The following is a 72,089-nucleotide window of genomic DNA, read 5'->3' on the forward strand; positions in this document are numbered from 1 at the left end:
GTAGGATGATGTAGATCCTATCAAAAATCTGTAGGAGGTTGCCAGGGACAGAATGGTCATAGCATCTGGGAAACGTAGCTCTTAAAATGTGGAAAAAATAATATTAGATGCATGTTTAGGCCCTCCATCGGGTCTTTGAATTTTGCTGTACCGTTGTGTGTAAAGTCTTTATTGTTCCTGCCTCTTCTTTTCCGGATGGTGTGAAGGACTGCAATTTCAAGCACTTCACTTGAACATACCAACAATTTGTGCTATGCTTAACATTTTCTCTCCCTAACTCGCATATTCTCCTCTACCCCAGCCTCTGACAAAGTGAGAGGAAACCTCTTCATGTCCTTTTTGTATGTCTATTTTTTATTCAGCTTGCCGCCCTCCTCCTCCAGTTGTCTTTCACAACATATAAAGCACGCTCCGGTCTATACTGCACTTCCTCAACCTATTCTTTCTCTCTCATTGTTCGCCAGCTGTTATGCAATTTTGCAACTTCCTTGCTTCTTGTTTTGGTATTTTCACTTTTTTTTTTCCCAGAAGAGAAAACTTAATATTTGACGAAAAGTCACTGCATGAGTGCAAAAGTTCGGGAACTGGGAACCTGAACAATGTGTCTTCAAAGACAAAGACAGTGACAAAGCAATATTCATTAATATGAAGATAGGCAGCATGTTTGTACAGGAAGCAGTACATCACTCTGTTTTACAGTTCTTTGCCCTTGTGTGTCAGTTGTCTACTGCTCCAGCCAAGCCAAACTAGATGGCTCTTAAGAAAGCTTGCTAGGTACCCAAATGGTCAATTCCATTCGGACTTGATCTAATGTGGGTTTTGAAGTGCCACAATAGAATTTGTAATAGTTCTGCATGGAAATCAGACAAACATCCATGTCCCCTTAACTTTTAATCCATGACTTTTTTCTGGCCTCTTTACTCTTCAGCCTATTTCGATACTTTTTGCTTCCTGTCCTAAAAATAGATCCAAGGATAATTGGCCTGAAGATTGGATCCACTTGTTGTTGCCTCCTCTTTCCCACAGGCTACTCAGGCAGAGTGACTTTATATTTCATTGAGCTCAGCAAGCTCTCATATCTCTCTTTGTATTTTCAGTTTAATGGCAGAACCATGTGCAAAAGGACTCGAGAGGTGCATCCATATGTGTATTGAGGGAAGTCATTATTTATCTGTACTCTACAGCAAATCTTTGTAATAAATCACTTAGGCTCTATAAATATACAGAAAAACAATCAAACTGAATCCAGTCAGCACTGATAGTGCCCCCTGCCATCTCGCAGCAAGAAGCTTCATTAACACCCGATATCTGGAGGTGGTGGTAGCGTTTTGAAGGACTGGCAGGATACAGTAACACTACATTTTCATTTATACCAGCGATAACTACCATTCCACGGAATGTTTGTGTTTCCACTTATAGCGCCGTGGTGCAGGTTTGAATATTCTTTGTGGAATCGGCTGGTGCTCTGCACTGCAGAGAATACACAAGGTTGTTTTTTCAGCATCACATCAGACGCAAGGCAGACAATTCCATGTAGTTTTGTGGCTGTCAAACAAGCCTAAAGCAGTTTCTGATGGTCTCACGTATTCTGATCTTTTAGAAATCTTAATTAGCAATTTTGCAGGTAACAGTTCAAAGATTGCTTAGTTTTTGTTTTTTTTATTTTATTGTCCCTAGCCAACACCCTCCTCGGGCATGAACTATTCATTCCCTAGCCTCCTCTTCCACCTCCGATGGAGAGGACAGAGGGGATATGTATCCGTTCCAGTGTGTTTTTGTTCTAGATTGCGGTCTCCTCCATGCTGGACGTACCTGAAAGGCACCTCAGAGAGCTTTTAACTGTACTGTTGTGCAATACAATGATTTCTTTGCAATAATCATTGCCAATGTTCTTGCTAATAACAACTAATGATAATCAATTCATGAAGAGTAGTTAGGTGCTTATTACGCTCATAATTTCTTCATTATTGTTGTTACTGAAACACATTATTATATCTTTTCACATATTCAAAAAGATCATAAATGCCTCTTGTGTGTTGTGGTTCTGTCATTTTAAATGTATCAAGAAAATGTGAATTAATTTAATTACGAGAGTAAGGAAAACATTCAGTGTACAGTACATTACTATATTTACTGTATGTAAATGTTTGCAGTCCATCTATGTATCATGTGAGTAAGCAAGCTTTAAGTAAGCTTTCTGATCTGCTTAGAATATTAATATTGAACTGAAAAAAAAACATCCTTTGCTTGGGTAACAGTAAAAAAAACCGTCTAGCCTTTTTTTTATATACCTTTTTAGCATCACATCTTTCAACGATAGCTGCATGTACTTTTAAATGGAAATGGGAAGTGTTAACGTTGTTATCTGCATGTAATTGTCAGAAACCTGCTTCAACGCTTTTCTTTTCAGGCAGACTGTAACACTTGTACATCTGCGCATGTTCCTGCTTTGAAGAACGTAGACATTAGTCACAGTCTAGCAGACAGGAAAGCATTTGAGGTCATGGTGTGATACAAGTAGTGCAGCAACCTTTCTCCCAGAGACAGAAGCAGATGTAGGAGAAGCCACTTGGGTTATTCAAAATAACAAATTAAAAGTTACTTTTGTGGGTGGCATGGTGGTGCAGTGTTGATGGCAGTCCCAAAAAGATTCTGGAAGTTTTCTATGTGAAATGGCCCTGGAGAATTGCCTCTGGGTACTGTGGAGATGTATTCTTGCTTCTCACCTGCTGGGATAGATTTGTTCTTAAGGAGCAAGATTAAATAACCTGTTAGGAAGACACTCACCGACAGCAGAAAACAGAAAATCAGAGATCTTTCATCCAATTTTTTGATATAATTCCACCAAACACCTGACAGGACATGGGCACATGACACAAATGGCAATCATGGAACTTTTAAAATAAGTAATATAATGTGGAATACAAGATGTGAAAACACGGCATGATTAACAAATGCAGTTGGACGACTCTCCTGCCTGACTTACTTAATCCCTCCGGCACCTCCTTTCTCTTAAAATGTGCTCCTTCCCTGACATTTCATCGATCTCCACTCACACTATTGTTTAATGTGGTCCAAGAAGCCACAGTAGGTAGGCTGTGAATATGAGCTAATCAATATTTTTCCTCTCCCATTTCCCCACCTCACCCTTAATGCTAAACCTTTCCACTTGTGCCCCCGCTACACCAAATCATGGACTTATCAATATACATTTACTGGGGGCTCCCACATGTCTGACGGCGCGGTCATTCTGAGGGCTCTGCCTGATTGGACAGGGCAGGAATGAAAGGCTGTCTTGTTAGTCTCGTCAGGTATTTTTAGCATTTAGCCATTTGCAACGGCCATTGATTTGATCCTGGGCACACAGGGATAAAAGGGACAATATATATCACATTTTCACCTGCTCTTTCCATCCCTGGTCATGTTATTGTACCGCCTGCAGCGGCACTAAATCCGGTCAGCTGACTGTAATGACTGGAAAATGAAATAGAGGTCAACGGTGGAGGCGGTGCACTGGGTCCTCAAGCAGCTGATCAATATGGTGCTCGGATTTGCTTGGTCACATGAAGTAGCATATCTAATATGCCCTGAACTCATCAATGCTTGGCCCGTATTACTTAATTAATTCAATATGTTTCAAGTAACTTTCCTGATTCATTAACATTAAGGAGATGTGGCCTTTGCTCCATTCTCTCTCTAATTCATGATTCTGATATAGAGTCTCCTTGAAAACATGATGTTCAATTAAGGAGGAAAAAATGCTCTGCTGTGTTATTGATCATTGTAATTGATTAACTGGATGAGGCCGACACATATAGAAAAACAATATGCCGCATTCCGTACAGCAGGATGCAGTAGCTGCCTTGGCAAGTGTGTGTGTGTGTGTGTGTGTGTGTGGGGGGGGGGTATTTTCTCTCCACTTGTTCTTATTTCTGTGTATCAAATATCACAGCTTGTCGTGCCAACACCGTCTCTGTGAGTTTACATCAGTAGACTGCTAATTAGAAACAGCATGTTAAATAGATGCACTAATGGCTGCATTGATTATGTTGCCAGATTTATGTAGTCAGATACATTATAGGATAAACTCCAATCAGTGTTTAGGCTGCAAAAATCCTGGGTTAAAGGAAAACATATAAATTGCATATTCAGCTGATATTTCAAGCTGCTTCTTAGCCATGAATGCTTCAATTATACAGTTTTATACATCTCTTTATATAAAATTAATTTTCTACAACAAAAACCTAATTAGCGGGCCTATAGGGTGGATGGCTGGATGGACAGACATGTATAATAAATATCCTATTACTTTTTTATTTGTCAGTTTCCACATATCTGTGCAAAAGTTCTAATGCAAGCGGCTCCCAGAGGTGCAGTTCTCTGTCCTGACTGCTTCCACCGGTGTTCAGGAAACAACATGCAATCCGTTAAAGTATTTGTTTCCAAGAAAACTCACCAATAAAAATGTTTTGCACACTACTTTCTTCAGCAACAGGATCAGTGAGGGAGTCCTCAGTGAAGCTTTCACATGCACGTTTGATCACTTTTCTGGGTAGTTATGAAGATACGGTAGAATAAAGAGGTGAATGTGTGCGCTAATATTGAACGAGCAAAACAGTGTATGTCAAATACCACAATAATAGAATAGTTAATTATTTAGAGATTGGACTTAAAGAGTGGCTTTAATTAAAATATTTATATCATCCTTAGCAAACAGCTTCTGAACAACTACCTGTTTGTAGAATGGCTTCATTTCCTATTAAAAGAGTGTCCGTGGCAGGGTTGTCCTGCTCCACCTGTTCCTGCTTCCCTGCTGTGCAGTTTGATGAGCCCATCAGCTGCAACACTACAAGCTCCCCCTCATTAATTCGTGTATGGCCAAACAAGTAGCCAACCAAAAAAATCTGTTTTTCATTACCTTAAGAGCAGGTGTGCCTGTGGTGCAAACACTGGTGGCATGAAATCAGAATTACCAGGGTCATGATGACAGTACTGTCGTGTTGTGTGAAGGATGTGTTCGACGTTAGAGTACACCTTGATCTGACATGTCTTTCTCCTGCGTGGGCTGCTTGTATTTCTGAACAACAACCTTTCAGCCTTAAAGAATATGTAGATGAGGTCTGGAATTATTGCTGAAAATATAAGTTGTGTGTTGTATGACCCCAAAAACAAACGCCAACAGTCTTGGAGATTGGTGGACTTGCTGTTCGGGCGCAAAATTTGGGGGATTTTTACAAAAAATTTGCAAAATTAGTTTTGAGTTTATGAGGCAATTTAACTTTGCCTAGCACCTATTACTGATAGCTTACACTGGTAAGAGAGAATTCTGATTGTGATGACAGTCGTTGGGAGCGGAGGGGAGTGATGTAGTTACGTATAGTGCTGGACAGCAACCTTTTCCATTAGTGACTGAAGAATTTTGAGTCCATGACAGGTCTGTTTGGAAAAAAAAACTGTTCAGTTGTTAGCTAGCTCTTTTTGTGTAGCGATACACCAGCCCAGACCTATTTAGTGTATTGACCTGCATGCAAAAAAAACCAAAGTCCTGCATTAGTTAGGTAGCATAAAAATTAAATCACACGTCATCTGGGTGTGTTAGTTTAGTTAAAACTGCCCCAAAAAGGCTGAATGAAGTCAGAGCTCAGTTGTGAGTTGATTTGTGAGAGCAAATGGACGGCAAACTATCTTATGAAATCTTCGCCGGCGCTACATTTAGCTGATATCACTGACCTGGAAGCAGAAGCATTCCACTGAGTTGTTTCAAAACAGTCTGCTCTGAGTGTGTGCGCGTGTGTGTCTGTGTGTGTGGTAGCAACCTGTAGGAAATTAGTGAACCATGGCATACAGACAGTGGGCCAAGTACTGACTCATTAACTCGCCTATCCTTGCTATTAATGAAATTGTGACTGCTACCCTTGCTAAGATTTTTATAGATTGTTTTGTTGTGATGTAAAAGGTCAGCTTATGTGGCCCAAGAACAACAAAGTCAACCAGTGCAACTAGCCACCTAGCACAGGGTGGGGAAAGGGATCGACTGAACCTATTATACGACTACTGCAAACTGCTTTATAAACAGAAAGTCCAGTTGCATAAAGTTTTCACGCCAATTGAGCGAGAAGTGGAGTCTGATTTACATGCACATGGAAATGAACTTATTGCCAGTTTGACATAGCTGCTGGTGGGGTGCCGCCTACAGCCCTCACTCAACCCCTTGTGTCTAAAAAATACATAAGCTAACAATTGCCGTCAATAAACGTGCCAAAATGGAACTGGATGTAGACAAAACAGATGTTCTGGTAGCTGGGAAGGTGCCAGAATGCCTTCAGAGCATTGCTGAGGTACTCTTGAGCAAGGCACTGGACCTGCAAATGCTCATAGGCCCCTGGAGCAAACTGATGAGTCACCCAGGGGTGGACCCTGCCTTAGCCCGTTATATACCCTCCCTGTGACCCCAAATGGGATAAAGTGGTCAAGTGTAGCAACTCCCAAGAGGAGAATATTGTGTACCTCCTATTTTTGCAGCTTCTTTCATGGATCAGCAATTTTAGACTGCATACAGTTGGAAAGTGGAAATAGGAACTTTGTTTCTGCGCAGGATAATGGTGTAGAATTTCTCTTTTTTTTTAGCTTTGCTAATTTATTGATTTGCTAGAATTGTTTGAGTGGAACCATTAATATGAATCTTGTGTCAAACAAATCCTAAAGACATGATTTTCTCTACAGGCTCTGGTACAGCCGCCTTGGTATTCCAACCACAATCGGACACAATACCTCCTCGACGTCGGCAGGGTCTTCACAACAAGGTGGTTGAGGTGCTCGTGTCGCTGTTTTCCTATTTAAGATGAAGCATTCAAAAGAAATCAGAAATGTACCGCAGATACATGATTCATACCTTAAATCTATAAAACAAATATCACAGCCATACACATTAGCTTTACTTATAGACATTTTTGGAGGCCATAATAAAACTGGGTGTTTTTTTGACAGCCATTTTCTAGAATGTATTTTCACTTTTAGGCATTCGTGCATGAAAAGCTTGTGTGTCACTGAGAATCCTTCACTGCTCAATCAAAGGAAACTAAAACTTTATGGAGTATTCTGCAGTTTTTAACAGAAGAATGTATCACCCATTGCCATAAAATGCTAAAAATCCCTGCATGTGGTTTGATGTGGGTATATACCATTTAAGCCTCCTTTCTGCTTCTCTGCATCCCACTGAAATTCTAACAGCTGAGTAATTCAACTGGAAATGTTTCAAACAGAAGATGAGAAAGAATTAAATCTACAACAATGCCTTCAAGTCGATCCATTAGAATAAGGAATATTTGCTTCTGACTTTATGGAGTTTCATCAGAGGTTGTGTTTAACTCACAATCCCATTACAGAACTCACAAATAAATCTTCCTCTGCAGGAAAAGAACGATTCCTCTCAGCCAGAGAAAACTGCCTCGGTCCCACAGAGATTATAGCATCGTCAGTACACATCTCGGCAACAAACTCACTCAATAAGAGCTAATTATTGTAAGAAACAGTACAGTCAGTTCCTTCAGTTCGCCTAATGACTGATGCTGGTGGTCATGTAGGTACAAAGACCCTAGGGATTCGGGATGAAACAGGGGAGCGGGACTTTATTAAACTGATGAAAGAGCTTGACAGTAAATCCAATTCAGCTGTGGCCCAGCCAGAATTATTGCTTTTCTGCTTCCTTGCTGGCATTATCTGAGTGTGTTTTGCACCCAGGGAGCCATTTAGGTGGTTGGGAAAATAAATTCTGATAGCAATAGGTATCACAGGGCAATAATGCTTAAACACGTCTATCCTATGTCCGACCTTTTTCATTAATAACATTGTGGAGTTTCCCCAGCTTAGTTCTACACATTGATGGACATTTTTTTTGAATAGAGACACTCCGCCAGCTCTTTCTTTCTCTTGTTCTCCTTTGTTTTCACAGTAAATGACTTTTGGAGTTAATAATGAATGTGTTCACAAGAAGCTGGAACGTGCTTTGAGCTAAATGAAACACTTGGTTTAAACTCAAAGAGTGACCTTTCCTTATTTCTGAAAAATGCTGGGTCACATCTGGTTGCCCATCTCTTTCCTTATGGGTGTAGGAGAGTGTAGTGAAACAACCATGTTTTCTATTGAGTCTTGAAAAGGGCTAAATTAGGATGAGGGTGCAGAGAACCGGCTAATTTAGTGAAAATAGTAGAGGGAAAATATCCATGACCGAGTGTCGTGTCATGTAACATCTCTTTTGACTAAATATCTACATTTTATTTTAATCTGATGTAAATTTGAGAAGTGGAATTAAAGCAATTTTCAAACATTAAATTGTTTCAAAAAATAGTGCTACAGAATAATTCTCAAGGTCTTTGACAGTCAGCAGCTGCCTGTATGTAGCATAAATATTTTTCTCTCGATATTTTTCTGTTTTTGGCATGTTTGTTTTTACAAATGTCAAATCAACATGTAAAAATATGCAAAAGCACTGTACAGCCATGCACTTGCTTTAGGCACTATTGTAGGTGTATGTATATATATATATATATATATATATATATTTATTTATAATGATGTAATGGATATTGGGAATGACTTATACCAGATGTGAAATAAAAATAAAATAAAATATATATATATATATATATTATGTGTAACAAGTAAGATATTGTTGAATCGAGTTGAAAAGAAGAAAGGAGATGATATTCGTTAGTCAATATCTGATGGAGAGCGGATGGGATTATGTAAATTTGCAGTTTTTCCCACTTCCTTTGAATATGTAAATTCAGCAAGTATTTGATTTATCTGCGATAAAGTTGCTCTTTTGGGAAACTTTGTTTTTTTTTTGTTTTTTTACGTAACCGTTTATGTAACCCTTTGTTTTGAATATTTTAAATAATATCTTTCATCAATTCAACATTGTGACAGCCCTCCTGATGCAGCCGGCTATGCTGTTTGTCTGATTTTTCCCTGTTTTGTTGGTGTTTTGTTGTCCATCAGGTTCCTGCGAGGCACGGTTCATTAGTGCTGCTGGGACTACCTGGCCATTTGCCCCCGGAGTGCTTTAAAAAAAACTGTCTCTGTGGGGTTTTGGGTCTGTTTTGATTCTGCTCTGCCAGCCTCAACCACCAAGTGTTGTTTTAATGTCCACATCTGAAGCTGTATGTGTAGCCATAAACTGACTGACTAAATTGATAACTTTTCATGTGTAACTCCCTTGTTCATAGACTTCCCAGTAACCCAACATACTGTACCAGGAATTTTAGCTGTGGAGAGTGTGAAACCAACTGTCCCTAGATGTGCTTGTCCTCTGTTGGGGCACACGACCAAAGGTTGTCAAGAATGGTTCAGTTCTATTCACTGATGTTGTAAAGTGTGATGTGGAAAAGATTTAATTTCACCAGAAAGCTCATTAATTCATTCAAAGTGATTAGAAGGCACTAGTTGCATTTGTCTTAGGTAGTTTAGGACTTTAGGGTAGTATTTTATTCACATGGGTCTCAATTATATGGTGGCTTGATTGTGTCTCTCACTGGGAGACAAAAGTGTCTCGTATCTTGTCAATCTCTACTTTGTCCAGTTTTGAAGGACGCGTCGAAGTGTTTGAATTGGAAACAGATTTCAAAGAGGAGGAGTTGTACATAGTCACAAACCACTGGAATACTAACAGTGACTAATACTCGTAGCTATTGCTGGTTCTGTTTTTGTAAATTCATTGGTGACCATTAGCTGTATAGTTCAATTAAGATGATGTGGTGTTTAAAACAGCCATGAGCACATGTTCACAAAGTCCAAAAATGTGATTTGCATTGAGAATAGCATCTTAATAAATGGATTAACTTTAGACAAGTGTTAAATCTTGCTGTATTGAAGCATGTAATAAGCATCTGGTTCCAGCCAACACAATAAAAACACAATATGCCCGAGGGGAGTGCTTGTTGGGCAGGTTTGCTTTGAGTTAGGGACACTGCTGGCAATATAACATCCATGGCTAATTTTCTCTCTAAACAGCTGAGGCTCTTCAGGCTAGCTCATAAAATTACTGCGCGACGAGGCGTGAATAACGGCACTGTTTGGTGCAAAAGAAACTTTGATTGTGTCTTTCACAAGCTGAGCCGCCCAGTTTCATCCCTTTACAGAACAAAAGAAGCCAACCACCCTTTTTTTTCCCTTAAACCTGCTGGTGCTGCTGGGGAAAAAAGAGTGACAGACACTGTGTCACCTCAAGTGGAGAAGAAGTTCATTACTCCAGCCAGAACGTAACCATCCATCAGACAGCCAGCAGTTCAGGGATTATACTTCACCGAGGTCTCACCTCTGCAGACATCGACCACACATATGTCAATCATTCAAAAGCATCTCTTAGTTTATCAAATTTACCGCTTCATTGGTGCCGCTGAGCAAGAATTGACATTTTAACAAAAAGAAGCAAGACTATTTTATCATTGGAGTTCAGGTGTTTCTGGAGTCACAAGCTTGAATTGGAACTTTTGCTTCCTTAACCATTTTTACCAGATGTGGCACTAACAGGTGAGAATTTGAGAATTATAATGTAAGATCCAGTAAGTGTTTTACTTATTTTATGAAATGTAATATGATGTAGTGTAAAAAGATGGTTTAACATACACACTGAATGAACTACTTCCTGTTGCTATTATTTTGGCTCTATTGTTTTAGAACCTAAAAAAAAGGGAATAAACTGCAATCTTCACTGAGGAAGTCGTCAAATTTTTGCACGTGTTTCTGAGACTGTTTACCAGCACGTGTCACCAAAAGTCTGCCTTGACAGCTGCCTCTAGAGGGAGACAGCGGTGCTGTCTTAGAATAGCTGGTTACCATGCTAATGTAATGAGGCGCAGTACCTTTGCTATGAATTCATAAACTCTGTCAACTTACGGCAGGAGAACTCCATAAAAGTGAAGCCAAAGTATCTTTGTTACTGAAGTAAAAGCCTCTCTTTCCGTCAAACAATTCCCAAACTAAAAATGCTAAAAGTTTCATACCTATGACTCCTGTTACCCTTAAAATGTTGAGGTGTTCTTTTTCTTCTCTTTTCAGATCAGCCACAACAGAGAGAGACACCCACGTGCTTTCTGAAGAATCAGTTGAATCCTGGTTCGGGAACCAAAACAACAACAATAAATTCCGTTAGCAAAGAACACCAGACGATGGCATTCCCCGTATCTATAGGGGTTTTTTACACAATAGTTCTCATCATTTTTGTGAGGCGTACTTGCATTAGTCTGTGAACAGACAGCTTATATAATGTTTGACATACTGCAACACTTTGGGTTCGTGATCACGTCACTTTCTGAATATAGAAACGCGACTAAAATATTTTCAGTGCAATTTGAGCGCATTTCACAGATCCACTCAAAGCAGCGCTACATCTACGTCGGTGCGAATTGCAGTGGAGAACATGTTCCTGTGTCTCATTCACTCTGTAAATAGCAGAGACAAGCTCGCCTTCATTGTAATTCCAGTCACAGTGCCTGACAAACAGCCATCTCCAAAATATAATGAGATGTGAAGTATAATAAGCCGAGTTGGCATGAGGCAATTTCAGAATCCGCCATCTGATGTGATGTTTTTTTTCCCTTTCTGTTTTTCATCATGTTTTTGTTTTATCCATTTTCCCCCTACACCTCCGTGTTTCTCACTCTATATGCCAAGTGCTGACTTCCCTGAAATAGAAGACCCTCAGCTCTTCAGGGATTGAGGGATCAATCAGGCACTCTCTCCTCAGATTATTTCCTAACTCAGAGGAAACAATATACATCTGTAGTCCTGCTAGTTGTCATGCATCGTCAAGATTAGGGCAAGCGGAGTGTTGTTGTCTGAACCGTTATAAACGGGTTGTTTCTTTGAAATACCGCACAACAACAAAAAACAGATAAACAACTGATTTATATGCATGCATGCATGAGGGAAAGGCACTGTTTAAAGGGCACCCAATTAGGGAATAAAAGTATGCCATTATTCAAGGTTTAAGGTAATGCTTGAAGGTTATAATTGGAAGCTTATAACTGTGTATAACTGTGTATTATGTCCACCGGGAAAAAGTGCACCATAAATTTAACTTTATAAGAAATTACTTAACCATACTTTGGCCGTGGTTTCAAGAAAAAGTTGTTGTTGTTGTTTTTTTTAAACTTTAAAACATTTGAATCTATCCTGAATTAAAGCATATGTAATATTTTAATAGCTAAATAATGCAGAATGTTGAGTTCAGTGTTGAGGCTGATGTATCTTAAATTTGTCCTGTGAGGATAAGATTATGCTTGTGTTAAACTATTTTCAGAATCCTTCTCAGGTCATTTGCTTTGGTGCCCAGAATCATGTCTTCAACAGTTCGGTCCAATAGGGATCCTAAAAGCATTAAAAAAAAAGACTGTTGCAAAGTAATCCTGGGTTTGAATTATTCTATAACCTTCTCAACTCTTATGATATATCATAATCAATATTAATCATACTAACAATTTCATTTCATTTTTCTGCTGGTGATTTACTCAGCCTAAAAGCACCTTTAAATCAGGGCCCACATGACCACAAATATGTCACTCTTATGTTATATGATCACAGTCCAACTACCGAGAATACGCCGATAAGCTGACAATCTTAAAGCCAAAGATGTTCTGCAGTTACGCTCAACAGCTCTGCATGCTATTCCATCTTTACACAGATTTATATACATTCATCTAATCCAGATGGGAAGCAGATACCAGTCCTCTGACCTTACAAATGCAGGATGAATCCAAACGGATATCTCCCCCTCAGCCTCTAATGATTGCAGGGCTCATTATGATTGCTGGCTCCCAGCTGCAAGGCTATTATCTTTCACAAAAAATGATGTCCCTCCAAATAACATAGAGCAGCATGTGCATACACCCTGTATGTGTGTGTGTACGTGTGTGTGTGTGTGTGTGACAAAACTAAATGTAAAAGAGGTTTGTGGGCTAAAAGAATCATGCAACGATACTGCTGTCGAGCGCCACAGGGCTTGTCTTTGTGTGTTAAATGCAACATTAATAAAGGTTTGCACAGTTGTGGCTCAGAGATAGGGATCTGGAAAGAGACACAGAAGGGAGACAGGCTTTCTTGCGTTGTCATATGGCGGAAGTGTGTATCTTTGCATCATCTCAATAGCCCCAAAAGCCATTTTTCATAAATTGCAGCTTTCCCGAGACATCTACATTTCATATATGAACTGTCTCTCAGCTTGTTTGATGGCAGATTTATTAAACAGTTGATCCAGATGAGTAATTAAGTATGGAGACACCTATTAAAATTTGTGGCAATTTATAAATGAATGCGGCATGAAAGCTTGTGCAATAGAAAATGGATTCTTTAGGGGATTAAATTTGTTTGGCATCACAAGGTGTAGGTCAGCACAAAGGGCAGAAAAGGGTCATCAAATAAAGCACTTCCTGTAACGAACAAACTTAAACAACTAATGGTTTGAAAATGAATCATCTTTTTTTTTTCCAAGACTGCCCAAACCTCAAATGTTATTTGAAAGAATGAATACATCAGCGAAAGCAAAAGGATAAATCAGATGTAATATTTATTCCATGATTCCATTTGACTCTCTGATTCTTCTGCCTCTGGTTATTTCAGCATTACTTTTGAATGGTGGAACTGGTTCCTTCTGCCTTTCAGCTCTCAGTCGTACCAAAGTCAGAACAGTCAAAGTTGAAATGCTGTAAATAACTTTTTAAATCTTTTGGCTTCTGTTCAGTGGTGAAACAACGCCCCAGCCTGCCAAAAGCATATGGCCAGTGGGAAACAAACACAGCATCTACTCTGATGTTAATTGTTGGAACCAACTCAGTGTCACGTCTGCACATGGAAGTGTCAAAACTGTGAACTATATAATTGATGATATGCAAGTAAAATCTACCACAAGGACCGAAAAATCTGAGAAAAATCACTGATAATAATATGAAATTGTATAGATTTCAGTGACTTTGGAACAGCAAAGGAGTGGAGTTCAGTATGAAGGTGATGTGATGTCTGTTAAAGCACTGACCCAAGGACAAACACAGTTTTGATCACAGCGTTAGCATATCGCACGGTTCAAACTCCTGTGTGATCTAGTTGATTTGGCGTGGAATAATATTTGGGGTTTCCGGAAAAAGACGTAGGAGAAAGCTGATGAATAAACCAAACACATGTTCTAGTAATCACACAACAACTTTGGCCTCTCTCAAAGCAGATTCTGCTCATATTATCTTTGTTCCTGTTAACATTCCCAGAGTCAAACAGCAGTCTGTTCCTAAAAGATTAATCACACATATCAACATGCAGCACTGGTGAGGCTAATAGAATCGTAGCCATATGGGTCTCCATATTGCACACATCTATCTTGCACTGAGTTGGTTTTGTGTTGTTTTGTATTGTGTTGTCCCCTCCCCCCACCTTTGTTTTGATGAAATGCACCGAGGTTTCTACTTGGCAAACATCCTCCTCAAAGCTCCGTAACCCTTCCTATTCAGCAGACAAACAGGGAAACGGAGGAGAAATGAAATAGATTTCTGTTTGTTTGTGCGTTTGTTGTCTTTCTCCAATCCCAGAGGCCGGCTTGGGTTTGAAGGGAGGCCATTTCAGACCTTTCTGGAGAAAAGCTAATGTCGAATATAGTCTTTTTTTATCCCCCCTGGGCTAGAGACAGACAACTGACAACTGAATCTAAGGCTTAAGTAAAACATGGAGGTCTAATAGTAGCTGTTTTAAAGGCTGTAAACATCCATCATCCCAGTTGTTCAAAGCTGAAAGTGCAACACGCTACAGGCGATGCTTCATGTGAGAAAAAGAGCAGTTCAAAGGTAAGAAGATTGCATCGATTCCCCTTGGAGGCCAGAGGGAGAGATATAGATAGACAGGTAGAGATATTCAGCTCTTTTTGTATATCATACACTTTTTTACCAATGTGGGTGAAAACAGTTGTGTGTGTGTGTGTGTGTGTGTGTGTGTGTGGGGGGGGGGGGGGGGGGGCGGGGGGTCGATCTTTCTTGTGCTGCCTCATTCCTGAAAATACAACAGCCAGACAGTCCTTGGAGGTGAGGTCCCAAAACATCAGAAAGAAAAACAATTAATTTAAATTTAATTCCCCCCACTGAAGTGACATTATAATGGCAGCAGCGTGCAGCCTCAGCCAGCACCTGACTGAGAGAACATGAAGTGGTGTCATGTCTCGAAGGTCAGATGGTTCCAGAACTTGTCCTAAACCTGTCGTCGTGATCACTATACTCAACCATCCTCCTCAGTCACCACATCTCAGACCAAACCATCAGTCACGTCACGGAAAACTGACGGCAACTCTTCAACCACAGCATGGTCAGCTTGTCAATATAAATAAAAAAGCCAAATGCATTCATGACAGTTATTAATTCACACAACCTATGATGGCTGTAATGTTGCAGACGGATAAATAAATTGTGTGCTCCTTCATTGTTTTTTAGCATTTCTTTTTCTCCTTTTGGCTAAACCGAGGTGCTGTGATCATTCTCAGTTGTATACCTGTCCCCTGAAAACGTATCCTTTGAGAGGTGCATTTATCTTTAGTCTGCCAGTGAAGTGCAGGAGAGGAAAAGTTCTGGTAAACATGTGTGTTCTGTTGCATGCTTCACTGCAGGGCGGCTGCGTGGATCAATAATGCTTTTCAGCCGCTCTCAGGCTTCCATCTCTCAACAGTCATTTGCACAAAGGCTTTTCTGACAATGCAAAAGGTGTGCGGCTGTGTGTTTGTGTGTGTGTGTGTGTGTGTTGTGACATACTGACAGCAGTTGCTGTCATGATATGACGGCACTCCCTCTTCTTTCGGGCCCAGACAGAAATATCTTGTCATTGTTTAAATCTCTTCGTGTTCCGATAGTCCTACTGATAAGAATTTAAATGTAAGTGTGCTGATGTGCAGGAGGCACGGCCTGAGCAATGATTTCAGAAGTATAATAACACTAATTATCGTCCTCAACAACTTTAGAAGAGAGAAAATGAGCGTTGTTTCTTGCAGAGGAAATAGGGAGCCGATGCACAGGAGAACACACACACATGGGGGGGGGGGGGGGGGGGGGGGGGGGCAACACTGAGACAGGTCTGTAGAGGTTTTCTCTTGTTGTCATTCAAGGCTGCGGCAGCTCTTAGATCAGAAATTGGTTTGATCTGTTATTTTTCCTTTATCGTTTCACATCCAAAATATTCACTGTGGGGGTTGCTACTTTAGCAATGTGATAATGTGTTCTTCGTGTTTGTGGAAAATGCTCCAACCCTTATTATTACCTGGAGTCTTTTGTTGGTTTTAGGAGCATGGGTCCGAGTGGAAAGTGACCAATGAGAGATGAAAGTATGGCCGTTCCGAGTCCTCCACAGGGATGAGCGGGGGACGACGATCAAAACAATTCACTCCATTATTACCATTATTGACAATTATTTACACAAGATAATGTGTTTAGTTAGTGAATTTAAAGTGTAAAAAATTGTACAAATAATTGTGCAGAAAAGGGAAAAAAAAGAAAAATAGATTTGATTTCTGTCACCTAGAATTAAAATTGTGTGAGTGTGTGTGTGTGTGTATTTCCAAACTAAATCGATAGTTTAACAAAGTTAATGACGCAGATCAAAATGGATCAAAATAACCAGCTTGTAACAACCACCTGCACGCCTCGACCTACTCTCCATTAACACCACAGAGGCAGGTTTTTGATTAGGCGGATTCAGATCGGTGCAATGAATTTAGAAAAGTTTCTTATTGCACTGGGGAAAAAAAAGAAATGTTTAATCTTTATTGGCCATCTCTAAATGTGAGCGTCTGTTTTGACGCACTAACTTGACTTCTAGAGCAGCGAACCCTGGTTCTTCCCCAGGCTACTGATGAGTCCTTCCAGAGTCCAGTTTCAGCATCTCTCCTCACACATATGATGCTCCTGATCATGTCACAAATCTCCTGGACCAACTTCAGCCCGTTGAGAAGTTAAAATTCTCAAAATGAAGCCATCAGCACCTCAGAGATGAGCGTCTTTCCTGCCATGTGGTCGACATGTGTGGTTTTCAGAAAAAGAAACCGAACTATTTGCAAACACTCTGCATTTAACCCATCCTGCCCTGTTCAGTCGCTGTTACCGGTCGATTTCAACACAGGAGCAGTGTTCAAGAGAACCAAAGCCATAAAGTGACCGGGTTTGTTTTTTGTTTTGCTGATTTGCATGCAGATGGATGCATTCCCAGGCCGGCGGACCACTGATAGTCCCTTTTTGTGGCGACCTGTGTGCGCCGCTGATATTCAGTCACAATCTCTATTTATATGCAGCTTCCATACACTAGATGATACACTGTTGTTTACACATGGAGCGGCACAGATGTTACATGTCTGTCCCTTCACTCTCCCACACACTCATCCTTTCCTTGCTCTCTATTCACAGAAAAAGCTGCGTAGGCAGCTCATCTCAACCCGGGACGCTGTCATGGATGTTAACAAACACAGTGGTGAGCATTGAAACCAGCCGACCAAATATTGGGTTCACAGTTTTCTGGTGAAGTGAATAATATCCACCAACACGTTTCTGGTTTAAAATAATCTTATTTAAGAGACTGGAATGGAACGGAAACATTTAAAAGCTAAAAAATTTATTCATTCATTTAAAAAAAAAACCATGTACATGCTTTAAATTGCTTAAATGATGAGTGAGTGCACAGGTGGTTGGATGTATATATGTGGAGGTTTATTTACCCGCCGTTGTCCCATCAGGCTCTCTGACAATGTCATCAATCACTTCCAGGAGCCTCCTTGCCCTGAATTCCCAGAGTATTAGGAGGTTGGAAGGTGACGCAGGTGAAGAAGGCGCCCATTCATAACTTGCTCCTCCATTATCATCTCTACCAACGTGTCACAGCACAGACGGGGATGGAGGGAGGCAGAGCCAGCCACATTCAGAAACAAGGAATATTAAGACGGTGACCCAGTTTAAAAAAAACAAACAAAACCAAATCGATTATTTAACAATCATACAATGTGATTTTCTCAATTTTTAGAGGCTGTTTCAGAAAACAGTTTTAGAAAACTTACAGGAGTTGCGATCAGATTTTGACTGTGATTATGAATCATTCTTACATTATTTTGTTCTTATCGAATTACACTATGTGTTTAATTTATTTAAGAAAGATTGACAACTGGAATGTTTCCTCCATTGGAATATGGGAAGCATGATTTAGGTGTTTTATTTAATTTGGCCTGCCTGCCTGCCTGTCTGTCTGCCTGCCTGTCTGCCTTCCTGCCTACCTGCCTTCCTGCCTGTCTGCCTGTCTGCCTGTCTGCCTTCCTGCCTGCCTGTCTGCCTTCCTGCCTGCCTGTCTGCCTTCCTGCCTGCCTGCCTGCCTGTCTGCCTGTCTGCCTTCCTGCCTTCCTGCCTGCCTGTCTGCCTGCCTCCCTGCCTGTCTGTCTGCCTTCCTGCCTGCCTGTCTTTCTGTCTGCTTGTTTGTTTGTTAGATTGAAAAGACATTTTTCAGCATTTGCACGAGAGTCTTCGGAGACACTGTGCCTGTATTTCCTGCTAAAATGCTAAATAAATCATCACCTGACAGCTCCCCAGCTAACTTGTAATTGATGCTGATGACAACAAGACAACTTTTTTGATTGATACGGCTGCCTTTCAGCCAAGTGTTCCCACAGAACGTAATTTATCAAACAAAGTCAACACCAGCCATTCATTTCAAATCTTTTTGTGTGTTTTCAGCCAGTGTGATTTGTCCTAGCCTTTCTGGGAAATATATTGATTAATGTATTTATTATCAGCAATAGATTTGGGTAATTTCATACATCGTGATTCATCTACAAACTTGCAGCATGAAAGATTGAGCATGAATGGGACAGACAGGGAATTACAAGCTGTATGTCTGATCATGGCAGCAACCATGTAGCATCCAGGCTGCTTTTGAAAAGAAACAAAACTGTGAAATTTAAGCTTACATTATAGTCAACAATCATATTTCTGAATGCTACAAATATCCCTCAGTAGATAATCCAAATTATAATTCTGAAATCCTGAACAGGACCCTTGTGGTACTACCCAAAGCCAAAAGTTCATGATGAGGTTCACACAACACAGCCACAATGATGTGTAATGGGTGCATTAAATTAGAAACATGTCGTGGATCGGTAATTACCTCACAGCAATAAAACCCTTATTAGATATCTTTAAACCTTAACTGTTTGGATGATTTTCTACCACATATTAGCAACCTTCAAAAAGTCAATTTATACTTTTAAATGATGTATTCTCTTATGTGAGCTCTAGGGAACTGGTTTTAGATGTGATAAGAACATGACGACTTAATGTTAAATGGCAAAACCAAATTATCTATCTTAGAAGGTTTCTGTCAAAGAACCCATGCTGATTAACAAGAAGCACCTGTCAACTGGATATGAGGGTGATTAGAAAGGGAAAAATAACAAAAATAATGATGAAATAAAGAAATCTGTATCTAAATTAGTCAACAAAGGTTCGGTTTATAGTCCCAAACTACCAGACGATCTTAAATCCAGAAGCGTGCCCATACTGCCATCGTGGATGTATACTGAAGCCGGTTGTTATGAAACATGAACAAAAAGAGAAAAGAGTGTGAGAAAAATGAAAACAACAAGTCCGAATGGACCAGCTCATATTGGTGAAGCATCATATGGTGGCGCCTGGAAACCACAAGTAAACCAACAATTTGGAAGTGGAGCAGTCTATTAGGATTATATTGTGCTATCAGCTTCTCCAGGTGTGATAGACTTTGGCCTCTGAGGACCTTATAGGTCAGGAGAAGTAATAAAAATAACAAAACAATAACAAATGCCACACAATTCAGTTATCATATATACTGTATATCCTCTGTGAGAATCCAAATTGTCTCTAGGCGCTTTACATAATCCCAGGTTCTGACCCCCTACAAGCAACAGTGGCAAGGAAAAACTTGCCTTTCTCCCCTGATGGGAAGAAATTTTGGGAGGACACTTCTAGTAATGGCCAGCTGGGTAAGGGAGGAATGGTGGAATGACTGGGAGAGGAGAGGAGAGGAGAGGAGAGGAGAGGAGAGGAGAGGAGAGGAGAGGAGAGGAGAGCAGAGGAGAGGAGAGGAGATGGGGGAGATGAGACGAGAGGAGAGGAGAGGAGATGGGGGAGAGGAGACGAGAGGAGAGGGGAGGAGAGGTTAGAGTAGAGGAGAGGAGGGGGGAGAGTAGAGGAGAAGAGAGGAGAGGAGAGGGGAGAGGAGAGGAGAGGAGAGGAGAGGAGAGGAGAGGAGAGGGGAGGGGAGAGGAGAGGAGAGGAGAGGAGAGGAGAGGAGAGGAGAGGAGAGGAGAGGAGAGGAGAGGAGAGGAGAGGAGAGGAAACCATGACCCAGTGGGGTGACAGAGGCCTGTCAGGTGATCATGTTTTCGGACCCCGGCAGCCTTGGCCTATAACAGCATAGCTAAGATGTGACCTAACGATTAGACGACCCCCTAAGTATAATAGTTTGTCTGTCTAGGATAGTAACTGGAACTACAGAATTAGTAACAATACGCTTTTTCAAAGAGGAAGGTTTTAAGTCTGATCTTAAAAGTAGAGATGGAGTCAGCCTCCCCTACCTGGACAGGGAGCAACTCTATCAAAGGCAGCACTAAGCATCTGTGTTGTTTCAGTACTGAAATGAACCCTGAATCCTGACCCAAACATTTCCAATAAAATGGTCCTCTGCAGGTGATTGAGTAAATGGGTCATTGCAACCTTAGAAGAACTGCTGGATATAGACCTATAATCAGCTTGTATCTCGATCAACTGAAGGTTTTGTAGGCAACAGTCTGATTGCTGCAACCTTGACATCCAGGGGTGATTAACCTGTATCTAAAGAAAAATAATCTGACCTAATATAGGCCTCCAAACCAAGGGCACCCTTTAGTCAACGCATTGGGAAGGGGGTCTAAGAGACATGTGGTGGCAGAAAAGTGAGTAAGGGGCTATTCAGATCATATAGGTGTTCCCTGAAGACATCATCGTTGATGACTGTCTCACAACTCTGATGTTCTAAGTGATTTTCTCTGCGGCAGTTTGACTGAGCTCATGAAGTCTGCACTGGGGGCAGAAGTAAAAAGATGTGGCTGCTGCAATGCTAAAAAGAAACATGGGCTTGTGCTTGTTGTCTGCAAATGAAGAATAATAAGCAGTTCTAAATTTATGGAGTGCCTTTTTTTTTTTTTTACAAACCCACTGTCCTCCCAGGCATAATGGAGGTCCATCTTGAAACAATGAATTTTTCTTTCTGAGACCCCCCCCCCTCCTGTAGTGTGCACAAATCACTCTCTTGATATTAATGGGTCCCCTTTTTTCCCTCATACTTGAACCTTTTACGTAGACCCATAAGTTCTTCTGGCTGTTATTATCCATATGGCTGCACTCAACTGGGCTCCGCTCCATGCTCCGCTGCCCATTAGCTACAACATTAGCCTCAGAGGGTGTTGTTTCTATTGCATTTCTTTTTAAAAATTGCATTAATTCCAAAAATAAAGCTCCACACGTCCACATTTTTTGAGAGCCATGCTATGAACCTATAACAGAGTGTGAATTAAGTAGAGGTAAAAAGACTTAAATGGGCCTGAACAATGTGACCGTTTGTAGTTCAAATAATTGCAGACTGGTGATAAAGGTTTTCTATAAGGAGGTCTGCACATATTTCTGAAGCATTTTATTGATAGCTCTGGTATAGAAGGGTGTTTTTTTCTACCTTTCAGTGGTTTGAGGGGCCTTTAAAGCCGCTCAGATTTAATAATCCATTCCACTTTCCCTCTCTCCATCCCTCCATATATCCATCCATCCATCTTTTGCAGCCACCGCTGGATCTTATCCCAGGACTGGGAAACAGCCACCGACCCATTTCCCATAAATCACAGGGCACACACGCACACCAGTCCCTCACACACTCACACCTAGGGACTGTGCTGTCAACCATGTTTTTGGAAGGTGGGACAGGTGCCACTGATGGGACCAACACCGACCATCAGTGCATCACCAGCTTCACCTGCTGTCCAACAGCTGGGAAACACTGCAGATGTGCTTGGAGCAATGATAGCATTAAAATGGCGATATTGGAGCTATGCACAAGCTTTTTGATGAAATTGTTATTGTTGCAATGCTAAATTTCCCTTTGAACATTTCTATATTGTGGCCTTATGCTTAAACAAAAAAATAAAAGCTCATCCTGAATTATCTCAGTTAAGTGACAAATGTAAAAAAAAAATTGGGCTGAGGTTCAAGTCTGAGTATCCTCATATTGATGTTATATTTTAGTTTTTGGGTTTTTAAAAAATATACTCTGTGGCATGTGTCAAAGGGTCTGAAAAACTCTAAGTTACAGGGTGGATAAAGGTTAAAAGTTGATGGGTGTTTTCTGTGAGAAGGAACGAAAGAGCCCTATAAGCACGGGGAACCGAAAGAAACAGAAGTAATCACAGCGTGGCTCCTGGAGTTCTGTCTGGGTGAGGAAGGCACTTAAAAATTAGCTTGGGCTCGCGGACGTGTGCAGCCAAGTGAATGAGAGACTCAGGCACAACCAGGACCACGCGGCGCAATTCTGGCAGACTAAATGAACTAAATGGTCTGAAACGCAACGCCCCACATGAAACACTAACTCTGGGCCAACAACCTTACTTCTCTGTCACTAAAATCGATCCTCGCATGACTCATGAGTCGCCGCAGTGTGTTTAACTAGGGGGGTTGTTAATAGGTTATAACGCTAAAGTAGCTGTGGTGAGGTAGGAGGTGGGACAGCCTGTTCGTCTACATATGACGACATCAAATATATAATAGCTAGGGTACAACCTATAGAAACACATTTTATCAACATTTATAGCAAAGAGTGACAAAATTTGCACAGATTGCGGATCAATCAAAGGGAGTAATAAGAACACAGTTGTCCATAAAATTAGAATGAAAAGGGTCATTGAAATGATTCCAAAACAGTCTTTTTGTGTTGATAATGTGGAAAACCTCTAAAACCTTCAGCGATCTATGTGGTCTAGGGCACTTGTCGATGCGTACACACGTGAGTAAAAAGAGAAAATTGTGTGAGAAATGAAATTATTCCACCTTTATGGGCGATAGTGAAGATCTTTGTACCTCTCGACTGAAAGGAGTGTTTGGGGATGGGTTATTCATTATTCAGTAGTCATTAAAGGCATCTGTCAGCATATATGCTACATATATTAGAGAGCAGAAGCAGTAATAAGTGTGACTGTATTCCTCAGTGGTCCTTCTCTTCCCCCTCACCGTCTCCGTGGGTGTCTCAGTGATGCCACAGGCAGTTAGCACTAAACACATTGTCAATTAGAATACTAATCCAGCTGTCAATCACTCCCCTCCCTCCCACCCACTGACGGCAGCAATGCCATGTCTCGCCCGTCATTATTATTCTTTCAAGGTACGCAGGACCAAAGGCCCTTAAAAGCATCATTTCAGGTCTCTATAACCCTGACCCCTCCACTTTATGACAGAATGGCCCAGTCTTGAATGGAAGGAAACAGAAGGTAAACGTTCCAAACAAGTTACTCCAAAATGAGTTTTTCTCTCTCAGTGAGAAATCTAAAGTCTTTTTCAGCCAAACTTTTTGGAAAACTGGTGACAAACCAGATCATCCCGTCCTGGCTGGACGACAGCTTTATCTCCGTTGTACTATTTAGTTTGTAGGATTCTAAAAAGCTCTGTTTTGGTCAAAATGGCCAAACAAAAATTCCTCCTCAGGAAATTAAATCGTATAAGGCAACAATAAAATCTTGTAGCCACTGGTCAGACAGGACATCCAGTGGTGTAAAATGCTGGCTCTATTAGTCTGAAGTGTTGTGATTACTAAAAATAGAAACATGTATTGAAAAATAACAACAGACATTCAAGACTATGAATTTTAATACAACCATTGAAGTGCACATTATTAAAGTGTCCACCACACAGCATACGTTATGATATAGAAGTTTTTTGCTTGCTCGGTACCATCTACTGTAATCTTCCCCCAGAACTTAAAACATCACTCTGACTCCTAAATCTAATTTATATTCCAACATCAATCATCATTGTCACCCTGATGTTTCCAGTGTTGCTTCCTATCAGCTGTAAAGTTGTTAACCTCATTAAAGGAACTTGAAAAGCCAAAAAGGCCTTTGTCCAGTATGAGTAAGGATCTAACAACCTTTTTGTTGAATATGAAAAGTAGCGGCGTACTGATACCTCCACACCCGGCAAAGTGGGAGCATCGAGCCTTCGAAGTTTATCCAAACGTAGCCATGCAGCAGGAGGATAATACAAGTCTCCTGTTACTAAATTAAGAGTGCACATTGAACCCTCACCCCCAATTTGGAGAGTGAGTGATGGAGTTGCGATTTGTTAGAATTTACTAAGTGCTTCTTGTGAGCATGATGGCAGACGTGTGAGCTCATGGCTAGCAGGAAGTCACTGAAGCGTAATAGTGGGAGACTAGTAGTTAAAAATACCCCATTTTCTTATCTCTTTCTGAAGGATATTTGATTCAGATAGAGAGAGAGAGAGAGAACTATATCTCTTTCTCCCTCTATAAAGAATGATGATATCAATGTAAATATGAATATAATCAAATTGCCTCAGAGTTTAAAATCAAATTTCCTGAGGAGCACATTGCGATTCATTTTCCTGGCGCTGCCACTTTGGCGTCGTCCAGCACGCCGCGCCTCCAGCCGACATGCTGTTTGACACCCGCACCAAATGCGTGCAACCTTATTAGACGTCAGACTGAACGGTCTGATCGCTCCACAGCGATTGCTGATGGCTATCGTTGAAAACGAGGCCGCGTTTCCTCTGCTTTGTTTAATTCTCTCTTTCTAACCTCTCCCCTTGCTATTAAAGTTCCTGCCACGGCGCTGAGATCTCATCAGCAACGACTAATAGTGTAATCTTTCAATACAGAGTCCAATATCAAATAGAGCAAAGTTATATTCATATAAAATCCATTACTGATTGCCTCATTCTTCACTGACCAACAGAATTGGACATCTGTACTGTAGCAGGACTTGTATTAACTCACCATGGGTTAACAATTGTGAACTGAATAAAGTTAACGACATTCTTATTATGTGCTGGACATGAGTGGAGATTTGGTAAAGCTTGGCCGAGGTGCCTGGAGCCGTTTTCTATTCCTACGGAATTGTACTGCCTATATAATTCATGTAGAGCGAGAAGAACACCCAGGAATAATAATGTTTGGAATAGAGGAAAAGTCTGATTTACTGTTAGTGGAGGTAGCTGCTTTCATGAAATGAGACCGAGAGGTTTCAGCTTCAGAATGTTCACTGAGAACTGACTGACTGACTGACTGACTGACTGACTGACTGACTGACTGACTGATGAAAGAAGAACATCAAAGATTAAAACAAATGGTGTTCACTTGTGTATTGGAACAGCTACAGCGAGGTTGTGAAATTAAGTTGATAAATTATGAATTCATCAGCTCTTTTTGGACAGGTTTAAAGGATTTATTTTTCATTTCAACTTGTGTTTTCAACATTAATTACCATGCAAAAACGGTCAGAAGAAGTGCTTTCTTATAACTAGTGAAGCATCAATGAGATGTTAAGCAGTGGTGAAATATATGTTCCCTAATCTGGTTCACAGCAATGTACTTCTATCATATACATGAGCAGTAAAGAGGAGCTTATAGCTGCTGAGGCTCGAGTTAATGGTGTAATAGTGAATGGGGTTGCGCAGGAAAAGGTGACAAGGGTTTGCTATGAATAATGAAACGTGTTGTGCATGTTAGTAGACAGGGAGTTAATGGTGAACAGGAGTTAATGGTGAACAGGAGTTCCCTGATCTAAAGTCTTACCCTAAAATTTTTGTTCATTTTCTTGGCTTCTCTCAGGGTCGTTGCTAAATAGCCTCAACACCCACTCTGATATCATTAAAAGCTTAATAAATTTCAGTCCAAACATTCGAACTGTCATTCTGAAATAAGTGGAGAAAAACGCGGATTCAACGCAGTGACTTTATTCCCTGTTGTTTAGAGATGAACTGCAGACGCGGCTTGAGCAGTTGGGACTGAAGGACGGATGCAGCGTTGGCTTACCATATTAACTGAAAATACACAAAGTACAGAGAGAAAGTCTCCTGTGCTCCCGAGTCTCTTTTAAAAGGCTATTGTCTCTATAATGCTCCATTCTGCTTTTATCTCCAGCCTCTTTGTCTGCTGTCTGTTCTCCCTTTATCTCCCTCCTTCTCCATCCTTCTCAGAGTTCATCTACCTTCCCAGAGCTTTTCAGGCATTCACGACTCAACTTAACTTTCCTACGTCTCTTCGTCACCCCCCCCCCCCCCCCCCCCAACACACACACACTTCCCCCCGCTGCAGTACGGTTGCCGTGGTAACAGAGGCCTACTCTTCTGGAGTGGTACTCAGTATAAATGGCTAAGAATTGGAAATAAAGTGCATTTGTGAGTGTGTGCGTGCATGCGAGAGAGGGAGAATGGTCAAATTCCCTTGCATGCTAATGTTACTGCAGGGAATCTGATGCTATATCAAAAGCTATGATGCATGAAGCCAAAGGGGCAACAACGTTCTGGAATGTTTTCAAGACTGAGTAATGAAATGGCCTCGAAAGTGCGCCGTTCTTTTGTTATAACATATACTGCATAACATAATAACTTGCTCTTTTGCTCTGTATTCCTTTTACTCTATAGATCTTTACACAGTAGAGCCCTTTTGAACTGACATATTGATAATAAAACACACCACAATTTTTCAAAATGTAACAAACATTATGAAAGTACAAATTAACAGTTATTTTTTTCTCCTTCAGGGGCTTAACGAGACCGCCCAGTGACGTGGGCGAGTGAGGCGACGTCTCGCACACAAAGACGGATCACGAACAAAATCAAAATGGAATTGAACCTAAGGTCACTCTCATTCTTACTTGAGCTTCGTTAAGACATGAAGTTTTGTCGCAAGTCTTCACATTACCCAGGGAGGAGGCAGAGCAGAGTGTGTAACGTGGAGAACTGTTTGTTCTGTGATAAAAAGCTGAAAGATAGGATGAAACATAGAAAGTGATTCTCAATATACAAAAAAACCCCTTTTTCTCTGAGCAGATAAACACCCCCCACCACCACCACGTACAGAAAACGAATGTTTTTGATTTAACAGCAAATCGGCCGCGCACGTGCACACCTGCCTCTCACTGTTCTCACAGTTAAATTCAATGAAACCATCAACACCAAAGTTGATAGAACAGACACCAATAATGGTGTGGCGGTGAGGTGAAACATCTGAGCTGGGGCCATTTGTCTTTTTTTTTGCCAAATATAAATTGTCACATTTTATGATACGAAAGCTATTTCCACCATTCCATGCTTAGATTTTCTTTCTCATCTTTATACACTTTATTGGTCACAAATTATTGGCAGAAGAGGCAGGTCTGACTCTGCTGTTAGGTGAGTAAAAGTTTTCAGGGACTGTGTCTCAGATCCTTTGGTGCTTACTGTTGTGACCAGAAGGTCAAGTGTTCAATCCCAAGCCTGCCCAGTCCTTTCACAGACCTCAATCTCAGCAACATCTAAAAAAAAATATTTATTATTACTCACAAATTCAGAACAATAATCCTTTAAGTAGTATTTTGTTTGACTGTGTGTGTATCTTATCTATGGTGTCCTCCCTGACGTGACCAGCATTTTAAAAGCTTTGGGTGTAGGCGGTGAGCTTAACAACAAAATAGATGTTCAAATATATCAAAGTGCTTTTGTGAACCAGGTTATTCCATAAACCTACAATAAACTAATGAGCTGCTTAAAAATGTTCCGTGTTAAGTTTCCAGCTTCCTTCTTTTTCTCCTTCGTCTTCTTCTTGCACACACGCACGTGCATGAAAGTGTGGGTGTTTCTGTTCTGTGCTTCTCCGGTAGGTGGCAGTAGTGTTCTGTGTGTAAACTTGACTTCGGCCTCCATCGCCCAAAACACACGCACGCATGACCCTCCAACCGTGCAACAGCTCCCTCACCTTATTATCCCTTCATCCTCCAGCATTCCTCTCTCCAAATCGGACTCACCAAACTGTAACATGCATCCCATTTCCGGGAAGGGAGGGAGGGGGCTTCTTAACTAATATGACTTTCAGTGACCAGAACCAGGTTTGCTTATTGTGCTCATCATTTCATACTGTAGGTCTCCATGGTAATAATCCCAGTGGGTGTTCTTGTTGCTGTTGACACTAAACATAACGCTCTGCGGGATGCTGACTGTTTCTGCCTAATGAACAGGACATACTGGCTGTCAGGCTAAATCTACTGACAGTAACATTTAGAGAAAGTGGAGCTGTCCACTGGGAGGCTGAAATAACGCGCTTTTATAACGGACACACACACACATACCCTGAACAACCACACTAAAGACTGTGAGTGAACCTGTTTACCTCATGGAAAACAGTGGTGGCACCCTTCCAGAGCGAGCTGCATTAGCCAAAAGAAAATCTTTCTATTGAGGTTCACTATATGCCTAATAAATGCAAAATCCAGCTCATTTCTTTTGTTAGAACAAAACCAGGGTTTTATTCTTTTTCTTTCTCCTCCTGTCCCTGATTCCCACTCCACTCCCACCCACTTTTTATTCTGGCAAATAATCCTAGTTTCTTTGAGTGACAGTCGCAGTTTCCTATTAAATCTGTGGAATCCTCTGAGCTGTCATTAAAATTCTTACCATCCACCAGAGAGTGGAGTTTGGAGGAGAACTGGGGGTGGGGCGAGGGAGGAGAATCGGGACAAAAGGGACAAACAAGAAAGAGAAAGCAGTGGTACAGATTTGCCTTTGATTCTCATCGATACGAGGCTGATGTAATAAGATAAAAAACTGTCCTGCTAATGACGATGAGCGACAAAGGCTTGGAGATAGATGGAGACGTGAGGAAGGGGAACATATCTCAGGCTTCCAGCAGGACTAATAATTCCAAAATCCTCATCTCACGGGCACAGTTATTATTCCACACCTGTGTTTTAAAATGATTCTTATCACCTCTCTAACTCTCTCCATACGCCGACCATTTCTGGCTCCTCTCGTGACCAGTTGCAAATCAGTATTATCACGTGGCAGCGATCAGGAATAACAACGTCCCTGCACCCAGGTACTAATTAAAAAGCCTTGATTCCATCAAATTCAGTGCAAAATACTGAATAATTCAATTAGCAACTGTGAATACACAGAGAAAAAAGAAGATAGGAAACCTAATTTCCCTTTATGGAGCCAAACATATTTGCAATCAGCGTGAAATGTATTCAATTAGTGTCTCAGCGAGCATCCTTCCCCTGGTGAATTAAACGACATAAATCCATATTCAGCGCTTTGTAATGATTTAATGGCGACAATGTTAAATGCCAAACAGCTAAAGAACCTTGGTTGAGATTTGACCCTCTTTATTACCTAGAAAGAAAGAAAGAAAGAAAGAAAGAAAGAAAGAAAGAAAGAAAGAAAGAAAGAAAGAAAGAAAGAAAGAAGGGTTCCGCAGCAGTAGGAAAGCAAACACAGAGGCACATCTGTGTAATGCAGCGGAGGGCACCACTGGTGGCTGGTCTCACCCTCCAGCTCCCACAGACCTCCTTTTCTCTCTCGCTTTTACTTCCCCATACATTATCATGGTGTGGTTTTCCCCTCATTTAGCTCACTTTCTCAGCTCATTACCCTTTTTTTCCTCCGCTTCACCTCTTCCTGCTATCATGAGGCTGTGCCCTGGTCGCTCAGTGTCGTGGCGGGAAGCTAATAATCCATAATTTACAATAACATTCGTTAATAATTAAGGGAATTGGAGCGTTTGGAGAACTCCAACGCAATTATCCCTGAAGCCAATGCTGCGGCGGCGCTGCGGTTTAGCAGCGTTGTTAGAAAAGCAACAGCATCAAGTGGCAGTGGAGAGTGAAAGGAAAGCAAGTGTAAAGCGGTTTGGGATTGACCTGCAGCCTGTAAGGCCTGCAGGGTAAGATGTGTCCTGGGATTGCTGGCTGTTACAGCAATGGGTCGGTGCGGGCTGATCCGCAGCCGCCCTCTGCTATCTGTTTTCATGGCAGACAGAGGAGGATATAAAGAGAAACATCACACCAGATGAGGCGTCTTGTGACAAGCAGATTGTTGGAATCCTACAGCTGTTGAAGAATTTAACCCAAGGCACAGTAGTGACATTCAAAATAAAATGTGACAAGCACACTTTGAAGGGGGGTCTGCAGTTAAATTTGATTGGCAGACAGAGAAAAGAGGTCGCTGACAAGAAAATGGGGCGCTAAAAGGAGAAAAGTCAACCAGTGCGCTGACGTCGATGCTAACTGAAACAGAATCTTTGCCCTGTACGGAGTAATCAGTGCAAACATATTGGACTAATTAAGGTCCTTAGCAGGCTTCACTAACGAGCATCCAGTGACAGAGCTGCGTAGCACTCAGGGAAACCGATTTTTCTCGGCGAAAACTGCTGCCTCCAGTTTCGCCTTGCTCGTTTGCGATCGTGACACGTGAACCTTCCAGAGCAGGTCGAGACCGACAGGCTGGGACCAAAGGTCAAACATCCCTTTGGACGGACGACTGGAGAGGGAATTGAGGATGACTCGGCAGTTCTCAAGGTCAAAAAGGCTCGACTCGAATTTCGAGCCAAATTTGCTCCGCATAATTACCTTGTTTTATTTTTTTTCCTTCAGCCTAATCACTTTTGACACCCACCCCCCCACCCCACCCTTCTTCCCTTCCTGCAGCTCTGCAACACACTCACAGACTACCTGTCACCTTTCTTTCTCATCTCTGGGCTGCTGAGAATACAACCCCAGGGAAGCGGTAACAAAGACATCATTACTGTCTGCATAATTAGGACTAAATATGTAGTTTATAGGTGGCCGATGACATTAAATGGAAATATCCGCGCACGCAGAAATAGGCAATCCGGAGATTAAAAAAGTCTGGCAGGTTTATATTGGTGTACCAACGGAATCACATGGCTCAGCTGGATCGGCGCTGCGGTATAAATGCTTACATAAGGCTGAACTGCCTCGCTGCTACTTAGAAAGGAAAGGTTGAAAATGATCATTGTTTCCGTGCCTCGGTCCCATCCGGATGGCTCAGGATGCAGCGTCATTTGAATGTGAACCCTGGAGATGGAAATCAGAGGAGGTAGGGTGGGAGGAGTGTGTGTCCGCGAGCGCGCGAGCGTGTGTGTGTGTGGAGAGTATTAAAGCAGGAAAATAAAAGGAGCGGGAAAGGGAGGGAAACAAATGTGAGAGCTGCCGTGCATGAAATTAAAAAGATACCTCCAAAATAGTCCCGCCTGTGATGCTTTATGGCAGGCCCTCCTGGAGGTCTCTCTGTCTCTCTTTCTGTGTGTCTGCAGGGTAGGCAGATATGAGGCGGTGTAACCTTTAAGGAACGTCCAAATCAATAAAGCTCCCCAGTTTCTCAGGACTTGGTGCTGCTGTTGCCTCAAGCTAAAATCTCAGGCTGGGGGAAGCTGGGATCTGGGATATTTGCTCAGCCAGTTGCTTTGCTTTGAACTCCCTGGTATTGTTGGACGAAGCCTTTGCTGGAACGTCCCTCCACTAATCCAGCGTCCTTGAATTGAGTGTGTACCTGAGCAGAGCACCTGTAGTATAAAGAGTTTCAACAGTCCACCCCCATGTTCATAGTTGCCCAGTGGGTCAAGTTCAAGAAATAACGCCTAAGGAGGTGGCTTTGCTTACTGTGCCTCCCTCACTCTTACTGGACTGTTGACCCTGGCCATTGGCAATGGCTGTACTGTTAAGGTCCGTGCCCTGAACTGCTCTATTTCCCAAGTGTATCAAAATTGTCAGGCATTAGATCTGAATCTATTGAACCATGTATTCGCTCGGTCAGACGTGCTTTGTGTTGCTCTGCGCTATTGTCTCTCCATCTTACATTAGTGAAAAACAGGCTCTGATGGATCCACAACCCAGTGAAATCCTCCAGTTATGCAACAGTCCAACCAAAGCTTTTGCTGAAACGGAATCTCGGGAGAGGTGTCAATGATAATTCATGAAGTAATCAACTAATCACACTGCGTGGCACATACAGTATATACATACTGTGTGCAGCAAATTGCTAACAGTGAACTAAAAATGCATTCATCTCAATCTATAATTTGGGATTAAGGGCAGAATACCCAATGGCTTCATAGGATGGAACAGACCAAAGGGCCAACCATTCCATGGACGACCACAATCCTGCACACAGGGCAGAAGAGCAAAGGATTATTGTTGGAGCCTTTGCAGCGAGAGGTGGCAGCACCATCTGATCAGGGACAGCCCGCTCCCAACCCTGCTGGAAACAGGGCACCCCAGACACTGGCACAGCTGGGCGGGAGTCCCCGGGTCCGCCACCCACCAGAGAAACCAAAGCACCCGCAGACCGCTGCGGGAAAGAACAAGTATCAATCCCGAGAACACCCATGATGAGACATGCCACCCTCCCGATGGGAGGGGTGGTACTGTAGGACTAGAGAGCCATGCATACACTCGTAGATTTGTAGTAAACAAGTCGTTTATTCACTCATTGCTGCGTAACAAAGTGAGCACAGCTCACAGTTACTGTCAGGAGTCGATGCTACTCAGTTAAGACCCTGGGTGGGTGACATACATATAATCCTATGAATTCAGCATGGAGATCTTATTATTAATATTGCAATACAATATTCAACTAAAGATCTGCTTGTTGTTGAGGAGGCAGACAGAAATTTCACACATTTGTGGTACATTCGACTGATTACCGTGAAACATCGCGGTGCTCGGGGCAAAACTAGTTGAAGCAGGTTGCTTCTGTTCGTGAAGGAACATGTTTAGGCTGTCAGCCCGATATCAGGTAGCCTTGAGGTGAAAGGTCGTCACAACGATTTGTCTGTGTCAGAACCTTCATAACGCCCTGTGGCCCAAGTGTCAGTGACACAACACACACATTACATCTCACTTAGATCCTCTTTATCCTCTCACAGGCTGGTTTCTCACAGTACAAACTCAAACACGTCATTCTTTTTCGTCATTTTTCTAAAAATGGTTAATTTACATCCCAAGTTTTGTTAATTCACCGGCTTCTCTTCTGCTATAAATAAAATGGGTTGAAACTCACCTTTGGGTGGACCTGTTTTCATTGGCTTTTAGCTGAAATATACATTTGCTTACGTTGAGTGAGAAGCTAAATAAAAAAGTGAAAGCTTCTACTAAAGAAATCAATTTATTTCCCCACAGGGAAGGGTTTTTTTTCCATAGAATTATCAGCTGAACTGACCTAATATGTGTCTTCTCCAACATAATTCTCGCTTTTATTCCACGTTTAGCAGTGAGTGTGTATAAATTACTGTCGGTGACTGAATGGAATGTCTGCCTAATCTTGCAGTCTTAGATAAGTCACTCGAAGGTTTTCGATAGTACAAGTATTCTTGAATAGTCAGTGAGTATACTTTACACAGATATTTTACATTTCTTGAGCCCATTTAAACTTTCTTAATAGTTAGACCGTTTTGTGACCTGTTGATTCTATTGCAGCTGTAAATATATATGAATAATAAAAAATATGAATATTTATATGTATATGAATATTTGTGTGTGTGTGTGTGTGTTTATCTACATTTACAATCGTATAGTCCCAAAGGAGAGTACTTGGCACTGCTTCCATTTTGCACCTTTTTGTATTTCTACTATACTTACTTGGGCTCTTCTTTGTGTTTAGAATGAAGCTTGAGATCGAGGAATTTCATGGCCAATCTTTGCTGCTTTAATTGTTGCACACATGACAAATAATTCCTTGAATCTTGAGACTGCTACTGAATACAACAATACAGGCGTATTGAACATGATGAGGCAGGTGCAGGATTATGACAGCTGCAGTCAACTTAACATTCATGTCTCCCCAAGATCCTCATTTTATTTAAAATGCACCTAATTGGCTGTAAACTAATATTTTGTTTTGTTATGCGTTAGCTCACTGTGACAGTGTTATCTTTGGTTCAAGCTGCACCATCTTTAAGGAAGTTTGATTTTGTTTTTCTTTCTTTTAGCATTCTGGGTCATTAAGGTCTTTAAGAGTCTCTAAGGGGTAATGGTGGGTCACAGATCCAGACCAGTTGAGAAGTGCTGACTGTACAACACGTATCCTTGGTGGTGCAATGAAGTCTCCCTTCTCTGCTGCTTCCTTTATTGCAGTGATCAGTGTGCAGTGTGTGGTTTAAAGATTTGATTTCCACATGTTGGAAGCCAGGCTCATTTTGTTTTCAACATTTTAAACCATTGGGTAAATTTTAAAAAAAGTGAACCATGAAAATTGGAGGCGCTGCGCTGATACTGAAGGAGTCATGTTTTGATTTTGGAACATCAAATCCTAATATCACATTCGCAACATAAACCAGTACAGTCTGTGTATTGATGGGGGATTATGCTGAGGTGTGTATTTGCTACCACAGTAATTGAGTCTTTTATCTAATGAAATGATCATGGTCCTTTTTCTTTTTCCCAGCTGCGATTATGAAGCGGCAGAGACATTTACCCCAGAACAGTCTGCTTGTCTCTATTGTGCCCATATGCACAGCATTTATTATGTCTAGATTTAAAGGGCGGTGCTTGTTTTATATTAATATGATTACTTACAAGAAATGTGCAGCCCTGATAAGTCTTTTCTGTCTGCCGGTTGCTGCCTGATCTTGAGGGTGCCTCTCATCCTCCCAATAACCTGAATTATCCCGAGGTGTGTGTGAGAGACTGAATCAGTGGTGTGTGTGTGTGTGTGTGTGTGTGTGTGTGTGTGTGTGTGTGTGTGCTGTGATGCTACACAAAACAAATATAGGTTATAATCATTTATGCTTATCTCACAAATTCAAGTATCACACTGCAGTGTAAAATGATTAGTAAATGATATTTAATGAACAATGGAGGCATTTAATTACTTAGTGATTCATCTTTTCTCCTGAAAGAGGAGTTTGCCTCAAATAAGAGTAGCAGGCTAACTTTAGTAAATTGAATTTTTCTGATCCTAAGAACTACAATTTTGGAATTACAACAACAAATCCTGAGGAAAACCCGGCAAATGTCAGAAACAATCATATCCAGCCAATACATCCAGTGAGAGAAGGATGCGGCGCTAGAAAATGACTTCAATAGTGCTTGCTGATCTTTCTCTGAGCCTGTGTGTCAGGGTGACAAGCTCCTCACTTCCATCTTTAGATGGAGTGGCTCCCAGTGGAAGTTCAGGGCAACAGGCGCCTGGCCAATCGATGGCGGGGGACGGATATGAAGCATGGGCTCACCATCGATGATAAATCTGTCAGGGTGGGTGTTATGAAGTACACACACCACACCTGATGTATATGGGCGTAGGTTTGTCTGGGCAGAGACATTGATTAAATGTCTCCCTCTCTCACCCGCTCTCTGTCTCTCTCTCGCCGTGCGTGTGCATGTTGATGCATGTTACACACTCTCACACTGTCCTGTCATTTTGACTGAAAGCTTCAGGCTCTTGGGCTGAATCACATCTCTCTAAAATTGAAAACATCTTTAACTCAGGGGACCTCCTTCCTCCTCTTCTTCCCTCTCCTTGCTTCAGGAGAGAGGCTGTAGCTCTGGATGCCATAACGCCCACTGGGAGTTATTGTCTGGGTGAGTATTTCATCTCCTTCTGGAGACACTCTGTGAGCTCCTTTGAACTCTGCCCACAGGCACATGCTAAACAAACGGATCCATAACTTATTTGCAATTCTTTATTATGTCATGGATTAAGATGAGACCCACTGATATTTGCTGAATACAAAAATCAGAAGATGTTCATGTCAGCCATTTGCGTCCATTGATGTTATTGTTAGGACGGCACATAGAATGTGGAAAAGCTGCTTTTAAAATTCAGTTCTTTATAATTTGGTGAAATATACTGAAAAGCTCTAGAAAACAGATGGAACTGGCACATATTATAAAGTGCATTTTGATGAACATCTAAATGGGACTAGATTTCACTGATGTGTATTATTTAGGACATTCTGGGTGGAGGACACACCCAGTTGTCCTGCAACTTTTTAAAATAAATCCCCATTTTGGGGTTTGCGCACATCCATGAACTTTAAGATGTTGAGTTCTTTTAGAGCCGTAATCATCGCAGTATCTCTGCATTGTTCCAATAATGTTTGGCGGCGCTCGCTCACTACTGGTTGCTGATTATAAAGCTTCTGCTTCCAGGTCAGCGAAATATAAGCAAAATTTAGCGCATGTGGCGATCGCATAGGCCAGCGCACCGTCCACAGAACCAAGCTATCTGCAGGTGGTCAACTAATATTACACTCAAAGAAATTTGGATTCTTAAACACACTATATAAGAAAGATAATTAGATCCTCGTGTTCAGCTTTGATATGTTAGCATGGAGTTCATCTATTGTATGCTGAGGTAGTAGTCTTCATTATTTTACAACACAGGTTTTTAAAGTATTTAAAAAAGAAAAAAAGAATCAAAGTATCATCTCAAACTCACCGTGGAGCCGTTGAGCTTCCCAAGTTTGTTCTGACTTTTTTAGAAAGTTTAAGGAAGACATATTTTATCATGGTCACACACAGACAGGACTCAACGGGAGGTCACGGCTTCACCACTAAGTGATTCTTTTATTAAAACATTTGCCTGTAATAAATCATTTCAGTCCATTGAGTCCAAACTACACTTTTTCATTTCAACCTTCATCCTTTTAACAGTTCAAGAACTGAACAAATAAACCCAGAAAAAACCCAGATGAGTTGATGAGTATTGTTTGTCTTCTGAAATTTAAAAGATATCATTGAGACAATGCTCCAACCCGAGCTGGAGACACACAAGAGAGGACACACGTCATCATTTATGATTAGTTTGTTTTATTGAGGCTTGTGAAGTAATATTTAGAAGTTGCCCATTTAAAACAGGTGAGAGACTCAGTCCAGACTGTGGATTTGGGGTAAGAATGGTCCCAGTCTCATTCCACCTACAAATTCTTGAAGATTCTCTCTGCTGGTGCCAGCCAGGCAGACGATCCGGCCCTGGCCCTGTTGTCTCTCTGCATTTACGGATGCTTTGATTGCAGGGAAAAATAATCTTCACCTGTTCAAGTGAGTTCTCCCCTCTGCCTTCTCCAGCAAAGCTGGTAACCATTGACTTCCCACAGGGATCCTGATAAATTCACAAATGTGTTTAGAAAAACAAGCAAAAAAGAAACCCAGGAAAACATGAAAATCAGTCTCTGTGGTGTTTGCTTCGCATTCCCTCTGAACATCCTGGGAACAGTTGAACAATAGACTTACAATAAAATATGAGATGCGGCTGATGAATAATGTAAATGCGAATAATGCTCCCAAGAGAAATGGTTCCTTTGTCTCCAAGGAGGACAGAAAATGAAAAATAAGCAGCTTGCTATTCACGTGTAGGTGTTTATCAGACAGTTAACAGCCCACAGGACAAAAATATTGCTGTGCTGTGAGGACAGCTGAGTCCTCCATTTGCTGTTAGGTGCTAATATGAACAGAGTTCATGTAAACACTTGGCAAAACTTCCCTTTGTTTAGCTATTTGTACAACCTCCTGTTTGGCCTCCATTCTTGATGTTCTTAGTCTCTCTTTCCTGGACTGACCCTCCCGTACTACTCCCTTATCAACGTCGTAATCAAAAGACTTGATTATATGATCATTATATATTTTTTAAAATATGCCGGTAATAGAACTTGTAATATGCGTCATCTATACCTTAAATATATTGTTTTAAGAGAAGGAGGAGACTAAAGATTAAATAGAATTGTCCAAGTTGGGATTTACTTTTACTTATTTATTTTTTCAATTTTACCAGCTAATTATATTTGGGCCAGGCTGTAATTAATTGTTATTATGAGAGGAAGGATCAGTTGGTTTAGCCTTTGGCTAGCAAGCACCCTTGATGTTGGACCAGCAACGTGTTCAGGTCCAGGTTGCCTCCCTTCCTACATTTAAAATTAGACTTATAACCTTTGTTGTTTTACATGTATTGTCAGTAATTGTGCTGATAGTCATGATTTAAGCCACACTAATGCTCACTGTTATACAAGAAACTTTTATCCATCCTTTTAGTCATGTCACAAAAGGCCGTGGATGCAGGGTTGAGCTTTCGGGTTCAGGGTTGTAAGCTTGCACCTCTTCTCTCCTAGTTAAAGGGGAGACAAACCCCTTTTTAGCTGTAATTTTGTGCCGCTTCCCTCTTTCTATCTCATTTGAAGGTCGGGCTCTAGATTTCTATGAAGCTCCTAGAAACAAAATTTAATTTAATTGAAAAATTCTTTAAAAAACAAAACTTTTCATAGCTTCAGTTATTCTTGACATGTGTTTACATTACCTATACAATTTTGCACTGTTCTGTAAAAATGTTGTAATGTTATTCACTTTGTAAACTTAACTTCAGCTCGAGAGCGTCTCCTCCACGTTCAAGCTTCTGGACGGGCCGGTGGCGACGCTGGCACGTTTGATGATGGCACCTTCATATCATCTTCTGCCAGCTTTCATAAATGGATAAAAGGAAAGGGTTCACTTAAATTATTCATTTTTAAATGCTGCTGAGACTTTTGAACTGTTTGAATAATTCGACACTTAACAGAAATTTAAAAGTGTTAATACGCATCAGAAGTATCATTTAAGAAGAGAGGCATTTTGAACTGCAGTCAATTAAACCAGCAATCCTTTAAATTTCAGAAGTTGGATCATTCTGATCTAATATTTCCCTTTGATTATAGGTCTGATTCAGAGTTCAATCCTCATTTGGTTAGTAATTTGAGGTTTTTAAAAAAAAACAAAAAAAAAAACAGGAACGCTCAACTGTATCAATTTCTGGAATGTTTTAATTATTGCATGCATTTGATTTTTTTGCACTCCAAACAACCTTCTTGTTTAGATGTATATTCCTTTTTGGGAGTCTATCTATGACATTAAGCCATTTAAAAGAGGTTTTCTGTATTCTTTTAGTGCACCTCTCCCATCTGTGGGCCATGTGTCAAGGAGGTGGCTGGAGTGGATCATTTGGACCAAGCTCCTGTGGTCTTGTTCCATGGCTGGTTTGGGATCGTTGGCTGATATTTGCTTTGGGTTTATCTGGTACATCAAGTGTGATTGAGAAGTCACTTGGGTAGACTGTGCAAACTGGTTTATCCTGTTTTAATCTATGAATTAATATTGAAACCAGTACATGTAACGTTCTGTAAGGAAAGCAAAACCAATGCCTGAACCATCCATTTGACAGCCAACAAAGGAAGGAACCAGTTTTCATAGTCAAACCAGAATATATATATATATATATATATAAAAAATATATAAAAAATAAAATATCTTCCTCGCCCTCCTGGGCAGTCCCTCCTTCCTTCAGACTCGGGTCCTCTACCAGAGGCCTGGGAGTCTGAGGGTTCTGCGCAGGATTTTAGCTGTTCCTAGGACTGCACTCTTCTGGAAAGAGATCTCTGGTGTGGTTCCTGGTATCTGTTGGAGCCATCTACTCAGGTTGGGTGTTACTGCCCCTAGTGTCCCGATCACCACTGGGACCACTGTTGCCTTCGTGCCCCACATTCTCTCCTTCTCCTCCTTCAGCCCTTGGTACTTCTCCAGCTTCTCGTGTTCCTTCTTCCTGATGTTGCTATCACTCGGGATTGCTACATCTATCACCACCACTGTCTTCCGGTGTTTATCCACCACCACTATGTCAGGCTGGTTGGCCACCACCATCTTGTCAGTCTGGATCTGGAAGTCCCACAGGATCTTGGCCTGCTCGTTCTCCACCACTTTCGGAGGTGTCTCCCACCTGGTCCCTGGGACCTCCAGTCCATACTCAGTGCAGATGTTCCTGTACACTATGCCAGCCACCTGGTTATGCCGCTCCATGTATGCCTTGCCTGCCAGCATCTTGCACCCTGCTGTGATGTGCTGGACTGTCTCAGGGGCATCTCCACACAGTCTGCACCTGGGGTCTTGTCTGGTATGGTAGACCCTGGCCTCTATTGCTCTGGTGCTCAGGGCCTGTTCTTGTGCAGCCAGGAGTAGTGCCTCTGTGCTGTCTTTCAGTCCGGCCTTTGTCAGCCACTGGTATGTTTTCTCGATATCAGCCACTTCCTATATACAGTATATATACAGTATATATATACAGTATATATAAATATACACAGCATAAAGCTGTTCTTGGTGTGTAGAAAAATGTATTTGTGTATAAGAATACATGAGACAGTGGATTTTATTGCATATAGTTTCGTTTTTTATCTCGGGTTTAATATATGGCTTTCTTTTAACGACAACTTAATGAAGAAATTGTGTATGTAGAACTAAAGCAGCTCTTATCGGTGTATGCACCTTTAAGAAAAGTTAATGCACAAGTTCACTAAATCCGCTGTAGGGTATAAACTGCTCTGAACGGAAGCCCATAACATTCTAATCATCTTTCAAATTCTCCACAAACGTGATGATTACGCTCTGCTCTCTTGCTCGGCAGGAGACATGAGATATTGGAAAAACTGTGCCGTGATTTAGTCTTTTCCAAAAGCCCAGTGTATCTTCATGACAAATCCACCGAGCGCTTGAGTGAGAGGGTGCTGTGCTTTTACTTCAGGCGACAATGAAAACATACCTCGTGATCCATCAATACTAGCACCGAGAGAGCGGAATAGTTCAGCGAAATTGCTCAGATGTCTTAATATTGAGAAGATGGAGGCAGCAAGTTGTGCCATTTTCATCCTACATTTCCCTCTTTAAAATCAATTTTCCTGACTTGTCTTTCATCTCCACCACAGGCTGTAATCTTTGTTTATACCTGTCCAATCACATGGCGTAAAACAGACCTTGTGTCATGATTACCTCTTCAAAGTCTCATAAAAATGGAAAGTAGTTCATTGAGGAACCAAATACAAAAAAAAGATGCATCTTCAAACAAAAGAAGGTGAGGAAGTTGCTTTCAAGGATCAGGTTGAGAGCATCAGGTCTGATTATACTCGGGAGTCATGCCTTTGAAGGTTTTGTTCCTCAGTGTGGAAGGTGCTGTGCTGCTGGGAGAGCAAAGCAGAAGGTCACTCTCTTCTGTCTAATTTCCCCCAACACGGAAACCCCTCCCAGGTGGTCAGGTCCCTGTGGATTGTGGGAAAGGGAAGGCTAATAATGGAAGGACTGATAATAGTGCTCACCTGCTGGGAAAAATAAAAATAAAAGAGATGACATTTGGAGATGGTCTCTGTTTTCTCTATTAGAGAGTTGAAGTGGCTGTTAATATGTGTGTAAAGTGCATTTTTCTGACAATTTGAAGACCAGAGTGAGTGTGCATGGAGACGATGAAGCTATGTCAAGTGAATATCACATGCATGCATTCGATTTCTTGCCTCAAAACATCGTACATGCTGAATAGACTATTTATATGGTGCTTTCATGGTCACCTTTGACTAGTTAAAAAGGTTTAATTTGCACGTCCACATTCACCCATCGGCACTTGCAGTGTAGATAACATCAGAGGGACTCGTTAGGACAAACACGTCCCACAAACTATTGATTACAAATGCAGTTTTAGGAGCTTAAATATTTTCCCCAAAGACAGTTTGCAATGCAGCCAAGGACACGGGATTGATTGTAGGACTGGTGTCCATATAGACTACAGTACGACTGACATGGTGACGAAACCTTGAAAATGTTTCTAAAAACCAGAATCTGTGAGTCAAGCTAAGTCTGCATATATATAAGAACTGGACTGAACTCACAAGTGCACAATGTGTTCCGTGCATGCTCCCCAGTTTGCCGCTCAGGTTTTAAACTGGAGGCCTAAACGCATGTTACAAGAAACTCTGAAAGAATGCCAGCTGGGGAAGAAAAGGCTGAGAGGTTCACAGGGGCGGCTGCATATTTTGGGCTGGTGCAACTTATCCTCTCCACTCATCATGCTCATGCGTTGTGTTGCTTCCTCATTTGATGACTGGTTGTCCTGTAATGGAAAGAGGTGAAACAGGCGGGGTACATTGGCCTGAGCTGGAGGCCACCGAGTGCAGTGACAATGTTTCCCATCAAACACATAAAACATAAAACATAGTTATGAATGCAAAACAACTATTTCAAACCAGGATAACTGCTATCTCTCAGTAAATGGAATGGTAACGTGTAGAAATGTTTTAATTATCAGTTTATCAAGCCCATCACTCTACATTTTCGGCGTGATTGTGAGAAATCAAATGTATCCACCTGATAGCGGTTGTGATTTTGCAAGGACAGATGAGCTTCCAAACAAGTGCGCACGTGTGTGTCTGTCTGTGCGCTTGGAACAAAGTCAATGTAAATAGGAGCGATGGAAATGATAAATTCTTGTCATAATCTGAGTTTACCTCAGGGTCGTCTTTCTTCTTCCACTAGATAGGGAAACTCTGCGGAGTTCCTTATCACACAGCAAGAGATAACAGAGCTCCGGTACAAAGCAATGATCCTGTCTGCTTTCTGACGAGTAAGTAGCTTCAATCCCTGCTGAGAAATCTCACCTTGTTCTGGGACAGACTGATGGCGATAGACTATATAGAAACACATTTATATAAAGAACCTGATAGAGAGAGAAGCGGAGAAGAAATGACAAATAGAACCATGTTGGAGAGGAATGAGTTACACATACACTGTGTCGGTGCCCTTTTTAAAAGGATTATTGTGCTTGTGTTTATTTCCACACCAAATGTTCCTAGTCACATAATTTTTTTAAAACTTCTTTTTCACTTTGCATCAGGATGGAGAGGGAGGAGTGTGGGAAGACAATAGTCATTATACTCAATCTCCACAAACAACAAGTCCGTCCTCAGCCTTCCCTCATTCCCTGACCAGTCTGTACATCCCAAAGTCGAAAAATACCCCTGCAGCCTGACGCTGCCACCACGGTGCTTCACTTCCTGGATGTATGCAGCAGGTGATGAGCAACACCGGGTTTTCCTCCAAACACACCACTTCGTATTAAGACTTGAAAGCTTAATCTGGGTTCCATCAGGCCAGAGAATGTTGTTTTTCCCAGTCTCGGCGACATTTAGGTGGGTTAGGCTCTATTTTCCAGAGGCCTTAACCCTTGTATTATGTTGAAAAAAAATTACAATAATTATGTTGCGGGTCATTTTGACCCGTACTGTGTAAATCCATTCAAAACAGACAAAAAACAGTTTAAACCAACAACAACTTTATTTTAGAATATATGAACATTCAGAAAAGAGACATAACAATACATTTTAATTTCAACACTATATTTAGGAACTATTTTGTTCAAGTTTTTCCCTATGAATTTTTTTTTCCATTTAACTTGCCCCTTTTTTCACATTTTCCAAATTCAACATTTCAATGCTCTCCACATGATGGACAGAATGTAACTGTGTGCTTTCTGCAGATATAACTCTTGCATTTCACACAAGAGGTACTTGTTTTGATGTCATCTCGGGAGGGACAGACCTGGCATCTTTTCCGTTTCTTTACACCTGTGTCCACTGGATCCACTGCAGATTGGCTGGATGACCCCATCTTGACCTTTTCAATGACAGCTGCCGCTGCTGAGGATCGGGCTGGCCTGGCTCGCCTCTGGATCATGGGAGTGACGAGTGCTTTGCCGAGTTCTTCCAGGAAAAGCCGACGTCGGTACACTTTCCCGGCATTCCATTGCTGGTTGATTTCAGTCCACAGAACATAGGCATTGTAAGCAGACACATCCACAATGTTGTAGAAAATCACCAAGGGCCAACGGGCAGTCTTGCGCTGGCAGCTGTATGTTGCTGTGACTTTGTCCAGATTGTCAACTCCTCCTTTGGTGGAGTTGTAATCGAGGATCATTTGTGGCTTCATGTCTTCTCTTGTGCTCAGAGATGCATCTGTGTGCATTGTGCTCATTACAAGAACATTCTTGTTTCTCTTTGGGCAGTATGAAACAACTGTTGCTTTCTCTAATTGCAGCTAGTTTGTCTCTTTCACGACGACCAGCTCTGGTTTCACGGTTGTCAAATCGGATCACACGAGATATCATGTGAAATGTCTCCAGAGACATTGTTGCTCGAAAGATTGGCCTTCCATACTCTTCATCCCATAGACTTGAAGTTGCTTCTCCCTTTGACCTGTACATTCCAGCTAATACCAGAATTCCGATGTAAGCATGCAAGTCAGTCTGATCCAGTGGCTTCCATTTCTCCTGAAATACACGCCTCCCCTCCAAGTTGGTCATTTCCAGTATGATCTTCTCAATTGGTGGGGATATGAAGAGCTGAAATGTTGATATGATATCATCAACTCGTGTGACAGCAAATCTTGTAGGACCGGGAGTCATTTTGATGACATTGGAAGATGACAGTCTACCTCGGCTTTGGTGTGGTGATGTTGACCATTTTATTTTACCATCTTTAGATGCCCATGTCTCCTCTGTGGATGATGATTGCTGCATTCCTTGGCTTTCATCCAATGGAGAGACAACGGCAGGCTCGTCCTCTGAATCCTCCTCATCATCAGAAAATTGAAAATCTGGATCATCAGTTACATTGTCCTCGGTCTCTGAAATATCCTGTCTCTGAAACCTCTTCCTCTGCATCAGTGTCTGAGTTCAAAATCTGTGATGAAGCTTCTTCAGCTGTAAACGTTCTGGAGCTCATTTTTGGTGTGTTGGTCAAAGAGATGGCATAAGAAAAGTGACAAGAAAAAGGGAGAGAAAGTCCCTCCTCGATGCACCTGGGTCTCTGGCAGTCAAAATACAATTAAATGTACATCACAGCACAATACTCTTTGATGTAGATCAGAAGGACATCAAAAGGCATGTTTATTTTGGATATTTACTGCTACTTACTCACATAAAAGTGTCCGGGTCAAAATGACCCGCAACATAATATTCATATTCAAACTCTGCACAGACATTCCACTAAACACCACAGTGTCCAAATTTTACACACCAATTCATGACCCTAGATGAGGAAAAGTCACAAAATTTCATGAAGAAAAACCAAAGATAACCAGTACTTTGGTCAACACAAAAACCAAAACGGGTCAAATTGACCCGTAGCATAATACAAGGGTTAAATCCCAGTCTGGTGCTGCAGTGATGGTTAACCGCCCAGAACATCCTCTCATTTGCACACAGGATCACTGGGGCTCAGCCACAGTAACCCCTGGTTTCTTGGTGATGCCTTTCTAAATTTGGTCAGATGGCCAGTGCAGCTCTGGGAAGAGTCCAGCTCGATCAAGTCTACTGCATCTGTCTAATAAAATATTCATCTTTAAAAATGTATGCTGGATAAACCAAATGAGTGAAGAGCCGTAGCGGAAACAAAGAGCCAGGGATGACTTTGCTGCCATGGCAGGTGGTTCATCTTTATGTTATGTTGGTCATGTCTCCATAAAAAAAAAATGCTAACACAAAATAAAAGTGAGCTGAGCTGAGAAAAGTTATTTCAGCAGAAATGAGCCTCATGATGTCACCATATGGTTTGTGCGTTTGTGCATTTATCCCACATAAGCCTGAGAGTTTATGGAGCCTTAATATGTGTGTGTGTGTGTGTGTGTTCAAGAGTGAAACGGGTGGAACAAGAAGTTGTATACTGCCATATGGCACCAATTATACGTATGCGCACTTGTACAGTGATTTAGTGTACTTACACCTGCTTCTGAGCATGTGTGTCAGTGTATTTTGGTATTTTGTCCATCTGTGCCTCAATTACCACCATGGAGCCCCTGCCTCAGAAGGCTCTAAGCAAATAAATGTAATATTAAGACAATTTGAAGAGGATTTTCTACTGAGTACTATCATCTGCCGTGGATTGTATTGCTTTAAAAAGGTGGATCACCCTAATTATTTCTTTCTCTCTCACACACACACACACACACACACAGGCACACTTTCTTCCATAAACTCTACTCTAACACCATAAAACTCTCTGGGACAGACAGCCAAAGTTGATGAAAAGACTTTTCCAATCTCCAGGATTGGTTCTGAATCATGTGATCTAACTTTTCTATCTGCTGACGCTTGTTTCAAACTCTGCTCAGCAAATATTAACCAAACCAGGACAAACAAAGACTCACATCAGCACGTTGTTTTATTAAGCTTATCAAACACTGATCTGTCCTCTCTGTGTGGAACGGTCCATTTTTGCTTTCATCTTTTCCAACATTTTATAGAATTTACAGTAAGTTTGATTTTATTGGTTACAGTTTTTTGTCCAGGTTTTGCATAATAAGCATTAATTGCTCTTTAACTGACTTGCAAAGTTCCCGCTATTCTTCAGAGTGTGGACAAAGAACTCACCAGAAACTGGATCGTTTTGGGATGAAAAGCATCATTTAAATATTTATCATTCAGAAATTTGACAAAGATCGGCTTTTTCTTCTAATTTCATGTGCATATGTTCATTTACCAGAATGAATTGGAAATTCTTATTGGTAAATAAAATCCCCCATTTCCATTGATCAGCTGTTTACTGTTGACCTTCATGAGGATTTCTTTATCTGCTGCGATTATTGTCTTTATCAATCTGCTATCCTAGTGTGAGGGAGAAACACAGATTAAAATCAATGTTTTTGCCTGTCAGGACAATGACAAAGGCATTTTATCGATGCCGTAACATTTACTCGGCTGTTTGGCTGACCGTGCTCGTGATAAGGCAGGAGACCATCTGTCCATCAGTGGGGACACGTCTCAGCTCTGGCTGTGCTGTCTAGCGTGCAGGAAACGGTGGATAAGCCAGGCCAGAAAAGAAATTGCTGATCGGTTTTCAGCAAAAAAAGGATGCACCCTGTTATTTTTGACAAAAACATGGAACATGTGGAGGGTTTGCCCCAGCCTTAAGGTTTCACACCCCGCAGAAATGGTCATTGATTTCTGCCATGGAAGTCTACCACATCCACTCTCTGTCAACAGTGAAACAAAAGAAATGACCCAATCATACAAATACCTTCGTACACTTATTGATTACAAACTTACATTTCATCTCTCCAGCGAGAACCTTTCCTCTAAATGTCAGCCACGCCTCTATTTCCTCTGTAAAACTTTGCAAACTTGAGGTTTCTCAAACAATCCTTCTTTCTACAAATTCTTCAAATCTTCCTCACATTGAGCCTGATAGGGAGCTGCTCCTCTCACCAAAAAAGTCTAAACAAAATTAACAAACTCAGCAATCAAGGAACAAGAATCCTTCATCAACATGTACAAGAGAAGACAAAATGTGCTCCTCCTGCCACACGTACGCTACACATGAAGTAGAAACTGTAATTTCTGCCCTGTCAATGGCCATTTTGGCTTGAAGAATATTAAACTAAAGTGGTTAGTTTAGGGTCATTTAGGTCTTCTACCACCTCTAAGAGGTTTTATTCGAGGATTAAGCTCCATCCATCTTCCTGACCAGTCTGTGCTGAAGAAAAGCATCGCCACAGCAGGATGTTGCCATGCTTCACGATGAGAATTATGTGTTCAGGCTGAAGGTTCAATTTGGGTTTCCTCTCCGCACAGAACCTTCTTCCACGTCTGCTGGGTTTCCTTCATGGCTCGTGGCAAACAGGACTTCTTATTGTTTCCTGTCCATATTGCACTCTTCCGTCCAAGCCAGATTTGTATGACTTATATCTGTCCTCTAGTCAGATTCCGAGTTGTGGATTTCTGTAGCTCTTGGTTGCTTCTCTGGTAAATGCTTTCCTTGCCTGGCCTAGAAGATCGGGTGGAGTGACAGGTGTGCCGTTGTTCTCTGTGCTTTCCCCTCTCAAATTGAAGCCTGCTCAGTGAGATGTCCCACACTGAAGAAATGTTTTTCTAAGAGAACTCTTCTATAAACTTCTCCCCAAACTTGTCCCCGACCTGTCTGCTGAGTTCCTATCCAAGATGTTGTGTTTTTCTCCAAAATACAGAAACGGCTGCATTTACTGTGGTTAAAGTGCACAGAGTTGGACTCTATATACTAATTAGGGGACATGAAAGTACATTCCAATTAAATAATTAAAGTCTCTGCTTGCAACGTGACAAAATGTGGAAAAGTTTAAGCCTATAATTGCATATGCGAGACACTGTAAATGCCTGTGATTTATGTGTTTCTTGATTAGATTTTGAATCTAATCAAGAAATCTTTGAAATGTATGTAGAAAATTTCTAATCTTTGAAATGTATGTAGAAAAGGGTAATCTTTGAAATGTATGTATGTAGAAAAGGGTAATCTTTGAAATGTATGTAGAAAAGGGTATGATGATCTAGTGGTGCAGGATTATGCTTAAAACTAGCTTCTACCGTACATGATTCGACAATCCTGAATCCTCCATCAAAAAGAACTTTCAACCTGCATTTACTGTTGAAAAAGATGACGCTGCACCGTCCACTTTAAATACGAGAGGACGTCACGACACTCTGCTAGAGAGCAGAGCATCTCTGTGGCTCTATGGCAGCTAATGTACGGCTAAAACACCAAATGCCAAACTATAGGACTTAGTGACAGATTTAGAACACAGATGGCAGTTGCCACAGTGTGTGGGTGTAATCCACATTGCTGAAGAAAAGGAATATCACACTGGGTGCTTCAGTCACAAAGGGAGGCATTCAATCATTCTGCCAGCAGTGGTAGATGGATGTGGACACTCTCCTAATAGTTTTGTTTGAACAGCGGGGGGCCCTGCATCGCGCCACTCTTTCAGTTGTTGGGATTGTGGGGTCGGGTGGATTGGGGTTTGCTTGTGCCTGATAAAGAAAAGGAAATAAAAGTAAACATTAGCGGGGATAAAGCCAACGGTAGCTCCTAGATGATGTAGCCTTGTCGCTGAAAAGCTGGTATGTGAAAACTTTGACGGACAATTGAAACAACAAGTTAGAAGACAAGACCAGCTGACTCAACCATTTGTTGGCTTTTGGGTGAGTATTGTGATTGGAGTTTGTGTACCCCCCCAACAGATAGGCCTGCATTCAACACCTGCACAGGTGGCTAAAAAATTACAGGATCTTCGCACGATTCCAGGTAACACATGAAGCTTGAGGCTGAAACAAGAAACTACTGTGGATCAAACATACATTGCTAACTGTAAATTGAACTGAAATCACCGTTCAGGGCAGACAAACAACAACAAACAGCCTGAGATGTTTAATTGACGTGACAATAATGCAGATCAGAGAAGATTATCAAGTATTTATCAGTACTCCACATGTATCTAGGCTGAGCTTTAGCAGCCACTGTAGAATATTATGTAAGGGCCCTCAGTGAAGTGGGAAGAAAAGTAGAATGTACAGAAACCTCTGACAGCCTCTCAGGAGGACTTTACTCACTCATCTGATGTGACACTCTTGCTCATTTATGAGTACTCAGGAAGAATTTATTGGCATCCTTCTCATTCAATCTCAACTATCAGCAGTATCAGATAATAATGACACCCGCTTACAATTTATTGATGTGTCTATGTGTGTGTGTGTGTCTCACTACTTAGTCATAAGTGTGTGCATGAAAACAATCATACATGACTGACATGACTGTAAACTCTCCACTCTTCTTGGAGTCATATTCTCATGACTTCTAATGTAAAAGTAGCCATGAGGCTGTTGAGAAAAAAGAACTGCATTGTAGTTGTGGTTTTCTTTAAAGACCCAAGAACAGGCTCACCCGGTGCTGGAGGTCACCAGACACGAGTTCCTTTGAAATGCCAAAATGAACTTTTTACCTTTTTGGTGCCAAACTGGATCAATTATCAAACATTAGTAGTCAATTTCTCCAGCTCAGGATGATGATGACAGTTTACTACCGTATTTTCACGACCATAAGGCGCACTGTATTAAAAGGCACAGTCTCAGTTATGGGTGCTATTTCTGTATTTAAAACACACATAAGGCGCACCGTATTATTAGGCGCATGCTAAAACATGCAGTAAAAATGACAACGGAAGTAAAACAGTGAGTTTCAACACATTTATTGAACAAAATATTCATTCTTCCGCCACAAAACCATCAACGTTTTCATCTTCTGTATCTGAATTAAACGGCTGCACTATTTCAATGTCCAACATCCCGAATTCCTCTTCTTAATCATCTGAATCGGACTCACCGACCGGTTCCGCTTCAGCGTTGATTTTGTGAAAGCTCTTCCAATACATGAAGACGGTATCATAGCCCATGCGTCTACAATCCACCCGCATATGGTGGCATAACTTGCCCGCCGCTGCCTCATAGATGTGGCTGAGCGTGGTTATCTTTGGCAGTAGGTGCGGAAGATGGCCACCCTCTCCTGGTTAGGGTTAGGGAAGATGGCCGCCCTCTCCTGGTTAGGGTTAGGGAAGATGGCCGCCCTCTCCTGGTTAGGGTTAGGGTTAGGGAAGATGGCCACCCTCTCCTGGTTAGGGTTAGGGAAGATGGCCGCCCTCTCCTGGTTAGGGTTAGGGAAGATGGCCGCCCTCTCCTGGTTAGGGTTAGGGAAGATGGCCGCCCTCTCCTGGTAATCCGCGGGGAACCGCTGCGCAACAGTTGTCCTTGCGCGTATGGAGAGATGCCGCCTCCTCATAAAGCAAAAACACTAAGATTGCTCGATTGCCATTTTCAGCCGCATATTCAATGGCCTGCAGTTTAAAGTAAGCCTCATTCATACGCGTCTCGCTTGACCGGTGCCATTTTAGGGGATCCTTACGCGTAGGTGTGCCGCTAATTGATTGGTGGAGCGTTTACCGTAGTGCACCCACCAAAGGCGCACAGCAGATTTTGGAACTCCACACACGCCTTGTTATGCATTATACCATATTATAAGGCGGACCGTCGATTTTTGAGAAAATCTCAGTGTTTTAGGTGTGCCTTATAGTCGGTAATTTATTTTTATTCTTTAACTGTAACTGCATTTTGGTTCCTCACTAACCAAGAATAGACGGAGTGCAATCTGTCTTACCAGTAACTCTATTTTTTCACATCACATTACTTCTAATTTTTCCTTAAATTGAAAAAAGGGTTTGTCTGCTGATGATGCAGCACGGCCTTGTATGAGCTAGAACAATGTTTCCAGTAAATCCACCCAAGAACTGCTACCTGAGTAGATACTATTAGGACTTTCACTTGAAGATGGTCTATATTTTTGGTGCATGTTCTTGTTGTGTATGAAGGTCAGAAGTTTAAAAGCAAAGCTGAGCTATAGCCGATGTGAAGGCTGCAAGAAGGAAATAGAAAATGGTGAATGAAAGCCTTGAGCCAAGAAAAATATGAACTGAAACACAGCGAGTTCGGAACGGGACATGGTGTCTGTGTGAATTAAAACCAAAGGCTATAGGCTAATAAGGAATAAATCAGGAATAAAATATAGAATTATCAAAGAGTAGGTTGACCCATAACTCTTAAACTCTCCCAAAGCTTTAAAGCACAGCTGCCCCCTTGCAGTATATATATATTATATATAATATACGAGCAGTTCTGGCTCTTCTTTACAACCTTTACAGATGGTCACAGATACGTGAAAACTGCTGAGTGGCGCAGACGCTAAAGTGTAAGTGTAAATGGTCAAATGGTAGATGATACATGTCGGAGAGAGCACAGGGTTCCACGTTAAGCTTATACGCAACCATAAATCCACCGTTGGTGTGCTGACATTAGCAGTTTGTGTTTTCAGGTGCAAAACGGGGACCAGGATTGTCTCGCACAGCCAACGTTAATGAGTGAACGCAGGATTTAGAACGCCACATTAGAGCACTGACAACTGTCTGGCTTGATTAACATTTTACAAGCATGCAAGGAAATAAGCATATTTCTATTGGAGTAGCAATGGTGTGAATAGAAAAGCTGAAATATATTACACTGGGGAGGTTGCAGAAACAATAATAGAACATTTAGAGGAGTATTTACTCCTTTAGTTTACTATTTTACTTCTTGTTTACATCAATGACTAATACCAATACCAATAAAAATCATTTGTTAAGGATGTGGACACGCTCGCTCCTTTATTTTTTCTCAAGGAGACTCTACTGAGTCAGATTTTTAAACAACCCCAGCGAATGCTGAGTATTTCTATGTCCATCAAAACCTCTCAATATGTGTGTGTGTGTGTGTGTGTAAAATATGGCACAAAAGTAAATACCACAAAAGGCTACATTTTTTAAGATGAACACTTGACAATAAATACTTAATCACACACACACACATACACACACCCATTGAGCGATGTCGATGGACGTAGGAATCCTGTTTAAAAATGCATTATTTGTGGAGCCAGATGTTGGATTGAGTTCACCAACAGAAACTAAAGCAGCCTTTGTTAGTTCCTATTAGCGCTACTCCCTGAGAGAGGCGGCATATAAAGCTTGTTTTGCAGGAAGCTGCTGAGAAACACACACGCTCACTCATGCATTGAAAAGGTTAGCTGTGACACGTTCTTTGGCATTTTCAAGGCAATAAAACCCCATCAAGCAAGCGCAGCCATGTGTGACCAATGTAGGTGCTCGTCGACTGCCCAACAGGCTGCTGCCAAATACCAACAGCTGAAGGCTTCCTGAGGTGTCGCAGCTCAAACTCCAGCCAAAGAGCTGCGACTGGAGCCAGGACGCATCAGACACGAGCACCAAGTATTTGATGCTGTCTGATGGATGCTGGACTTGGCGACTCCACTCATCAGCGACTCCAAACACCCAGAGATATCAGTTTGATTAAAAAAGCATGTTGACATTAGTGAACTGCAGATGGTATATCTACCTAATGAGTCAGCCAAGAAGCAACAGACAAACAATCTGACACTGCTGAAATCGCCTTATCTAAGATTCGCTGCGGATCAGAACCGCATTTGATCCAGACATTTCCTAACGTATGCCTGTCTTACCGCGGCCACCAGTTCTGCCCGTTCTGAGTACGTGGCGCCAGTGAACGCAAGCACCTTGGACGGTCGGGCAGGTTCTACAGAAGACAATATGTTCCAAATTACCTGATTTAGTGATACAGTGTGTAAGAGCCCCTAAAACGTTGACGGCACAGGTGTTGACTCAAACGGTTGCCAAGCAGAGCTATTAAGGTGACTGATGACTAGTGCCGGGTGGCTGCCGCAATGGCTGGAACATTAGCCGTGGCATTGAAACTGCCACTGAAGACAATCAATTATATTAACATGGCGATCAATCCAATAGTTGTTGAGATTTTTATTTATTTCTATCTTTTTTGACACAAGGCAATGACTGGCGTCGTGTTGCCTAAAGACACTGTTTACTAAGAAAGTAAGGCAAATTTTAGCCTGCATTTCTGCTTTGATCATTACTATTTTCATGTTAATAATTTACTTTACATTAGCCCTAAGCTGGTGATTAATGACGAGCGAGAGCGTGTGTTTGTGAGTTTGATTTCAGTTTCGCCCCAGAAGTCAACAGTCACCAGAGACCCAGTTCTCTCTGATACGTCAACATAAATACAGCGGCAGACAGGTTGTTAAGGCAGAGTCAAGATAAATATGCTTTTTGATCCCTAAAGTTCAAAAGTAATCTGTGCACAGCCTGCCAGTAAATAGCTGCAGGAAGAGTCTGGAGCGCCCTAGGTATGCAGTCAACAAGAGGGGATGCTAATTAGCAGCAAGTTAAGGCTGTGAAGATTATTCAATGAAATGTGTTTAACATGATTAACAGTGGCAGAAATCATCGCTTAGGCAAAGTGTACCATTTCAAAATAGCTACATTTCCAAACTTATAGATGCACTTTGCAAAAGTACTGATAAGATATTGCACATTTGCACTGTAGATGATTCTTACAGTGAATAATGTCTCGAAAATATTCCTAGTGGGTTTCTTTAAGCTTGCTCAACACAAATGCATTTTAAATGACATCATGAATAAATATATGTTCTCTCCACTCTCAGTTGCACAAATAAAATGTACCTAGATCAAACCGCAGACAAGAGCAGCAACAGTCTGCTTCAGGGTCGAAGCAGAGAAGAGGGGACGGACAGCAGTCGTTGATAAATGTTGCAGCCCACCGTGTTGTTCAAGGATAAGCTCCTACCTGCACTCCAGCTGAAAGTACAATATTTACAACCCAAGGCTAAACTGGCGCACAAATGCATCCTAAATGTAATTACTTACACTAAATTGTTTACAGTCGCTATGTGCAAGTTCTTCTGGGAAAATGACAGCACCAGAATATTAATTTTTCCTCATTCTAAGATGCTTCAGAGTGGGCCGTCAAAGCACTGCAGAGGCCACAACTGCGATTCTGAGGGAGATATTGAAGTTACGCCGAGGAACCAGTGCGATTATATAGGCATTTTAGCTGTTGAATGCGATTCTTGTGAATACAATCTGCCCGTTGTGGATGTTTAAAGGTAAAAAGACGAGACCAGGCATTCTTCCATCAGTCAATGATGGCTTTTACAGTATTGACAAGACAGAAACAGCAGTAAAGGCTGGACACATAAAAAATGGGAACATTTTTCCTTTTCATGCCATAATAAAGGCAAAAATGCTGTTGATTACTGTCTCTTAGCCTCTTTTCAATTTCTTCTGAATTGGGGGAAATACATTAAGCAGCCAAGCATGAAACCCAAATGCAATATCGACTCCTGTCTGCAATTTGTCAGATCTGTAAAATTCATGGCCACGTGGAAATATCCTGCGCCACCATTTTACGAGGAGGGGGGTGGGGGTGGGGGGGGGGGGGGGGGGGGGGGGGGGGGGGATTCATAAAACATATTCTTTGGTAATGGCGTTCTGCAGGCAGCTTTATGTATTATTAAACAGGTCTCATTTTCATTCAAAGAACCTGTAAGTCCTTCACAGAGTCACACACAAACATAAACACACTTGCACAGAGAGCCTTTACACCTCTGTGAATTAGTCACCATGTCTTGTGCAACCAATATTCCCAGCTAGCACTGGCATTTATCAAGGCAGAGCAGGTGAACGTGCTCACAGTGAGATGTTTTATTGCAACTTATTCGCTCAGTATTTTCACTGAGCTACGGCCGCATTGCCTTTCTAAACTGAGAGAAAAATGTGCACATACACGAGCCAAGTTCAACCAGAAGCCACACTCACATTAACTAACCTGACAGGCGGCTGGTGGATTGCAAATTGCAGCCTCCTTTGGGCTGAGACAGCTTACAGCTTTGCCTTTGAGAGAGTCTTTGTGACTGAGACAGTTGGTCTGTCATTAATGAGGAGCCCACATTTGCACCCTTGATGACTCTTATTCGGTCCTGCTGCTGCTGCTGCGGCTCCCATCCAGGATTTTAAACTGAGTAGCTTTGTGGTACAGAGTGCTCTCCGAGGAATGGTGATATTTACCTGCTCCTGGTAATTGATCTTCATCTCTGCCACTGAGTAAACCTGCTAATCCAAGAACTGAGAGGACCAGGTGTTACTAATGAGATATTAATATTTATACCCAATTAGCCCATAATTATTGGTCTTTAAACCCACCAAAGCTTTCCACCAACAGTTGCAAAACAGCACCAACAATTATAATAGAAATAATAATAATGAGACTTTCAAAGATATATATTCGTATTGCATATAGGCCGTATTTGATTGACACCACTAATTGTTTTAATGCATATTTTATCAAGTTTCTTTGTCTCATTAACGGTAGATCATACAGACATCTGTCTAGACCAGGTACAGGAGTGAGGGGCTGGATGTTCACCACATCTAGTTTGGAGATTTGCTCACTTGTTAGATTTAAAGATTGTAACAATTGGCTCGGTGCAACACTTCCTTTCCATCTCCACGCCTCAAGTGTTTGCGTCTTTACTTCCGGCTAAACACTTTAAAACTTAAATAACACTTTAAAACCAAATAAATCACGAAGAAAGAGAACACAAGTCGGGCGCCCGCTCTCATTAACTCCTATGTTAAATTCAGCACAAAAACATCTTTGGAATGGATTGTAAAATATATTCAAGTTTTAATTCATTTTATGTCATAAAGAACAGACAAAAAAAATGTCCAAAATATAAACCAGTTACTTTGAAATGTGTGTGCCCATCTTTGGATTTTGCATCATTCATAAATAAAAGGAAAACATTTGGATGTTGCTTCTTCTACCTTTTCATGTTCTCCACTGAGTTGCAGTGAGTCTCTGACAGTCTGAGCCAAAGCGATTAATTGCGATTAACTCAGAAAAGCTGCTATTAATCGTCATTAATAATGTTTTGTCGCTGCCTGCTCTTCTGCTCTCTTGCTGAGGTGGATAATTCCCCTCACTCTGCCACGCCCCTCCTCCACACCCACCTGATTTGACGTCTCCATTCTCACCTGTTGCTCTTTCTCAGCCTGTATTTAAGCCACTGCAGTCTGTTCATGCTTTGCCCGATTGTTGCTTCATGCCTGACTCTCCAGCACTTTCTTTGTTCCGATTTACTGGTGTTGACCCTGCTTGCCTTGGACTTTCTTTCATCGTTTTAGCCCTGGTAAACCCGACAACCTTCTGTCCCCGAAAGAGATTTTGCATCTCGGTTTATTTGGACCTACGTCCTCCTGTGGCTGTGCAGTGATTTCTGCCTTCCACCTGTCACGGTTTCCGTGATTTCTTGTGCTGTTGTCCACAAGTTACCAATGAAACTCTTTATTAACTGTCTGGAACTGCTGTGCTGCATTTGGATTCAACCACACCCGTGCCGTGTTCATCTTTTAACGGTGCTAAGCAGGTTTTGGAAAGTATTGATTTTCATGTTTGCATTTGTTTTATGTACTGATACCATGCAGCTCTGCCTAAAGATTGTATATCTGTGTGGGTAGGTGGGGGCGCATCCCTTCCATAATTACACCCTTACACACAGCTTATGCAGCATCGCAGTTAAAAACAGTTTTTACCTGTCTGTTAACGGGGAAAAAAACATGGCGGTATCAGCGCACCGCCACACATCGTGATGGCAGTTTGTGATCCAGCATCTTCCAATTAAAACAGGAAATAATAATTTCTGAGGAGAGTAAGAATATCTTGTGATGTTCTATATGTGCCATTAAACATTACTGTAATAGCAATATGAGTCATTAGCTTCTGCTGATTGGAGGTGGAGATCACATCCTTTGCTTCTATAGCCAGAAACGGCCAAATTCGCCTGATGCTTCTTGGAGGTAATTGCTAAAACCGGCTGCTTTTAATCCATTGCTAATCTGGCTGCTTTGATTCTTTATTGTCAGACCCACTCAAAACAACACAATGTACTCCTGTAGTCAGTATGGGGCTCTGCAGTGTGCAAAAATCACCCCCCCCATTTTGTGGTTCACGCCCCAGAGTGGACAAAAACAACCTCCTTTGATCTTTTTTAGATTTCTGCTGTATTCTTTGGTCTTTAAAGCTAGTTCTGGCACACCCATAAAAAAATGGTTAAAACAATCCTAATGTAGCCCATCTCCTTTCATGAGGAAAACAATGTTATACTGCAATAGATACTATGTTTCTATGACAACAGGCTACCTCTGCAATTATGTGAGGGATTACAATATAAGGACATGGAATGAGCAACATGGATGCTCAGTTTATTCAACCTTGGTCAAAATTTTAAAAAAAAAGCTAAACAAAACCCTTCAAGTTGATTACTTGGAGGGGGATTCATCTTTTTGTTAGCTTCACTTTATTTTGCCTTTCACGTCATCACTTTTCCAACCACCTAAGTGGAAACACTTTCTTTCTGTGTTCTGCCAAAATGCTGTTGATTAAAGTACACAGACATTAAATAACTTATTAATCTACATGTGTAATTATTCGGGATGTGCCCCTGACCTAGTTTGTAAATGGACTGAGAAAGCAACATGTTGTGCTTGGTAATTCATTCATTAATTCAAAAACTAAAACAGTCAACTGTTAATCAATTGGTACCTTAGAAATGTGTTCCTCATTTTCCCCTCCATCTCTTTCTTGGCCTCTGGAAGAGCATCTTTTTCATGTAGGAGTACAAATATAGTGAAGATCAAATCATGGTGCTGATAAATCACTTCACAGGAAATAAAATGAATGTTACAGGCTTCATTTAGCTAACTATGTTTAGCACGTGCTGCATTGAAGTCGAAAAAGAAACTTGTTTGATTCTAATTGCTGGTCTGTATTAGTCACGAATGAAAAAACAGCGAGAGGTGATTCAGAAAAGGAACTGCCATACAGTGAATATAGCAGAAAAATGTCTGTTCTATCAATAGTTTCCTTTATCACCTCTGCTCTCTATTGGAGAGAAAAACCTTTTTGTAATGAGTCTATATCCAAATTAACCTGGTGTGTGATTTCAGGTAACTTAAGGTGGTGAAACTCCTAAAAGCCTGCAGCATCTCTTATTACTGTGTAAATTAACATTTCTACAGTGGTGGGCCGTCAGGGCCTGCAAGGCCTTCTCTGCTGGCCAAAAAATATCTGAATCACAGACTGATGTTAATTATATTTTGTCCATGAATACATATTAAATAATTCCAAATGGTCTGCCCGCTTCCTTTCATTGCCAGCCCCCTTGTTGCGCTGCTATTTGTTGCCAGGGTCAGAGAAATCTGCCTGGAGGCCTTCACGATCAGTTCTGCGGGCCCTATAGCATAAAATAAATGTCGATCAAACTGTTGCTTCAACCAATCAGATTTTGAGTTGGCGACACCAAGGCCCTCTAGCAGGCGTACGGAAACGTCAGCGTATTCACACGCTTCGATTGGATAGTCAGAGAGTGTACTAGCCAGAGCTAGCAAACTGCATCTGTAGCGAGCTGCACAAGCAAAGATATTGTTGTGTTGATTTAATAGCTGTTTTGTCAACCCACAATGGCTGAAGTAAGAGAAGAAATGGATTTGGTGTCAAAGCCATTTTCAAGACGGACTTTTCTACGAGGCTACTGAACGCACCGCGGGCGCTCCGAGCGCACAAAGAGGTCCAGTGCAAGATCCTCGCGCGCACTACCGCCAACTCCACGGCAGGATTCTGGACAATATTATTTGCCAGACACAGACCAGATTTCAAGACCACGAAAAACTGATCTTTGTCACCCTCCTCGACCCCCAGAAGTTTCGGGAATACCAGAAAAAATTCCCGCATGCAGCCTTTTCCAGCAATAATCAGGATTTTTGGTGAGTAAAATGTTGCTACATTCCTAAATAATATTGCAATTTTATCAGGTTATTTTTGATGCTTTTTTATTTGTGTCGCAGCTGTACCTGCAGTAGAAGTTTTATAGCCATAAAATAGTTATTGAGGGTTGGATTGATTCAGACGGAGCACTACTGAAGGCCTAGGTGTGGAATGCACGGCCCGCCACTGCATTTCTAACATCCCAAATACCTTTTATTAACCGAGTTCAAGGCTCCGACACATCTGGCAGTGAACAAGGGATGGATGGCGATCATTCAATGATGTTTACTGTAACGCGAAGTTCAGCAAATAACGTGAACATTAACTGAGGACCATCGCGGCGACCTTGAGACCTGATTTGAAATCCCCAGCTGCTGTGCACCTACAGCTAAGTTAGAGGAGATTAACACAATACAGTGGCTGTGTTCTCCTCTTATTGGTCTCTACTGACAGAAGCGATGGTGTTTTCAGCGGTGCTCATACTTTTAGCATCAAATATCAACCGGGATGTCCTTGAACATGGCACATCAAATAATTATGCATCAACCCCCCCCCCCCCACCACCACCACCACCACTACCACCAAAAAAGAAAAAACAACAACAACAGCAGCAAAAAAAACAACCTTGACGCACAGATTGCTCTCTGAGGCTTCTTATGAACACATATTAATCTCTTAAAGAGGCAGCCTCAGCTACCATAGCAACATTTCTCTGTGATATACAGCGTGCTGCGATGCATTCAGAGAGCCAGTTTTAAATTGCTGCGGGTCACAGAGATCATTAAACGTTGTGACCTCCAGTGCAGCTACCCAGTGCTTTAAGTGAGTTGACAGGTCTCTAGCCAACTCAACATATTGGCCATTCCTCTTTTCCTATGATCAGAAGCATTAACAACATGCCTCTGCCACCACTTCTGTTAACTCTTAAGCACTGTGGCTGTGTTTTTTAGATCTGGAACTCCAACAGCTTGAAAGGGCTGTCTGAATCTTTCCTGTAAAAAGTGGCTGCAAACGTAGGTTATTTATATGAGAACCTTGAGTCATCCCTCCGGAAAGAGAAACAACAACCTTTAAATTATAATACTTGGACTTTATTACATCCAGCTGTGTGACAAATGATTTCCAGCCCAGTATTTTTCATTTTCAAACTCAATTTTATTTCCATGACATGAGAATTTCACTTTAAATCTGAGTCCTTGTGACTGAAAAGATGGAGGAATAATGGGCCCAAGGAAGCATATCTGTGTAAAAGTGCGCGCACATTTTAGATTCAATTGGGGTTTTAACATTTCCTTTTGCACGCTTTCTCACAATGACCGGTTAATGGACTTTTCTTGGACTGTGAGACAAAGATTGATGATTGATGCCTCAACTTCGTATTCCATTCATCTTTATTTATAAAGCATCTGATACAATCTGATACACGGGTGCCGCTTTCCAGAATCCCAGGGTCTGAATCCCAACAAGCAAGAGTTTCAAGGAAAAAACTCTCTTTTAACAGGAAAAAACCTTCAGCAGGACCATGGTCATATAGGGGGACCCTCCTGCTGATGGCTGGCTGGGTAGAGAGAGGAGAAGGGGGAGGACAGGTAGAGGATAGAATGGGTAGGAGAGGAGAGGAGAGGAGAGGAGAGGAGAGGAGAGGAGAGGAGAGGAGAGGAGAGGAGAGGAGAGGAGAGGAGAGGAACAGACACATAAATCATACATGCAAAAATAAGAGATTTGAGATTTGGAATGCTTTTTATTGAGGTGTGCAGGGTTTATATTGCGTTTGGGCCGGAAACTATCAGTCAGATCTGGGAACCCTGTTTTAGTATCAAATATGCATGAACAGGCCAACACAGCTGCACCAAGAGGGCTTGGAACACATTCACAATGATAGTTTAGAAGCAGTTATTTTTCAAATGCATAATAAAACAAAAAAAAATCAGTGGATTAATCCCCCCGTCAATATCACGTTGCATGTCGACTATGCGGATATGGCACCATTTGACCTTTGAGGGTGCGCCAGACATGGATGATACAATAAGTGAGCCATCATCAATGAGCAGAATGTCAAGTTTTTAATAACGCGACCAGATTGAGTGCTGATGATGCTGAGTATGATGATGGCAATGCTAACTAAGATACAGACACTGAATCAGAGATTAGCTTTGCGTAGCAAACAAAGGCGCCACCAGTGCAAATCTTTTCATTGCACAACATTTATTAACAAAATATAAATATATATATAAATTCTAGATCATAAACCCCAGAAAATGAGAGAAAAGTTAAGAAATCCCAGCATTGGGAATATTACATTGATGAGCGCTGAACAATGGAAGATGTTTGAGGAGTCGCAGGTGTAGCTGAACCTCCTGCGGTGTGACAAAGCTGAATCAATGCAGAGTAAAGACCGGTAAGGTTCACACACTTTGCAAACATTTCAAGATTTCATGAGTGTGCCAGGTGTCTGTGCACTCGCCAGCTGCCTGGAGCGGCGCCACCGAAAAGCCGCGAAGCAAATCAAACGCAGCCAAAATGTGAATGTCTGTGAAAGTCTGTCAAGGTCTAATTTGTCCTGTTTACTGTGATGGCGCTGAGATGATAAACATCACTAAAGATCAGGGCACACAAGTGTGCGTACACACACACACCGTCAGCAGCGAGTTTGTCAACGCCATCTGTGGCGTCGGTGTTTATCACAGAACAAAGTGTTCTTGAACAGAAAACAGGGTGAGCAAAATGAAGTTTCAATCAAAAATCGGAATGTTTGGCAAAGCACATTCATGTGTCACTATCTTATGTGTGCACGCAAAGACAGACCACGTCACCAAACGTGGAATAGTTCCTGCGACCGTTAATTTAATATCCACTATGATAAAAATCTGTTCAATCCCTGCACTCACTTTAAAGAAATTACAATAATAAATAGAATTGGAAGTTTTTTTTTAAAAAAAGCCATCACATTAACTGCAGTCAGAATTAAATAGAGCAATTAATTAGTCCGAGTTGTTTTCTTGAATTCAGCATTGTAAGAAAACATTGCTCCATTGTTTAAACACAACGGCGCTTGTAGAAAATAAGCTTATGATGTTTCAAGCCCTGTTAAAAAACTCTCTGCTCTCTGAGCAAGTCGGACTTGTGTGTTTCTATGTGTCTTATTACCAAAAGGTGTGATGTGAGTGTTGGTCAGACAGCAACACCGTGTTCACTCCCAGGCTCTGCCTCAGAGTCTTTATGTGGGCGCTTATCTGTTTTCCAATGCGTTTCATGTGGCACACTATTTTTGTGCTGCTAACTTTGGACAGCCGATGTTTTAAGTGCTGTTTAACCTTTCAAAATGCTGTAAAGCCTCTGAGTAATATTTAAATGAATACCTCTGCCAGCGTTTTACCTGCTGTACTGAAGAGAGCCCCACAGTCAGTCAACAATTTACAGCTCACAACATAAAAAAGAAAATCTCAAGTCTATATTTAGGGTTCAAGACAAACTGTATATTTATTTTTAAAACAAATGTTTATTCTTCCTTTTTATCACCAGGACTTGCAAAACATGTCAGTTACAATCTGTCTCGCTCTTCTGTTCACCTCCATAGTAGAAACTGATAAAAGATATTTAAACACTGTAAGGCTGCGTTTAAGAAAGCCGATGGAGATAAAACTTGAGGCCTGGTGTTTTTTCACACTCGTCCATTCCCCCGGGCCTTCTTTACCTCTTTTAAGAAAATACAAATCACTTCAATAATTCAAACCTTTGGAGAACTCAGGGGAAAAGAACAAATGCAGGAGGCAGGAGAACAGATAAATAAACCTATGCAGAAACAAACTCTGCACGCATTAATTACACATTTCAAATGGAGGAGAATGCTGCTAGCCAAGAATGAAGCACAACTTTCCAGTCTGCTTTATTAGGCCTGTTGTTTTTGTTCCAAGCTAGGATGGAGAAAGAAGCCCACTCAGGTAAACAAAGCATGTCCCTTGTTATTCTGGAGTTTAAGTGTGGCACTTTTTCTCCTGCCTTTTTGTCAGCTTTCACTTGATCTGAGGCTCTTTTGTCGTGTGATATACACAGAGAAGGCTGCTGCTTTCATGGGAGGATGATGTTTGCAATTTGGAGTGACGAGCTGGGAAGAGCATCGAGGAAACTGTGACCTACTTTTTGGATCTCTGCTCCCTTAATGTGATGACAAAGTAGCGGTGTTGGAAAACCATTAAACTGTGTGTCAGTGAATCCTTTCACATGACCACTGTTGAGCTTTTTTTACCCTCATAGTAATAACGCGAGAGGATGGTCAATGGTTGCATGATCCTAATATTGGATCGTTACCCGATTTCTGGAGTGGTCACGTTATTAAGGCGATCATGTAAATAGCATAATGTTATATTTACTTATCTGACAAACATATTTTGGTTCCTCCCCAAAGATCATGATGTCTTTGTGCCTGTATTTAGAATGATCTAATTAAGTTCAGGGTGAAAAGGAGATGGATTTCATGTCGAATCAAATGAAGGCCCTCAATATCATAATGTTAATGCTATCATAAGACAACAAGCGGTCAACAAGACAAACTTGGATATTTTGGAACATCAGAGCCTTACTTCGCATATACGTGCTCTTATGATAAAAGGACTAAAACAGGTCAAGCATCTGATCTGCCCCACTTCTAAAGTTCATGCATGCAATTTGATTATTACATGTATCTGATTACTTCCAATTCAAAGTGTTTTTGCCCATCAAATGTTAAGAGCAATGCCAGAGTCAGGGAGCTGGGGGGAGGGGGGGGGGGGGGGGATCAGCTCGGAAATCAAGTATCAGAAAGGCCCTTCATATATGATCTTGATGGCAGGGATCTGAGCCTACATGCTGTGTTATGCAGCTGTGCTCGGCACATGTGCCTCCCATCCTCATCATAGGGTGTTTATGAGTCTCCCGTGGCTCACCGGTTGACCCCATTGATGGTGTCTCAGTTCCCAGATTGTCCTGACTGACTTGATAAAATCATTATTGTGGGTGACGTTAATATTCATATAGATATTGAAAATGACACTTTTAGGAGCGGCTTCACCCACGTTGAGAACCCCCTCAGAACCCCCTCCTGTCAGATCCTTCTTTGAAAACTATTTAATTTACAATTATAGATTCTTCCACATTCAAAACACAGCTTTACTAGATTACTAGGTACTAGACAGTACTGTACTTCAGTTTAAGGAGGTGTTAGTCCTAGGAACACCATGTCTTTCTCCAGAGATCATCATTAGAACATTAGCCCTGCTGAGGTTGACTCTATTGCTGATGGTGTATCAGGCTCACTGCAAATTGCATTTAATACTTTTGCCTGAAAATAGTGAATCAGAGGTGTGCCCATTTGGTATAATTTTCAGATTTGGACCCCTCAAGTAGAAAGCGCAAAGATTAGAAAGCAAGTGGTCCATCCATCCATCCATCCTCTACCGCCTATCCGGGGTCGGGTCGCGGGGGCAGCAGCCTAAGGAGAGAAGCCCAGACTTCCCTCTCCCCAGCTACCTCCTCCAGCTCATCCGGAGGGATCCCCAGGCGTTCCCAGACCAGTCGAGAGACATAGTCTCTCCAACGTGTCCTGGGTCTTCCCGGGGGTCTCCTACCGGAAGGGACATGCCCTGAACACCTTACCAGGGAGGCGCCCAGGGAGCATCCTGACTAGGTGCCCAAGCCACCTCATCTGGCTCCTCTCAACATGGAGGAGCAGCGGCTCTACTCCGAGCTCCTCCAGGATGGCAGAGCTTCTCACCCTATCTCTCAGGGAGAGCCCAGCCCCCCTACGGAGGAAGCTCATTTCGGCCACTTGTATCCGTGATCTTGTTCTTTCGGTCATTACCCAAAGCTCATGACCATAGGTGAGGGTAGGAACGAAGATCGACCGGTAAATTGAGAGCTTTACCTTTCGGCTCAGCTCTCTCTTCACCACTACGGACCGGTGCAGAGTCCACATTACTGTGGACGCCGCACCGATCCCCCTGTCGATCTCCTGCTCCATTCTTCCCTCACTCGTGAACAAGACCCCGAAGTACTTGAACTCCTCCACTTGGGGCAGGATCTCCTCCTTGACCCGGAGAAGGCACTCCACCTTTTTCCGGTTGAGAACCATGGCCTCGGATTTGGAGGTGCTGATTTTCATCCCAGCCGCTTCACATGTGGCAGCGAACCGATCCAGTGTTAGTTGGAGGTCACGGGCCGATGACTCCAACAGGACCACATCATCTGCAAAAAGCAGAGACCCGATCCTGAGGTCACCAAACCGGACCCCCTCAACACCATGACTAGAAATTCTGTCCATAAAATTATGAACAGAATCGGTGACAAAGGGCAGCCCTGGCGGAGACCAACCCTCACCGGAAACGAGTTCGACTTACTGCCAGCAATGCGGACCAAACTCTGACACCGATCATACAGGGAGCGGACGGCCCGTATCAGCGGGCCCGACACCCCATACTCTCGGAGGACCCCCCACAGGACCCCCCGAGGGACACGGTCGAATGCCTTCTCCAAGTCCACAAAACACATGTGGACTGGTTGGGCAAACTCCCATGCACCCTCGAGGACCCTGCTGAGGGTGTAGAGCTGGTCCACTGTTCCACGCCCAGGACAAAAACCACATTGTTCCTCCTGAATCCGAGGTTCGACTATCCGGCGGACCCTCCTTTCCAGTACCCCTGAATAGACCTTACCAGGGAGGCTGAGGAGTGTGATCCCCTTATAGTTGGAACACACCCTCCGTCCCCCTTCTTAAAAAGAGGGACTACCACCCCGGTCAAAGCAAGTGGTATTCTTGCAAAATAGATAACCACCGTCTAGCCTGGAAAGACAGTCTGGTATCTTAAAAAAAGCCCTCTGTGGGGCTTCAATGACCCACTATTATTTAATGATGAAAACCAGAATAACTCCAGATTTCTTTCCAGCACTGTACCAAACTTACCAAGAATCAAAGTTTTGGAGGCGCATACTCCTTAGCCGTGAAGACTTCCTAAGTATTTCCACCAACAGAGTTATAAGTCTTAGAGAAAAATCTAATCCAGCCATCAAGTTGTTAGAAGCCATCAGTTTCATTGAATGTAGAATCAGAAGGGTCTCCAAAATGCCCTTAAATTCCTTTAACCCTATAAATTCTACCGCTTGCTTTTAGAGCTCATCTGTTAAAGAAAGATTTTTTGACCACTAATTGGCAGTTCTGTTCTTGGTCTTTAGTAACCAGTTGTGGATCCTTGTCCTACATGGTGGCAGTAATTAAACTGTTGAAAAACTATGAGTTGGTCACTGATAAAAGCTACTAACTTTAAGTTTCTAATAATCTCAGACTTTCACACAATGGACTGCTTTCTATGCTGTTTTCTACTGGACCTTGGTGACCTCTGACCCCACTGACCTGCTTAGCTTTAGCTTTGATTGCTCAATGTAATTAATGGATTTGCATATATGGTGTGGACCTAATCTCTCATGTACCCCCCCCCTTCTCCTCCTCACCCAGTCATCAGCAGCACACGAGCCTGGTCCTGCTCAAGGTTTCTTCCAGTTAAAGGGGAGTTTTCTTGCCACAGTTGCTTGTTTGGAGATCAAGCCCTGGTTTTCTGTAAAGTGACAATTTTGATTGGAACAAACACTACATATATAATGATGAGTTGAGTTGAACAAAAAGAGAATAGGTTTCAGGAGAATAGGTTTCTAGGCCTGACACATGTAAAGACAAAGGATGGCTGACATTTTATCTTTGCTTAGAAAATGAATGTGGTGTGGATGATGGATGCTGTTTTTCTGTGTAAGATAAATATCACTATACTGAACATACACAAAGAAAGACTCAGGAACGAAGGCCTTTGGTAACCTTTGGCTGTTGTAAACCTGCTGAGATACAAGCCTTCAGCACGCCCCTACTTATAGCGGCATTTTAACAGCAAGCCTTTTCAAAATGGAGAAAACCGCCAACATATATTTAGTAACTGTTGGGGTCCAGGCTTCCCAGTTGTGTTTTTCCTGCAGGGGGCGTGGTGGAGCCACGCTCCGGCCACTGGTTGGCGCACCTGCAGGCCATCAGCGATTAGCTGCCTATTTAAGGACTAAGACTCCGGCCTACTGGTGTTGGAGGATTGTTGTGTGTTTTTGATGTTTCCGGTGACTTTGTTGGTTTTTGAAGATTTTGGTGATTTTTGTGGCTCCACGCTGGAACTCGTTGTGCACACCCGGAGTAAGAACTGTTGCTTCCCGGCAGTCCAGGAGGACGGTCCTTTTGTGTTTGTTTAATAAAACCCATTTTGGACCTTTTATCACTGCGTCCTGCAAAACCATTGTTGATACTGGTGATGACGTGAACTCACTGACTGATCAGCTGCAACACGAATTAAAGCCCAGTTGTGATTACGAAGGAGGCTGTCAAAACTGACAAGCCTGGGTTACCATAAAAAACCCAAAGACAGAGATAAATTATGGGAAAGTGTGAGAGAAGACAGTGCTAACATAAGATTTATGACCCAAAATACATGTTTTATGTAAGTCTCCACATGATGTACAACATCAAATCTTTACGTGTAAGTCTTACAAACACAAAGCCATTTATGGTCAGAAATAAAACATATAAGGATAAAAAATCTGGATAATCTCATATAAAATGCAGGGAACATGCAGTAGAAACCACCAGCCACTACCATAACAAGGACATGGTTTGATAAAATACGTGTGATTCCTAAAGGTGCACTCTGCAATCCTGCATGGTTTCGGCACAATTTCATTTTTGTCTCAAATCATTGGCATTTTCGCTCGCCCCGCTAGCTGCCTGACCCTGAATGTACTGAGAAAAAGCCTGGTCTCTGGAGATGACACAGCGGTCGTAAACATCAAAAACACAACAGTAGGGGCTCAGGCTGTGCACCAAAACATAAGAAAACAACGTTCCAGCCAACCACTTTCAAGATGTTTGGGGTGGGGGTTAGTGCACATGCAGATATGGGGGTGGGGGCAGGGAGCAAAGTTGATTGAGTAGTGTGAACATCTTAGAACATCTTATCACAGCTCAGAAAATGCATCACCTTGATATATTGAGTGGGAACAGATCAAATCCATCATGTTTCCTATGAATCGAGTATATATATTAATGTAGATCAATTATACCCCATGGTAATGACACTATTAAAACCATAAAAACAGGATCACACAGTCAGTCTTGAATGCTAAACAATATGTCTATGCTAAGGAGGAGGTTTGAATGAATTAACTGTGAATAAAATGCTTGTCTAAGAATGCTCGCCGCTGTAGTTTCCTTCCTTATTCTGCTGCCATGACAATACTCCAACTTTCGAACTGACAGGTCGGTGTTGTTGCAAAGCCTCTCTCCTGCGGTGTAGTCAGACTTAAAGCCAGAGCTTTAGCGCCATGTTCAGACGTATTACACAGTAAAACTGGATTTGCACTGTCTGACAAATCTGCGTCTATGTGACAAACTTTTTAGAGAGAGGGGGTGGAAGAGAAATCAGATTTTTTAGAAAGGTGAAAAAAATATAAGGCCATTAGCTTGAACATATTTCTTCCATAAGCTTCTTACGATGCAGAAAGACGCACCTAGGATGCAAGGCCGCTCCCTCTGAAGCTAATCCCGAACCATAACATAATCGCGTGTTCGGTGATCAAACGGACGAGAGAAGAACCTATGAGGAGGAATTGTAAGAGCCACAAATCCTCAGGAACAAATCTTATTATGGAAAGAAACCTCTGACTTTACCCCTGCATCAACCATGCTCACTTCCCAGGTTCCCTCTTAAAGGAAGTCTTGAAATTGTCATAGTTTGAGCCATACGGGAGGATATAACAGCACATAAACGGGAGCTGTTACGTAGGATTGCTGCTGCTGTCTCCCCATCTGTCACCAACAGAAGTGTGGCTGTGGCAAAGAGATCTGACTGTGGCTGAAGTCATGCAGCATGCTTAGAGGAAAAAAAGGATAGAACCACAGTTCTGTTGAATAGTTTTTGAAAAGTGTTTATTTTCAAAAGAGTTGATTTACAAAGATCCCACTCCATCTCCTCTCTGCCTATTATCAGATATCTGCTACCAGATTGCATCTGGTTTTCAAAGGAACCATTTTGTTCCCGGAATTGATTCCACACGTTTAACATCCATGAAGGCAAAAATGCTGCGTGTGTTGTTAGACTCATGTGATGGGTCCACAAAGTAATTCCATTTTTGCGTACGATGTCAGATTGAGTAAATACCCAAAGCCTTAAAAAACTGCATTGTAAAAAACAATTAGGATCCACTGCAATGGGGACCAGCATGCAAAGCCTTATGGGATAGTTTTTATAGCTCATTAACATGATGTAAGCAGCATCGGCTGTACCACAAATATCAAGTGTCATCTTCAGTGGATCAAGTCTGAAATGCCTGTTGGCCAAAACAAAGCCACACTTGTTAAGATATGTGACTCTGCCTGTCTTAAATCATTATTATGATGTGTAACACTGCACCACCTGCGGGCAGAGCAGCAGTTTTAAATGTGGGGGTGTTCTTAGAGGTGGCACATATGGGAGCTGCAAACCCACGTCTCAGACCTCCACATCGGTCTCCAAATTTAAATCAGGCCAGAAATACTGTTTGAACGCGAGCCAGAGTACGTTCTTGATTCCTGGTATTGGATTGCTAATTCCCACGACCCCGTTCTGGGAGAGATGGTAAAAGGAGGGAGCCTTGTGGGTTTGTTGGCAGCTTTATTGAAAAGTTACTGATAATTTAGGTAAAATATTAATACCCATATTTAAATACATAATCAGTAGTTTCACTAAAATACCACCCCAAATGGTGCAAATCCTCTAGAATGTCTTCGGATGCTCCAGATGAGACAATGGATGTTCTCTAAAGGGTATCCAGTTTGTGGTGCATTGTAGGAGCGGTGGATGTAATGATACTTGATGTCCCAGAGGTTCCCGATTGAATTCAGGTCGAACAAGCAGTCCGGTCAGTAGTGTCCATTTTTTCATCATCCAGGAACCGCTGTCATATTCCATCCACACAGCGTGCTCCAGGAGGAACGTAGGACCCAGCGAATGGTCTAAGGATGGGTCTGCGTAGGATCCTGGTGTCTAACAGTGGTCGACGTCCCACTAGTTAACAACTGGAGGTGGATAAACCCCTCAGACCACCAGTGTGTTTGTGTACACACCTGTGGAGAAGCCCTCTGCTAGGCCAATGCTCCTCTTCCTCTTCTTTTCCGTGTCACATCGTGCTCTAGGTTAACCAATCAGTGCCGAGTAAAGCTGGAGCCCCACCCTGGAGTTTTTCAGTGTCAATCTACACCCCTATCTTGGAGCAGGGACCTGGTTAGGCCCTGTAAAAGTTCCTGTAAATGTCGGGGGAGGTTCCTATTGATTAAACTCTTCGTGGAATCTTCACATGCGAGCATGGTCAATCAAAACATAGAAAAAAAACAAGTGAGGAAATTCTGAGGTCATACATCATCATACTCATATGTTGTTCTACCCATAACATCATAAAAACCTGGAGTGTGTTTAACTGAGGTGAACAGCTCACCACATACGTGGAGTCAGTCCCAGCATCCCCAGGTTACAGGCGGACAGGTTGCCAGTCTGCGCCATGCAACTTTAATTTACTTGAGCCACATAATGTCTCTTTCCCAAAGGTGTGCGTTGGGAGTTTACTGCAGCTGCGGCTGGATCTTAATGAGAAGTTCATTACTTGTTTGTTTAACTTTAGTCAAGTGCGGAGGACGGGGGTTTGATTCCCAGCTGGGTCAGGTCTTTTTCAGTGGAGTTTTCAGGCACTCCTGTGTCTCTTGCAATTCCCCCCAGGTGCTCGGGTTTTTCTTCCCACAGTCCAGTCTGCTTAGTTTAATTAAAGCATCCGGAAATTGTCTGTGAAGCGTCTTTGTTTATCTCTGTCGGCTGCATTTTTGTGCAGCACAGCACACACACGTATTTATTTATTTATATCTTTACACTTTTGAGGTTGTTCACTCCTTTTTGGATATATATGAAAGGGCATTCATGAAGCCGCTTCTGCCAGATCTGCTTGTGCCCAGAAATGTGAGCATTTAATGCAGCGTGAAATTCTGTATTTATATTCTCCAGCTGAAGGGTTAAAGTCAAAGTGTGGGTTAATATACTGTTAACATGGCAAATTGGGGAGCAGCTATTTCCAGGAAACTAGCGAGAAAAAAAAAAAAGTATATTCTATAAATGTCATTCTGTATTTGGAGGTCAAACTCTCCAGGATGCTCAGAGTGAACAAAGGAGGTCATAAGTGATTTTAATTAGAGCCTGTGAACTCTTCACTCTGCTGACCAATGTGAGTTTCTGTGCACGTTGCATCTTTAGACTTATATAAGATTACAGTTTTGCCCCTCAGTTCTTAACAACTTTAATCCCAGCTTCGTTTCTGTTGAATAACTCACATCTAAACTGTATATGCACAATCATGTGCAAGTAATTTACTACACAATGCAACAAAAGCTTGGGGGGCCTCAGTGGCCCGGTGGCAGATGCCAGTACTGCTCTGCTGATAATCCACTTTTATTGGTGGTTCATTTGGTTCGCAGCCATTTTCATTTTTGCTCTAATGTTTGTTTAAGCAGAGGACTGATGCTGCTTTAATGTTTTTTGGATATCTACATACTTGCGTTGTGTTCTGGTAAGTGACAAGCTCCAGTTGGAGTGTTGTGGAGCAGGCCGTGAGAACCTGAAAGTGACTTCGCCACCACAATGCTCAGCATAACAGCCTGCTTGGGTGCCCTCTGCATCACCATTAACTGAGGGTTAACACGCCTCCACTGCATCCTTTGGATTTCACTTTGCTCATAATGGAGATCACGATCCTTAGCTCTACTTGTATCTTTTTTATCACGTTCACTTGTTGTGCTAAGAGGGCGACAATAAAGCATCGAGGTGAAAATGCAAGATCTGTGTGTTCTTGTTCATTTATTTTATCTCTTTACCTCAGCTCTTTTAATTCTTTTCTTGTTTTGTTTTAGCCAGAGTTTTGACTCAGAGGCTTTAAGTTCAAGAGCGTTTAAAACCTTTCACAAATATTTGCGAATCAACACGGAGGCTTCTGTTTGAGTGGTGAAGGTCACACACTGCTCCTGTGAAACTTAGCTATAAGTGTTTCACAGAAAAATGCAGA

The sequence above is a fragment of the Takifugu rubripes genome, chromosome 14 (genome assembly GCF_901000725.2).
Source record: "Takifugu rubripes chromosome 14, fTakRub1.2, whole genome shotgun sequence".
NCBI lineage: Eukaryota > Metazoa > Chordata > Actinopteri > Tetraodontiformes > Tetraodontidae > Takifugu > Takifugu rubripes.